The sequence below is a fragment of the Oncorhynchus kisutch genome, linkage group LG27 (genome assembly GCF_002021735.2).
Source record: "Oncorhynchus kisutch isolate 150728-3 linkage group LG27, Okis_V2, whole genome shotgun sequence".
Lineage (NCBI taxonomy): Eukaryota > Metazoa > Chordata > Actinopteri > Salmoniformes > Salmonidae > Oncorhynchus > Oncorhynchus kisutch.
In genome coordinates this window covers 41,745,514-41,816,038 of record NC_034200.2, presented here as the reverse complement: position 1 = coordinate 41,816,038, position 70,525 = coordinate 41,745,514, and the positions used below count along the sequence as shown (strand labels likewise).

At 46.4% G+C, this 70,525-nt stretch overlaps 3 protein-coding genes across 10 annotated transcripts in view; 1 reads left to right on the top strand and 2 right to left on the bottom strand.

The window, feature by feature from the left end:
* The window catches only part of znf414 (zinc finger protein 414), a 12,867-nt gene extending 5,488 nt beyond the window's left edge, over positions 1-7,379 (bottom strand). Inside the window, exons 1-6 of one of the 4 annotated variants that reach the window (XM_031806957.1) lie at positions 7,257-7,378; positions 6,914-7,041; positions 3,390-3,503; positions 2,101-2,206; positions 1,456-2,018; positions 410-486 (exon numbers count right to left, since the gene is read on the bottom strand). In XM_031806957.1, coding sequence (XP_031662817.1) covers positions 410-486; positions 1,456-2,018; positions 2,101-2,206; positions 3,390-3,503; positions 6,914-6,971 — 918 coding nt within the window. In that variant the 5' untranslated portion in view covers positions 6,972-7,041; positions 7,257-7,378. Of the gene's footprint in view, positions 1-409; positions 487-1,455; positions 2,019-2,100; positions 2,207-3,389; positions 3,504-6,913; positions 7,042-7,256 lie in introns of all 4 variants that reach the window. The other 3 variants (XM_031806956.1, XM_020472676.2, XM_020472675.2) reach the window with 3 other exon arrangements.
* A 2,567-nt stretch (positions 7,380-9,946) lies between these two features.
* On the bottom strand, positions 9,947-17,909 carry LOC109880478 (uncharacterized). Of its 2 annotated transcripts, none has more exons than XM_020472682.2 (6): positions 17,469-17,909; positions 14,130-14,155; positions 13,278-13,901; positions 12,501-12,843; positions 11,158-11,368; positions 9,947-11,012 (listed from the first exon to the last, which is right to left on the bottom strand). In XM_020472682.2, the coding sequence occupies exons 1-6, from the start codon at positions 17,640-17,642 to the stop codon at positions 10,030-10,032; spliced, it is 2,361 nt and encodes a 786-aa protein (XP_020328271.1). In that variant the 5' UTR covers positions 17,643-17,909; the 3' UTR covers positions 9,947-10,029. The 2 variants fall into 2 exon arrangements, with proteins under 2 accessions (XP_020328271.1, XP_020328272.1); XM_020472683.2 differs by having other exon boundaries at positions 12,519-12,843.
* An 8,150-nt stretch (positions 17,910-26,059) lies between these two features.
* On the top strand, positions 26,060-68,816 carry LOC116357801 (casein kinase I-like). 4 transcript variants are annotated; one of them, XM_031806951.1, is made up of 12 exons: positions 26,060-26,132; positions 30,224-31,048; positions 39,532-39,601; positions 45,901-46,049; positions 49,718-49,952; positions 55,469-55,554; positions 57,868-57,952; positions 58,198-58,343; positions 58,643-58,726; positions 59,904-60,005; positions 64,944-65,050; positions 67,362-68,816. In XM_031806951.1, exons 2-12 carry the CDS (start codon positions 30,812-30,814, stop codon positions 67,411-67,413), a joined length of 1,353 nt encoding a protein of 450 aa, XP_031662811.1. In that variant the 5' UTR covers positions 26,060-26,132; positions 30,224-30,811; the 3' UTR covers positions 67,414-68,816. The 4 variants fall into 4 exon arrangements, with proteins under 4 accessions (XP_031662811.1, XP_031662810.1, XP_031662813.1 ...); XM_031806950.1 differs by lacking the exon at positions 26,060-26,132 and adding an exon at positions 26,158-26,294; XM_031806952.1 differs by lacking the exon at positions 26,060-26,132 and adding an exon at positions 26,618-26,856.
* The last annotated feature ends 1,709 nt before the right edge of the window (positions 68,817-70,525 follow it).

Sequence of the window (70,525 nt, the reverse complement as noted above, 5' to 3'; positions counted from 1 at the left end):
TGGTCGCTCTCTCTCTCTAGTTGTGTGTGTGTGTTTAGTGGTCGCTCTCTCTCTCTAGTTGTGTGTGTGTGTGTGTGTGTGTGTTTAGTGGTCGCTCTCTCTCTAGTTGTGTGTGTGTGTGTTTAGTGGTCGCTCTCTCTCTAGTTGTGTGTGTGTGTGTGTTTAGTGGTCGCTCTCTCTCTCTAGTTGTGTGTGTGTGTTTAGTGGTCGCTCTCTCTCTCTCTAGTTGTGTGTGTGTGTTTAGTGGTCGCTCTCTCTCTCTCTCTCTAGTTGTGTGTGTTTAGTGGTCGCTCTCTCTCTAGTTGTGTGTGTGTGTGTGTGTGTGTTTAGTGGTCGCTCTCTCTCTCTAGTTGTGTTTAGTGGTCTCTCTCTCTGGTTGTGTGTGTTTAGTGGTTTCTCCACGTCTCACCTGCGCTCCATCTCTAGTTAACCTGTGATTGGCTGGAGGAGGAGAGGTCCATCTGTGTCTTAGAGACCCCGGAGCGTCTGGCAGGACAGTGCAACACGATAAAACACAATTCACTCATCACTGCAATCAGCACGTCTGTCTGTTTCATCCAGGGATTTCCAACAGGACTAGCCTGGTGGTCCCAGATCTGTTTATAGATCCGTGTAGCCCCCAACTCCTATGGTCGTTGCAGTTGACTATAGCACAAACAGATCTGGGACCAGGCTAAAATAGGACTACAAGTCAACATGAACGTGAATTCCAAGCAACTTTTGAACAAAACGGTCTTTACATATTTACCCATGGTAGAAGTGGTCAGAAAGAGACTTCTTACCACCTTAACCTGTTGTGACTAGGGGGCAGTATTTACCCATGGTAGAAGTGGTCAGAAAGACTTACCACCTTAACCTGTTGTGACTAGGGGGCAGTATTTACCCATGGTAGAAGTGGTCAGAAAGAGACTTCTTACCACCTTAACCTGTTGTGACTAGGGGGCAGTATTTACCCATGGTAGAAGTGGTCAGAAAGACTTACCACCTTAACCTGTTGTGACTAGGGGGCAGTATTTACCCATGGTTGAAGTGGTCAGAAAGAGACTTCTTACCACCTTAACCTGTTGTGACTAGGGGGCAGTATTTACCCATGGTAGAAGTGGTCAGAAAGAGACTTCTTACCACCTTAACCTGTTGTGACTAGGGGGCAGTATTTGACTTACGACCTTAATTTATTTATTTAAATTTTACCTTTATTTAACCAGGCAAGTCAGTTAAGAACAAATTCTTATTTTCAATGACGGCCTAGGAACAGTGGGTTAACTGCCTGTTCAGGGTAGGGAGTGGGTGCGGGTAGGGTGGGGGTGGGTGCGGGTAGGGGCGGGTAGGGGGTGGCTCAACGTTGAGCACCTCACGCTCCTCAAAAACGGGCTGCGGGCTAAAAGTAATTGAAATCGAATAGAAATTACATTTCCTAACCCTGAGATTCAACCAAACAAGCTGTTATTAGATCACCTTGGTTCTTCCTCCAGCGAGCGTTCGAGCCGGGCGGGGTGGAGGTCTGGGGGGGCGGAGAGGAAGGTAGAGCCGAAGGGACGGACCTGGGGGGCCTCTGCTGTTGCTGCGGCGCCGGTCCAGAAACTTCCAGTGGAGATTGAAGGTACTGTGAGAAGGAGCCATAGGATCCCTCAGGGAGCTGGTCTGGGAGGCCTGGGGGCTGGGTGTCTGACAATCCCCCACCAACTCCCTCCTGGAGGGAGAAAGCTCCAGGGAGCAGGGCCGAGTTGAGGTCCAGGCCGAGGAGAGATCCATCCTCTGGGGGCTGGTAGGTGGAGGGAGCCTGGGCAGAGAGATGGTCAGACCCATGGACAGGGTGGGAGGGCTCGGACTCCATGGGCTCTTGCTGCTGTGGGGTCTCCTGGTCTGTAGCCATGGGAACAGCGGCATCGGGGTCAGGGTCCGGCTTGACTTCTGGCTGCTCGCCAGCCTTGGCCTTGCTCTTGGCTACCTTAGCGCAGGTGTGGAGGTGTTTGAGGAGGGCGCGGTAGGAGCGCAGCTTGGACCGACAACTCTGACACCTGGCGGAGACAAAGAGGGGAATCAAGACAATCATCACACTTGTCAGAGGGACATCTGGAGCACACACACACAAATACCTACAGGAAGTACGTATTGGGTTTGTGGTGCTGTCTCATATGTTCCATCAGATGCTGCATGCTGGGAAAGGAGCCGTTGCAGCCGATGAAGGAGCAGAGGAACACTTTACCTGGCAGGAGAGACAGAGAGAGATAGTGGGAACCTTCCATATTAAACTGATTATGGCAGGAGAGAGAGAGCAGACTGCTGTCTACTGTGATATACCTGGGCACCCTATCCTGCTCTGAAGCATTATCTGAGCAGACTGTTGTCTACTGTGATATACCTGGGCACCCTATCCTACATCCTGAACTACACCCTTCCAAGGCGATTCTCTGCTAGCTACCATCCTGGTAACACATTGGTGATTCTCTGATAGCTACCATCCTGGTAAGTCACTGCTCTCTCCTTGCTGGCCAGGTTTTTGTCTTGGTTGTGTTTATTGTGGGCCCTAGTGCTGGCCAGGTTTTTGCCTTGGTTGGGTTTATTGTGGGCCCTAGTGCTGGCCAGGTTTTTGCCTTGGTTGGGTTTATTGTGGGTCCTAGTGCTGGCCAGGTTTTTGCCTTGGTTGAGTTTATTGTGGGTCCTAGTGCTGGCCAGGTTTTTGCCTTGGTTGGGTTTATTGTGGGTCCTAGTGCTGGCCAGGTTTTTGCCTTGGTTGGGTTTATTGTGGGCCCTAGTGCTGGCCAAGTTTTTGCCTTGGTTGGGTTTATTGTGGGTCCTAGTGCTGGCCAGGTTTTTGCCTTGGTTGAGTTTATTGTGGGTCCTAGTGCTGGCCAGGTTTTTGCCTTGGTTGGGTTTATTGTGGGTCCTAGTGCTGGCCAGGTTTTTGCCTTGGTTGGGTTTATTGTGGGTCCTAGTGCTGGCCAGGTTTTTGCCTTGGTTGGGTTTATTGTGGGTCCTAGTGCTGGCCAGTTTTTTGCCTTGGTTGGGTTTATTGTGGGCCCTAGTGTTTCGTTTTTTGCATCTTTGACCTTCAGTAAGGTACACCAGCTGAAAATACAATATTTTTGGTTCTGGAGAAAGATTTCACAGCAGTTTAGATGGTACAATGATTCTGTACACAATACTTCCTTGTTTTGTCACAACTTTAATTATGAGAACTAATAGAATTTCAGCAACCAGGAAACGACAGAGCGATTTCTGCATAGTGCAACTTTAACCTGACTATAATAATTGTAACTGTCCTCAGTGATGTTTTTTTGTATCCTCACACACACACACAGCAGTTCAGGTACTTCTGAGTCTACCTTTATCCAATAAGGAAACCTTGTCTCCTCCAAGATCCAGGAAGTTGTATTCTACGAGCTTACCTGGGAGGGACTGAGTGGGGATGTGATTCTGATGGTCCTTGATGTGTTTGGCCAGGCTGTCTGTGTCCGTGTAGACACGATGGCAGCCGTATAACGTGCAGGGCATTCTCTGACCTATAGAGAGAGAGAGGAAACACAACAGCTTGCTTCTTTTAAAATGTTTTTAAAACAGTTGCAGTCGATAATATTGTTCAGCGACAACACGTTTGTGGCTATTGTTTACACACAGGTGTTCGGAGACGGCTAATTAGCACAGGTAGTCCTCCCTGGTTGGGCTGTAGCATGTCAATATGGCTGTGTGAGAACTCTAACCCTATACACCGGGTTTAAGTCATTTAAACCATGTTTAAAAAAAAATGGATTTCTCACTAATATGAAAGATACACTACGTGACCAAAGTATGTGGACACCTGCTCGTCAAACCTTTCATTCCAAAATCATGGGCATTAATATGGAGTTGGTTTCCCTGTCCTGCTATAACAGCCTCCACTCTTCTGGGAAGGCTTTCCACTAGATGTTGGAACATTGCTGCTATAACAGCCTCCACTCTTCTGGGAAGGCTTTCCACTAGATGATGGAACATTGCTGCTATAACAGCCTCCACTCTTCTGGGAAGGCTTTCCACTAGATGTTGGAACATTGCTGCTATAACAGCCTCCACTCTTCTGGGAAGGCTTTCCACTAGATGATGGAACATTGCTGCTATAACAGCCTCCACTCTTCTGGGAAGGCTTTCCACTAGATGTTGGAACATTGCTGCTATAACAGCCTCCACTCTTCTGGGAAGGCTTTCCACTAGATGATGGAACATTGCTGCTATAACAGCCTCCACTCTTCTGGGAAGGCTTTCCACTAGATGTTGGAACATTGCTGCTATAACAGCCTCCACTCTTCTGGGAAGGCTTTCCACTAGATGTTGGAACATTGCTGCTATAACAGCCTCCACTCTTCTGGGAAGGCTTTCCACTAGATGTTGGAACATTGCTGCTATAACAGCCTCCACTCTTCTGGGAAGGCTTTCCACTAGATGATGGAACATTGCTGCTATAACAGCCTCCACTGATATTGGGGAGAAACAGTTAAAAATAAAAAGATTTCCCTTCACTAGAACTAAGGGGCCATGAAAACCATGAAAAACAGCACACTTTAAAAAATAAAAACTACTTTCTGTTCACTAGCTGTACAGGGAAACTCCATTTAGTTGGACAACTGACTAGGTATCCCCCCATTTTCCTTTCTGTAGCCTAGTTGTAATTTTAGAATCAGTTTGACGAGGTAAAAAACAGATTGTTTTGATGGTGCTCTAGGCTGATTGCTTCATTTTATTAGCAATTTAGTGTTGTATTTTTTAAAAGTGGCTTTGTTTTATTGAATAGTTAATCAATCTTGTCATTCTGAATGTCAACGTTGAAATCAGTTGAAGAAATGTGACTTTCCTGTCATCAACAAAGTATAGCTAGCGGTTTGTTTTCAAACCTGCTCTCTCCTTCAATGTCCACATTGTAAAATATTTCCCGCCTAGGACCCTCGCTCACTACATCTGACAGAAAAACTCATCCATGCATTCATTTTTTTTTCAAGAATTGATTATGTGAACACAGTATCAATTAATAAACTACAGCTCATCCCCAAAAAGTGTCTCTAGGATTCTGCCAAACAAACCAGTCTGTCCACATCCTTGCTCATCTACCTCGGCTACCCTTTTCTCAAAAAAATTTGCTACACAATTATCCTTGTCTACAAAGCCCTAAATGACATCGGACCCACCTACCTGTCAGACCTACTCTCCCCCTGACCCTCCATTCAAGTTCCAAGCCCCAGGACCAGTCTCCCCCAGGACCAGTCTCCCCCAGGACCAGTCTCCCCCAGGACCAGTCTCCCCCAGGACCAGTCTCCCCCAGGACCAGTCTCCCCCAGGACCAGTCTCCCCCAGGACCAGTCTCCCCCAGGACCAGTCTCCCCCAGGACCAGTCTCCCCCAGGACCAGTCTCCTCCAGTCATGTGTTGCTGCCGTGTTGGTGTCTTCGGTCTCTCTTGTCATGTGTGCTTTGTCATTTTTATTTAATTTATTTGTAATCCCCATCCGAGGCCTTTTGGTAGGCAGTCATTGTAAATCAGAATTTGTTCTTACCTGACTTGCCTAGTTAGATAAAAATAAAATTTAAGTTCTGACACCTCCCAGATGGTAGTGTGAGGTCCGAAGCATCATCATCTGACAAGGTACAAATCTGTCGTTCTGCCCCTGAACAGGCAGTTAGCCCACTGTCCCTAGGCTGTCATTGAAAATATGAATTTGATCTTAACTGACTTGCCTAGTTAAATAAAGGTCATATTTAAAACATTTAAAAAATAAAAGGTGTTATTGTTACTTTGACACAAGCGTCGCTATGTTGTGTCGAACCAGTAGTTATTTGAAAACAGCATCGGAACGTCAAGGTGGTGATGTGCAGTTCGAACGAGTCTTTTTTTTTTTTAACAACTCTTCATTGACTTGTGAGTCATGACCCCCCCCCCCCCCCCCCCCCCAGAGTGACTCATTCATTTGACCTGCTGTACACTGGGTAGGCTGGACACATTTTTCAGAAAAACTCTAGTTTAGTGCATATGCCGTCGAGCCCAGTTTCATAATATTACCATATATCCCAACTGCTTGTAGTTTTTTTGGGGAAATCACAAAAAAAAACAGGCATTATTTTGGTGAATTTTTCACCCTACCAGCTCCTATTAGTTAGATTGAGCACCAACTCTCCTTCCAAACATTCTATTCCCAGTTTATTGTGTCACAATGCCTGCTTCTCGATAGTTGACAATGAGACCGGTTGTCCCATTGTTTCCTATAGACAGACATACCTATATTTCCCCAAATCTCGTAATGTATATATTTAGATCGTTTCCCACCCCCCAACTGAAATACCTTTTGCCCTTGGAACGCTGAGCAGCCCCCCCATTGTTTTCATATGGAGGGGCATTCTGGTATATTTCGCCTAATATCAAACAGTGTATATTTACATTTTCTTCAAATCGGGCACCATTTTAAATCAGAATAATCTCTTTCTATTTACATATTGTTGGGCAGCGTAATCTGCTGTCATCGATCGCTAGACCAGAAACAGTCAAAAAATGCCATTCGTTTCCTACTTCCTTGTTATGCAGACATAAGCACTATTGGCACCATCGAGGTGCGGATGTTTACTTTCTACACGAATTGTTATTTTTCAGTTTCGTTTCAAAAACCCAGATGGTAGTTGTAAAATAAAAAGGGATCCATTTTTGTGCCAGAGAAGAGGCTCTGCAAACGTATAAACACCATTAATTTGCTATGGGATCGCGCTACGGTTCCAGCTCAGCCATTCTGACTCGTTCTTTTGTCCAAATTAAATTAAAAAGAAATTAGTCGAACAATTCGTTCTTTTGACGACTCAAAAAAGATCAGACTCAGTCAAAATAGCCTGAAGCTCCGTTATCAATCGTCCCTATTGATTATAATTAGTTAATAGTAAAAATGTGTAATTGTTGCATAAAACCTTGGGTTGTGTTGCTAGTAGGCTGCAGTAGAGGTGCAGAGGCCATCCCCGTAGACATGGTGGTGGGGGACGAGCGGTCAACTGGCGGTATGGGAGAAGACGACAGCAGTCTCACTAGTTCAGACTACCTAAAACAAATTAATCCATGCTGTTATATCAATATAAAGGACATGTAGCTAGTTATGCATGTTAGGTTAACTATTCCTTGGCCAGTCAAAACAGTCAGACACTTTTCGGTAGCTAGTTTATTTAGCTAAACATAACAAAATATAAGCTATATATACATAAAGATAAGCTACCGAAATGATTATCTAGCTATTTTTTTCAGACAAATAACTCTTACCATAGCCCATTTGCAATTAGGATGATCAATCTTAATCGTTGACCATTTTGTGAGCAGGAAGGAAAACGTTGATGGGTTCCTTTACCAGCGTCTCGTCGGCAACATTTTTAAAAAAGTACTTCCGGGTTACGGAATTTCAGAAATGTTCAAAAGAAAATATGTAATATGTTTTTTTGCGAATCGCTTATGGGCGTGCCGGCAGCATATGGTGCTTCAAAAATTCAGCATTGCAAGTTTGTATAGAGGTCTGGTTACTAAATGGGTTCATAGTTCAATAGTAATATTCTCTAAACCACTCTGGTGGCAAACACACTTGCTGCCCTGTTTCCAATTGTCCACATGGCTGGGAGAACCTATTCAAGTTAATAAATACATGTTGAAAATGTTTTTATTTATTTAACTGATGTATTATTAGCTAACTAACTCAAATGAGCTGCTAAATGAGGTTGCTATCTAGACAACTTCACATACTGTATAGCTAGCTAGCTAAGTGAATGAAATATAACCAGCTACCTAACTATATTAACTAGCTATCTTGATGTATTTATCACTGTAAAAAAAAACAAATCAATCCAATGTTGTCATGATTTGTTATCAGGGATATTATACTTTAGTAATCCACAATGACCTGGTGATGTAAAAGTCTAATAAAGACATTATCTTCCACATTCCTACAGATACCTTGTAACTGGAGATTCCGTCAAATCGATTGCCTACAGTTAACATATAGGGCACTGCACGGTTGTGTGACCAGGGTCATCTGGGACTGCCTCCTGGAGGAATTCAGGTTTGTGAAGGCTACCTGTGTCCTGCATAACTTCATGAGGATGGACACAAGGACCAGGAGGGGATCTGCAGCTCGCCGCTGTGTGCCAGAGGAAGAGTCTGCTGATCTGCAGCTCGCTGCCGTGTGCCAGAGGAGTCTGCTGCTCTGCAGGAGGGGATCTGCAGCTCGCTGCCGTGTGCCAGAGGAGGAGTCTGCTGCTCTGCAGGATTTTTCAAGGACGGGGTCCAACATCACAGTAAGAGAGGCAGATCTTCACCTTCTACTTCTTTCGAAGAGGGTGCTGTTCCCTGGCAACACCATAGACTAGGACTTGCATCACGTTCAACGTCACAAATAGAAACAACTTCTATTTTAGCGCCTGGCAACGCAGACACTCGTTGGCGCATGCGAGCAGTGTGGGTGCAATGATTGAATAACATGCATGTGTACATTTATTTTGCAATGCACCCGGCACGAGCGGTGTGGTCAGCATGTAAGCAGCCCTATGCTGCCCGAACCGGAGGAGTTGGGTGCGCAAGCGTTGCAAAATAAACGTTGTCACGGCTGGTTGTGATACAGCCTGGAATCGAAACCAGGGTGTCTGTAGTGTATAACTGTAAAGTTATGTAATGTAAGGTTGAGAGAATGCCAAGAGTGTGCCAAGCTGTCATCAAGGCAAAGGGTGGCTACTTTGAAGAATGTCAAATATTAAATTCAAAAAGGCACTCGCACATCTGAGCAATCTTTTTTTGCAGGTGCATGGTAACAGTTGAACAAGATGAAGGAGAAAGGAAACCGCACACTGCTCGATAGTATCGCTGATATTTAATCAAATCAAATGTATTTATATAGCCCTTCGTACATCAGCTGATATCTCAAAGTGCTGTACAGAAACCCAGCCTAAAACCCCAAAACAGCAAGCAATGCAGGTGTAGAAGCACGGTGGCTAGGAAAAACTCCCTAGAAAGGCAGGAACCTAGGAAGAAACCTAGAGAGGAACCAGGCTATGTGGGGTGGCCAGTCCTCTTCTGGCTGTGCCGGGTTGGAGATTATAACAGAACATGGCCAAGATGTTCTCTCTCCTCCCCTGGCCTTGTCCTGTTACTCAGCCTGAAACACAACTCTGGTCTGGGTGGGTCTGGTAGTGTTTAATAAGGTTTACGTATCGGCCTCAAGGCCTTCATCAAAGCATTTGTGAGTTTTGTTAAATTAGCACCTTTATGTAGACCACCCACATCCATTCCACGCATCGATAAACTTTTGTTATTAACTTACAGAAAACATTTGACCTCTGTCATTCCCAACAAAGGGTATATAACAAAGTATTGAGATAAACTTTTGTTATTGACCAAATACTTATTTTCCACCATAATTTGCAAATTAATTCATAAAATAATCCTACAATGTGATTTTCTGGATTTTTTTCCTCATTTTGTCTGTCATAGTTAAAGTGTACTTATGATGAAAATTACAGGCTTCTCTCATCTTTTTAAGTGGGAGAACTTGCACAATTGGTGGCTGACTAAATACTTTTTTTGCCCCACTGTATGTAAACTAACGACTTCAACTGTGTGTCTTTTTTTATACCTACAGGAGTCCTAAAATTAGCTAAATGATCCATCTTAAAACAATTCCGTATGTTAGCTTAATATGGAATTGTCTTAAATAACCAGTGTATCAATGACAGGAGATAAAGAAACAGAGAGAGGTGGATGTGGAGCCCAGACACACAGTTACGATAGCTATGATGAAACCCGTGACGACATGCACCTCCGCTCTCTAGTTAAAGCTGGAACACAACAGTGTTCACTCCATCTTTACGGACCAGCGAGGTTAAGATGCCAATAAAGGCCATAACTTAATATTATGATACCTTTAACAGACACATCTGATGGATTACGAGAACAAGTCAAAGTCAACCATGTGAAATGCAAAACCTTTTTATTAGTTAAAGAAAATGTATCAGTTCTGAATCGTCTGGTACCAAAACAAATAGTCCATGTAGATCTATGTTGTAAACACAAAAAGCCTTTCAGTGTCCGTGTCATAACACAACAGTCGTATGGGGGTGGAGGCAGAGCGGGGTCCTGAGACAGTGTCTATGCCGGTCCAAGTCTCCAGAGCTGAGCTGTGAGGGTGGGCTGAGGAGGTCGAAGGGGTGGCCGAAGATGTGGGCTTCATCACCAGATTCTCCTCCTGACGCCTCGGTGCCTCTGGGTCCATAGAAGACGCGTATCCCTCCGCTGCCGACGGATCCCTCCGCCTTAGTGGCGCAGGGCATTTCAGAGGGTAGAGGGCTGCTGCCTGGATGGGCTGCCTAGTTGGCTGCCTGGTTGCTGAGGAAAGGGTTGTCTGGCTGGTGGCCACCATGCCAGGGAGGGGTTTGAGCTTGACTTCCAGACAGTTCCTCTTCACATGCATCTCCAGCTGGCGTCTCTCCTGGGTCAGGGTCACTGGGTTCGGGGCCAACTGGAGGGAGGACTCGTCCAGAGATCGGCTGGTCTGGGTGGGTCTGGTAGTGTGGGTCTCGGCTGGCTGGGGAGTAGTGGTGCTGCTGGTGCTGGTGAAGGGAGTCTTCTCCACAGGCCTGCTGTTGGCAGGTGAGCTGTATAAATTGTCCTTGAGTTTGGCTGTAGCTGCAGGACTAGTAGCCTGGGTCTCCTCTCTCTCCTCCCCTGGCCTTGTCCTGTTACTCAGCTTGAAACACAACTCTGTGTTTCGCTGCCCTCGGCCAACATGGTCGCTCACGTTTCCCATGATCTTGCCAGGGATCTTAACCGTCTTGCTGTCGCCGGAAGCAGAGGGGGCCTGGGCAGCCAGGTCGGCAAGGTGGTCTCCCACGTACCTGGTGACCAGCTTGGGGAATCCCCAGAGGCGCTGGCTCTGCTTGCGACGGACATGGGACTCCAGCTTCTCCTGGATATCCTGGGTGATGAAGGTGATCTGGGCCCCACCCTGCAGGTACATCCGGATGGACGGCTTGTCTTGACCTTTAGAAAATAAAATACCCCCCCCCCCAGATTGTGGGTGCAGGAGTACATTTTTTTTTACAGTGTTGATATTTGGGGCAGTGACTTCAAGCATCAAAAAGGAGATAAACTTAGTAGTGTTAACTCTTATAAGACTTGGGTTTACCTTTACCCTCCGACCCACTGAGACTAGGAGGGTTGTTGACACGCTGCGGGGAGAAGTCTGGAAGGCTGGTGGTTTTCCTGGCGATCCTTCTTGTTTTAGCCTGAGATGAGATTGAGGTGGACTGGGTCGTTTCGAGGTGGGTGGAGGTAGAGGTCAGGGTAGAGGTGGTGTTGGTCCCTCCTCCCTTCAGTCTCTCATTATGGGCTACCTTCTATTAGATTACATAAGAATACATTAGATTACATTAGATTACATCAGATTACATTAGATTACATCAGATTACATTAGAATACATCATATTACATTAGATTACATTAGATTACATTAGACTACATCAGAATACATTAGAATACATAAGAATACATTAGATTACATCAGATTACATCAGATTACATCAGATTACATTAGATTACATCAGATTACATCAGATTACATTAGATTACATCAGATTACATTAGATTACATTAGATTACATCAGATTACATTAGATTACATTAGATTACATTAGATTACATTAGAATACATTAGATCACATCAGATTACATTAGATTACATCAGAATACATTAGATTACATTAGATTACATTAGATTAGATTAGATTACATCAGATTACATTAGATTACATCAGATTACATTAGAATACATCATATTACATTAGATTACATTAGATTACATTAGACTACATCAGAATACATTAGAATACATAAGAATACATTAGATTACATCAGATTACATCAGATTACATCAGATTACATTAGATTACATTAGATTACATCAGATTACATCAGATTACATTAGATTACATCAGATTACATTAGATTACATTAGATTACATCAGATTACATTAGATTACATTAGATTACATCAGATTACATCAGATTACATTAGATTACATTAGATTACATTAGATTACATCAGATTACATTAGATTAGAATCAAAATACATTAGAATACATAAGAATACAGAATACAGAATCAGATTACCACCAAATCCAACAACTCCTCAACAGGGTGTGCGTCCAAAAAGGCACCCTATTCCCTATGTACATATATATAGTGCACTACCTTAGACCAGAGATCTATGGGGGATAAATTGCCATTTTTTTTTTTTTTTTTTTTTTTAACCTTTATTTAACTATTCAAGTCAGTTAAGAACAAATTCTTATTTTCAATGACGGCCTAGGAACAGTGGGTTAACTGCCCGTTCAGGGGCAGAACGAAAGATTTGTACCTTGTCAGCTCGAGGGTTTGAACTTGCAACCTTCCGGTTACTAGTCCAACGCTCTAACCACTAACCACCATTTGGGACGCAGAAGACATTTTAAAGGGTAATTTGTACAGACCTTCTGTTGCACATTTACCTCCAGGCGTCGTTGGTTCCAGCTGTGCAGGACAGGTGGGTCACTTTTCCCTGGAACGATCTCAAACACTGTAATAATCCGTCTCACTGTCATCGGAGTCTTGGAATGGTCTACACAGTTGGCCTTCTGAGTCTCGGAGGAGTCAGCGGGGTTGGAGCAGTCTTTGCAGCCAGGTGAAGACTTAACAGTAGTAGCAACCACAGGAACATAGTCCCCTTTTTCCTCCATCTTGGTGGTGTCGTAGTAACCAATAGTAGGCTGCCGAGGGCTTTGATGATACTCCAGAGGAAGCCGAGAGTCAGAAGGATTCACGTACTTAGAGGAGCTAGGGGAGGAGTCAGATACTTAGAGGAGCTAGAGGAGGAGTCAGATAATTAGAGGAGCTAGAGGAGGAGTCAGATAATTAGAGGTGCTAGGGGAGGAGTCATATACTTAGAGGAGCTAGGGGAGGAGTCATATACTTAGAGGTGCTAGGGGAGGAGTCCGATACTTACAGGTGCTAGGGGAGGAGTCGGATACTTAGAGGAGCTAGGGGAGGAGTCAGATACTTAGAGGTGCTAGGGGAGGAGTCAGATACTTAGAGGTGCTAGGGGAGGAGTCAGATACTTAGAGGAGCTAGGGGAGGAGTCAGATACTTAGAGGAGCTAGGGGAGGAGTCAGATATTTAGAGAAGCTAGGGGAGGAGTCATACTTAGAGGTGCTAGGGGAGGAGTCATATACTTAGAGGAGCTAGGGGATGAGATATAAGGATTCACGTACCTCGAGGGGCTGGGAGAGGACCATTGGGAGGCATTTTCAGAGGAGTGGCGAGTCGAACGGCAGGAGGTGTTGGAGGCTTGCGTGGAGCCATAGTATCTGACATGCCCCTTATCATCTCCTGGTAGTGGGCTAAGACTAAATGGTTGTCTGGGGCTTTCCACTGGGCTGGGGCTATCCAGTGGGTGAGGGCAATCCAGGCTATCCAATCGGTAGGGACTATCCAGACTACCGCCCAGGAACCTGTCCGGCCGTTTGTTAAAGTGTTGGCAGGTGCTGCAGTCACCGCCCATAGATCTGGAGGAGGACCTAGAAGATCCGGAAGATCTACAACGTGATCTAGAATGTGTTTTAGTTCTAGAGGTGTATCTGCAGGAGGACCTCTCAGAGCAGGAGTCAGAGGTGTAGCTGCAGGAGAACCTCCCAGAGCAGTAGTCAGAGGTGTAGCTGCAGGAGGGTCCACCAGAGCAGGAGTCAGAACCATAGCAGCAGCAGGAGGAGAGGTCAAGGTTCGCTTCAGCGTTCAGTCTGTCTATCTGTAGCTTCTTCATGTCCAGCCGCCCCTCCAAGCGCTGGAGGTATTTGTAGTTGAGGGTGACTCCCTCTGTGAACCTGTTGACCAGGTTCCTGCAGGACAAAATCAATCAATCTCAAATGGCACCCTAATTAATCCCCTGTGCACTACTTTTGACTAGAGCCCTATGGGTCCTGGTCAAAAGTAGTGCACTACATAGGGAATAGGGTGTAATTTGTTTTTTAAAATTCTGAATTATTCAATGGTAATCTTTTTTATTTTTTATTAACCCACATGAAAGATCCCTTTGAATTCACAATAAATTATGAAAGAGGACTTACGAGTCAATCTCGTCGTAGACCTCATCCTGTTGAAAAAAGCCACAGCAAAAATTGGTATAAGGATCATAAAATAGACATTTAAGGCCTAAATTCAGCCTGTCTGATTATCCGCTTCCTATATGTTACACTAACGTAGAGTAAGCCTACTGGCACCACTACTAATGTAGAGTAAGCCTACTGGCACCACTATTGGCACCACTACTGGCACCACTACTAACGTAGAGTAAGCCTACTGACACCACTACTAACGTAGAGTAAGCCTACTGACACCACTACAAATGTAGAGTAAGCCTATTGGCACCACTACTAATGTAGAGTAAGCCTACTGACACCACTACTAATGTAGAATAAGCCTATTGGCACCACTACTAATGTAGAGTAAGCCTACTGACACCACTACTAATGTAGAATAAGCCTACTGACACCACTACTAACGTAGAGTAAGCCTACTGACACCACTACTAATGTAGAGTAAGCCTACTGACACCACTACTAATGTAGAGTAAGCCTACTGACACCACTACAAACGTAGAGTAAGCCTACTGACACCACTACAAACGTAGAGTAAGCCTACTGACACCACCACAAACGTAGAGTAAGCCTACTGACACCACTACTAACGTAGAGTAAGCCTACTGGCACCACTACTAACGTAGAGTAAGCCTACTGACACCACTACTAACGTAGAGTAAGCCTACTGGCACAACTACTGATGTAGAGTAAGCCTACTGACACCACTACTAACGTAGAGTAAGCCTACTGACACCACTACTAACGTAGAGTAAGCCTACTGGCACCACTACTAACGTAGAGTAAGCCTACTGGCACCACTACTGATGTAGAGTAAGCCTACTGGCACCACTACTAACGTAGAGTAAGCCTACTGACACCACTACTAACGTAGAGTAAGCCTACTGGCACAACTACTGATGTAGAGTAAGCCTACTGGCACCACTACTAACGTAGAGTAAGCCTACTGGCACCACTACTAACGTAGAGTAAGCCTACTGGCACCACTACTAACGTAGAGTAAGCCTACTGGCACCACTACTAACGTAGAGTAAGCCTACTGGCACCACTACTGATGTAGAGTAAGCCTACTGGCACCACTACTGATGTAGAGTAAGCCTACTGGCTCTAACCACAGCGTAGCCTAGTGGTTAGAGCATTGGACTAGTAACCGGAAGGTTGCGAGTTCAAACCCCCGAGCTGACAAGGTACAAATCTGTCGTTCTGCCCCTGAACAGGCAGTTAACCCACTGTTCCCAGGCCGTCATTGAAAATAAGAATGTGTTCTTAACTGACTTGCCTGGTTAAATAAAGGTAAAATAAAAAATAAAATAAAAAACTACTAGATCTGAAGATGGCGCCTAAAGGGTCGCCTCACTTCTAGTCCTTAGGAAACTTTGCAGTATTTGTATGTTTGGTATGTATTATTTCTTACATTGTTAGCACAGAAAATCTCAAGTGTTATTACATACAGCTGGGAAGCTTTTTCCATCCCTTGACTTAGATTTGTGTGTATAAGGTAGTTGTCGTGGAATTGTTCGATCACTTGTTCAGATATTGCTGCACTGTCAGAACTGGAAGCACAAGCATTTCGCTACACTCCAATAACATCAGCTAACCCTGTTTATGTGAACAATAAAATGTGATTTGATTTGATGGTGGTGCAGTGGCCCCTGGTGGTAAGATGGTACAACTGCAATAATTTGTGTTTACTATTATTTACTATTATTGTTAACTACTATTAAACTCGTTTTCTGTTCATTATTGATATAAATTATAATGGGATTGGGTAGAAAAATAAACCTGGGATATTTATATATTGGCCCCATTCTGTATGGAGAGATCTCAGCTTAGTTTTAGACCCCATTCTGGCCCCATTCTGTATGGAGAGATCTCAGTTTAGCTTTAGGCCCCATTCTGTATGGAGAGATCTCAGCTTAGTTTTAGGCCCCATTCTGTATGGAGAGATCTCAGCTTAGCTTTAGGACCCATTCTGCCTGGAGAGATCTCAGCTTAGCTTTAGGCCCCATTCTGCCTGGAGAGATCTCAGTTTAGTTTTAGGCCCCATTCTGTATGGAGAGATCTCAGCTTAGTTTTAGACCCCATTCTGCATCTCAGCTCAGTTTTATAAGTGGTGAGCTCCTGATATTGTAGCAAACTCAGGGGGTAGCCCTGAACGGGACTCGAACCTGAGTCCAGCAACTGTCAAGCTAACACCTTACCCGTACCGGCAAGAGATCCAACCCCCTTGATGAGGAGACTAGGTGTTGGCTTAAGGTTGTTACAATACCCCCTTCCTTCAGGAGAGTGTGTCCCCACGCTTCTCTATACCAAGTCCCTCACGTGGACACGCCTCTCCGAGTGCCCCTCGGCCACCATCCCACTTCTGACATCAATATAGCAAATTCAGCGGGTATCCTCAACTGGGACTCAAACCCGGGTCCAGTGACTGTCGAGGTAACACCTTAACTGTTGCGCCAAGAGGTCCGAACCCGTTGATGAGATCGCTATGTGTTGGCTTAAGGTTGTTACAATATGCTCTTATCTATTCAGTTCTGGGGGATTGGAGTCAGACATGATCTGCTGTATGATAGACAGTTTAGTTAGAGTGAAGTTGGGTCAGGCTTCCTCCCTCTTCCCTTCTCTCTCCCCTGTGGTGGATATCAACTGATCTGGAACAATTCCATTTCTATTAGTTTATCATCCTCAATTTGGAGAAAAGCAATATAAAATATGGAACAATGGTCGGCTGACAGGCCTGCTCCCGCCAATGTCAAACATAGGTGTACTAGCCCACCAGTCTAGCAAGCAACACAGTGAGTGGTGCTTTCTGCCCGCTGGTGCTGGATCGAGGTGAGCACTTTTCTCCACGATCGCATAGCTGTCCATTTGTGCTCAGTTTTAATAGGCACAATCTTAGTGACCCCCCCCCCCCCCCCTCTCTCACACACACCTTGGTATTATGCAGTACAAACAAATAAATATGTGCTCTGTTCACAACGGTTCATTCCTTGGCAGTGCATGAGTTTCCAGTTGTGCGTTTCGAGTTTGGGGAAGCTAACAATTTATCCCACCATTTCTACCGATCTGCATGTCAGTTATAAAATTGCCACATTTATTTCAATTAACTTTAGGCTGCAGTGACTACTGTTGCCGAATCTTGTCCTATATGCTTAGACTACACATCACATTAGGAATTGTATTTTATTGTTAGCCTGCAAATACTATATTATTAAGGTGATTTATTTCAACCCCCACCCCTCCCCTGCAGCACCCCCTACTCAAAACGTGTTCCTGCTGCTACGTCTACGGTCTACGGGCAGTACTTACATCATCTTTCCGTAGATGGATAACCCAGAAGAGGAAAAGAAGGACGGAGAGGAGAACCACGAATAGTTTGAAGTACCCGGTGACCCCCTCTGAGCCTAACTCCTCCTCGGATGTTTTGAGGAGCCGTGGCACTCGCTTACGGAGGCCAAGGTCCTCGACTGAATTGGCAAACATAATGACTTATTCAGTCACACATCACCACGACCACTGTAGGATGAAAGATGGCCAAAATTCGCACGGAGATGTAGCTTCCATCCAGTGCTGTTTAGATAAATGCGTTCTTTACCAAGGGGAAACTTGGGGTTGAAGTAATAAGCAATGTCACACTGTTACCGAGCTGTCTGGTGGACACAGTGAGTCTGACCACAGCGGGATGTAATGGAACACAGTCATGGCAGGTGTGCGCCAAGCTGTTGTGATGCAATAATTGGTGTTCTGCGTGACGCAATGGAAGGAAACAGCTCTGGTACACCAAAACCTACGTTTACATCCTGCGGTTTCGCCTTACCCCCAAAATGCGCTCCTGTAGTCATAAACTAGGCCTACTCTACTGTAATGCAACCTGTATTTTACCCAAAGAGAAAATAGCAATCGTTAGGCATATATTTTATTGTTGTAGGGTGAAGATTCTAAAAATAAAAACCAGAAACATCATCACCAACCTTTTATTGATGGACCCTTTATTGGGCTTCTGCCCACAATATTAGGTGATTCTGACTAAATGATATGACCAAATGAAAGTGTAGGCTGTTGCTGAGCAGTAGACTACATGTTGAGGAATGAATCAGACAGAATAGTTCATCATGTAATAAATGGTAAGTTAATAATATACACAAATACACACATCAAATACACACATCTTTTGTCAATTTTTAAACTAAAATCACCAACACTTGAAAAATGATAACTGATACTTCCCATACTTTTCACAGTTTGTATTTAAAATAGGCCTAACAATGTTGTACAACATCCAGTGAAATAATATATCTAGAAGCAAGGTCATCTGGAATCATGTTTTAAGTCAGAGCTGTAATATATCTAGAAGCAAGGCCATCTGGAATCATGTTTTAAGTCAGAGCTGTAATATATCTAGAAGCAAGGCCATCTGGAATCATGTTTTAAGTCAGAGCTGTAATATATCTAGAAGCAAGGCCATCTGGAATCATGTTTTAAGTCAGAGCTGTAATATATCTAGAAGCAAGGCCCTGGAATCATGTTTTAAGTCAGAGCTGTAATATATCTAGAAGCAAGGCCATCTGGAATCATGTTTTAAGTCAGAGCTGTAATATATCTAGAAGCAAGGCCATCTGGAATCATGTTTTAAGTCAGAGCTGTAATATATCTAGAAGCAAGGCCATCTGGAATCATGTTTTAAGACAGAGCTGTAATATATCTAGAAGAGTTGAACCATGTGGATGGGAAGGAACGTCTCACCATGGCTCGGGACCCCGAGCCTCACACACTCACACATGCCAGGCTTTTAAACAAAATAAAAACGTTATATTTAGACACATTGGAAAGTATGTTTCAACAGTTTAATATTGTGAAATTTCGATTTGAAATCTTTTGGACATCAGGAAATGTTGATGGAATCCTTTTGAAGGATCTGCATTCATATGATAGGTAAGATATATAAAATCTAGCAGAGAGCATATCCAACTGACAATCTCTTAGAAAATAATATTAACTATTGGAAGGATATTCATATGAGAGATTGTGAGGAGAGACGCTGGGAGACGAGAAGCAAGTACAGGGAGTGAACATTTAATAAATAACCAACATGAAACAAGCAAGGACAGCATCTAGACAGGGGAAACATAACAACAATAATGATGACACAGGGATCAAACTGAGGAACAGACAGATATAGGGGAGGTAATCAATAAAGTGATGGAATCTACTGGGTCCAAATGAAGCGCTGATGCGCGCAACGACGGTGACAGGTGTGCGTAATGACGGTCAACCTGGCCCCCTTGAGCACCAGGGAGGGGGAGCGTGAACAGGCGTGACATAGGTATGATATACAAAACTTAGCAGAGAGCATATCCCAACTGACATCCTCTTAGAACATGATACAAACTCTTAGAACCAAGATTTAAAAAGAATGGAGAATGGCACAAGATGGAGGGAATGTTGGAACATAACTAACAAAAGGACAGTTAGCGGAAATGTACTCAGCAGGTGGGTCTGTGTAGGGGGGGGGGTGAGCAGGTGGGTCTGTGTAGGGGGGGGGGGGTGAGCAGGTGGGTCTGTGTAGGGGGGGGGGGTGAGCAGGTGGGTCTGTGTAGGGGGGGGGGGGTGAGCAGGAGGGTCTGTGTAGGGGGGGTGGGGGTGAGCAGGTGGGTCTGTGTAGGGGGGGGGGGGTGAGCAGGTGGGTCTGTGTAGGGGGGGGGGGGGGGTGAGCAGGTGGGTCTGTGTAGGGGGGGGTGAGCAGGTGGGTCTGTGTAGGGGGGGGTGGGGTGGGCAGGTGGCTCTGTGTAGGGGGGGTGGGGTGAGCAGGTGGGTCTGTGTAGGGGGGGGGTGAGCAGCTGGGTCTGTGTAGGGGGGGGGTGAGCAGGTGGGTCTGTGTAGGGGGGGGGGTGAGCAGGTGGGTCTGTGTAGGGGGGGTGGGGGTGAGCAGGTGGGTCTGTGTAGGGGGGGTGAGCAGGTGGGTCTGTGTAGGGGGGGGTGAGCAGGTGGGTCTGTGTAGGGGGGGGTGGGGGTGAGCAGGTGGGTCTGTGTAGGGGGGGGGTGAGCAGGTGGGTCTGTGTAGGGGGGGGTGGGGTGAGCAGGTGGGTCTGTGTAGGGGGGGTGGGGTGAGCAGGTGGGTCTGTGTAGGGGGGGGTGAGCAGGTGGGTCTGTGTAGGGGGGGTGAGCAGGTGGGTCTGTGTAGGGGGGGTGAGCAGGTGGGTCTGTTTAGGGGGGGGGGGTGAGCAGGTGGGTCTGTGTAGGGGGGGGGGGGTGAGCAGGTGGGTCTGTGTAGGGGGGGGGTGGGGTGAGCAGGTGGGTCTGTGTAGGGGGGGGTGAGCAGGTGGGTCTGTGTAGGGGGGGTGAGCAGGTGGGTCTGTGTAGGGGGGGTGAGCAGGTGGGTCTGTGTAGGGGGGGTGAGCAGGTGGGTCTGTTTAGGGGGGGGGGGGGGTGAGCAGGTGGGTCTGTGTAGGGGGGGGGGGGTGAGCAGGTGGGTCTGTGTAGGGGGGGGGTGAGCAGGTGGGTCTGTGTAGGGGGGGGGGGGGAGCAGGTGGGTCTGTGTAGGGAGGGGGGTGAGCAGGTGGGTCTGTGTAGGGGTGATGTTGTGGATGTTTGTGTGGGCTGTTAGCTGTCGTTTGTATGTGAAGGTTCTGTAATGTTTTTTTGAAAAAGAAACATCTTACCAAAAGAAGAAAGTATGTTTGGGTAGAGGTATGACTGACTGGGTTTAAACCTGTGGTCCTGTATGACTCAGTTGGTAGAGCATGGCGCTTGCATAGTCAGGCTTGTGGGTTAGATTCCCGGTACCACACAACCACCAACGAAGTGTATGACTGTAACTTCCTTTGGATAAGTGTCTGCTAAAAGTCTGTATTAACCCACTGAGCTGAAGCCTGGGCATTAGCTCAGGGAGCTATCACAATACTTTCTGACAATGTTACTCATCATGTAGGCCTAAATTCACTGAACCACCTGTTGCATGTTGAATATCTTACCTCCCACCACTGAGGTGGCTGTCCTATAGGCCTTTTGGGTTTTTGAGTGTCAAAAAAAGATATGCGTGAAATAACACTATTTGACACGTTAAATAAGCTTTTAATTTGACACGTCAAATAACAAAGTTTAATTGTAGAATATTGTGTTGGACCAGAACTTCTGAGGTAGCTAGCTAGCTTTCTCTTGCATACCTAGCTAGCACCAATACAACCAGCCTGAAAAGTAAAAACTTGCAGTCATTTCCATTATTCTTAGCAATTATTTAGGAATCCTTGTGAGTAAGTATTAGCTAGGTAAACACTTGTTGTTCGCCTATTGAAACTGAACTTCAGTTCAAGAAAATAAATAGCTGTTGCCCAAAGCTATAAGCAGCCTGTGTTGTGAAGCTAGCCACAATAAGGATGCGAGTTGCCTTCAAAATAAAAGTACATATTTGAATGTGATGCAGAAGGTTACAATTGGTGGAATCATGCCATATTTAGACTAGATAATGTTAAACAAGGTTGGAATGTGAGGCAATGAAATGGGGTATCAGTCTAGTCGGTGACACCCACAGAACACTACTGTGAAGTGTTTATGCAAATATTAGCGTTGGAGCTCTTATTGCGGGACTGTGACTGTGTCAAATCACCTCCCCAGTCAGCCTATTGTGTGTATTGACATTCATATTGCTCTGTACAGCTTTACCTAAGGATTGGGGATCAATTAAATGGGGTATCAGTCTACTCAATACCAAAGATTTATTTTCTCCCAATGTCCTCCTCAGAGTTATCAGACTCCAAAACATCCACACAGTATTGTTTTTCCTCTGGAATAGTGTTCAATACACATAGGTTGACAATAAATGTGGCTCAATTCACAGTTGTTTCAGAGTCCCACAATAAGAGCTACGATGCTACTATTCTCTGGGTGTCACTGAGTAGACTGATACCCCATGTCATTGATCCACAATCCATAGATAAGGCTGTACAGTGAAATAAGGATGCCTCCAATGCAATTCTAAAGTAAAATCACAGTGTGATTTCAACAGATTTTTGTGAAATTAACAAATGATTGTGTTTTGTTGATTTTATATAACATTCCAACCCCGTTTAGCATGATATATTCAATTATGGCATATTTATACTATTTGTATTCATTTGCGTCACTGTCAAACTTTTATTTTGAAGGCTAACCGCTAGTCCAATATTTTTAATTTTTTATTTTTTTTATTTTACCTTTATTTAACCAGGCAAGTCAGTTAAGAACATATTCTTATTTTCAATGACGGCCTGGGAACAGTGGGTTAACTGCCTGTTCAGGGGCAGAACGACAGATTTGTACCTTGTCAGCTCGGGGGTTTGAACTCGCAACCTTCCGGTTACTAGTCCAACGCTCTAACCACTAGGCTACGCTGCCGCCCCTAGTCCAATATTGTGGCTAATCCTTATTGTGGCTAGCTTCACATAGATGGGTCCGACCACCATTAATCAAATACGAATTGTCTTATAAATTAGGGTTGTTTTAGATGATGACACCTAGCTATATAGTTAGCTAGTTATACTGAAACAGATGATGTCGTTTTGCTATGTTTTTGGAGATGAACATTGTTTTACATCCATGAGCTAGCTAGCTTTTTATTATGACCAGCACTGTATGTGCTAGAGACAACTTTACCAGCATTATAGCATACGTATCGATGAATCGTTGAGACATGAAATACGAGTGATAGTGTAATCAATATGTAATAACTACGGGGAAAAAAAATCACGAACGCGTTAAATTATTATGTGACGTGCAGTATATTCAGGTCCTGATTGGTCAACAAGCTTATTTGACACGTCAAATAGTGTTTTTTGACGTGTATCTTTGTTTTGACGCACGCAAAGACCCAAACGGCGTCCCATTTTATCATATATAGGTGTAATTCCCACTGTCCTTCTCCCCAGCTCCACTCACAGAGAGAAGGTGATGTTGGGTAGGCTGGAGCTAGCATTCAGGAATACATGGCCATCTTTCCACCACTGCCCGGGCATGTCTGGCCTTTTTAATGAGTGTAACATAGCCAAAAATGGTTCCACAGAAACAAACACTTCTTATAAAGCAACAACATGTTATAAATGAAACGGACAAAGTTAAATGCTCTGTACTAATCCATTAGGAACAAACAGAGAGAATTACCCAGAGAAAGACTAAAGGAAAACAGTTGGCTCAGACGTACCCCTGACTTTGACCAGAACAAAGGCTTTCCACAAGATCAGGAACATACTGTCAGTCCTACATTCCTAGAAGAAAAGGTGCTCTCTAGAACCAAAAAGGGTTCTTTGGCTGTCCCCATAGGAGAACCCTTTGAATACGTTGTTTTTTGTTATTGCCAGAGTGTACAGCTGGATGATATGGACCACAATCCATATCACGATCAATGTACTAAATGATCATGATAACGATAAATAGAAAGATACATTTATAACATTCATTTACATCACAGTATTAATTTATTACATTTTTATTACAATTTAAACTACTACTACTACTACTTTGAATGTTGTAGCCATCAATTGTCACATTAACAAACCTATGTTATTTCAAACATCACATATCTCTAGTAGGGCACTATAGGTTATTTATCGTAATGAACAATATCAGCAAAATGTCCATGATAGGTGGTTGGTTTGGTCGGTCATTTCTGGTTTATCATCACAGCTCTACTCAGTCCTGCTGGTAATATACTGTCTATCCACCACAGGAGTGTTACCTTAATTGGGGAGGACAGGCTTGTGTTAATGGCTGGAGCGGAATTAGTCGTGTCAAATACATCAACACACAAGGTTTCTAAGTGTTTGATGCCATTCCATTTGCTCCGTTGCCGGGCATTATTATGAGCCGTTCTCTCCCCAGTAGCCTCCTGTGATGTCCAGCTGTCTGTTCACAGTTTCATGTGTGCACTGAGTCCCTTCAGACACAGAAGGGCAGTGTGGAAACTACCTACAGGGTTTGAGACTTCACACCCCTATAGGACAAACAAGTCTGAGGAGCTCTCGTGATATACTAGCCGATGGTTCGATAGCACTGACCAACAGTTCACACCCTCTTACAATCAATTCTTCACTTATAAAGCACATAGGGCTGGTGTATAGTGGCCTAGAGAAGCCTATCATGCAGTAGGCTGCATATCAGGTTCAAACGTGAATAGTCATGAAATATCCACTTCCTCAGCTGCTGGTTTTCCCCAGTGAGTTTATGACTAACTATTCCCCAAACCAAGTTAGGATAGCATTCCAGTGTTTTACTTGCTATATTGTATTAACTTCGCCACCATGTTTTTTGTTGTTGTTGCCTTTACCTCCCTTATCTCACCTAATTTGCTCACATTGTATATAGACTTATTTTTCTACTGTATTATTGACTGTATGTTTGTTTTACTCCATGTGTAACTCTGTGTTGTTGTAAGTGTCGAACTGTTTGCTTTATTCTTGGCCAGGTCGCAATTGTAAATGAGAACTTGTTCTCAACTTGCCTACCTGGTTTAAATAAAGGTAAAATAAATATGAAAAAATATATATATAAAAAAATGAATTGCTAGTTTATTAAATCTGTGAGAAGCCACAATAGAATTAGCCACAATAGTGAAATTTTCCCTTTCACCCTCAAAATAAGAGAATATTCCATCAACATTCCACCAAACATACACAGAACCTGTTTGAAAAGGTGGGGATCAATGAAACTGATGGGGAGGGGGACGAGGCAGGGGGGAACATTCCCCGGCGTGGCGCTGTGTCGTCAAGGGTGTTGGCGTTTGAACGGATCATCCAGCGCTCCGGCTCGACTCCCACACGCTCCTCCTCCATGCCAACGCTACCCACGTTCTCCAAATATATACCATATTGATGTTTTTCATGGGAACGTTGCTTGAAGAATAATTGACACATCACGTCTTGTTACTGTTGCTGAGACAATCAAGGTTCTGATTGGTGAACCACTGATCCATTCGTAGTTCTTTGTCTGTTGGCAGGGTTAGGGATACACACAAACACAGTGCTTTTTAACATAGTGCTTTCAATTTAAATATTTGACATACATGATTTTATTGTGCATGTCCGATCTTCCTGCTACGCTGCCATGTCCGTGTCAGGTATCAATTCATCTGACTATTCTCTCATCATTGATTTTATTAAGTTATTTCAGCAATTTAAGGGTTTTCTGTATAGTTGTCTAATGTTCGTGGGGCATATAACCTGTTTTAATGACGCTCCTCACACCTATCACGTTGTTCCTGATCGACACAATGCCCAGCGAGGAGGGGTTAGGGGTTTATTCTGGACAGGGCCTAACTATACTGGGGAGGAGGGGTTAGGGGTTATTCAGGACTGGGCCTAACTATACTGGCTCAATAAGCACATGCCCTAAAGATATCCCCCATTGGGACAGTGATTAAGGCATTTATCATTGGTGCTCGTGGCTTGGGTTTGAGACCCACTTTGGGAACATTTCTTTGGGACCATCAGGCGACGTCTTGACAACTGATACACAGAAACGTGTCTAGAACAGTAATATCTTTACATCCTGAGAACATGGGAACCCTGTTCTGTGTAGGCTGTTGATGGAACATTCTCCTAATAGTTGTGTTCTGTGGGTGTCACTGAGTAGGCTGATACCACATTTCATGTGTACAGACTCCATAGGCTAGGCTCTACAGTGAAGATATGAAAACCCCCCAATACAATTATGCAGTTTAATACAGCCAAAGTGGAATTATACATTTTTTGTATTGTTTATTGTCAAATTATTTAATTATGTAATTTATGTTTTCGCTATATAACACAACATTCCAACCTGGTTTAGCATTATCTAGTCCAAATATGACATTATTCCACCATTTTTGTACAGTATCTGTGTAGATCAGTTTCAATGTGAGACTTTTATTTTGAAGACGAACCGCAAATGCCACTATTTTGTGGCTAATCCTTATTGTGGCACCACGTTGGACCGGTGATGAACAGCGGCGCTGCAGCAAAATGTCCTGTACGGTTTGTTGCCTTCTTCTTTTTTTACCGGCAGTGGCGAGGCTTAGCCAAAGAGACGGCAGGCAAGGAGGGAGAGAGAGAGGAGTAAAAATAGAAGAAAATCACATAAACTATACATTTGGAATTTTCCGTGTCTTAAAACAAAACAGAACAGGAGAAGGTAAACGATTTAGTCTCTTCGTTTGTTTTTGCCCCCCAAAAATATGTTGATGTGTTGAAGGAAATGTGCAAATCGTTCTCTACGGTAAAGTTACGGATTAAGGAGTTGCCGTGGTATTATTATAATTTTATTTTTATGTACTTGGGGGAAATATTCATGTTGTTGCTCATTTTAAACATAAAATGTATTTTTTAAATGTTTTTACACCTTTTTCATTGTTTTAATTTACCGTCGAAAAATTCACCGTATAAAAGTTGTCTCTCTGGGGCCACAGCGACAACAAATCACCTACTAGTTCCAGCTAACTTCCTGACTCTTGTGATTATCTACCGCAGGCTAGGCTAGTTAGCAAAAGACAAATGTACATATTACTGTAATTGCATTTTTTTGATAGGTTGGTTAACTAACTAGACATCCCATTGCAGGTCACTGGCTAACTAAGTTAACGTTACTTGGTTTGGACGTAGCAACGTCTTGATAACATTTAGTTAACCAAAAGGTGATTTATTTCACCTTTATTTAACCAGGTAGGCTAGTTGAGAACAACTGCGACCTGGTCAAGGTAAAGCGTAGCAATTCGACACATACAACAACACAGAGTTACACATGGAGTAAACAAAACATAGTCAATAATACAGTAGAACAAAAGAAAACAAAAAGTCTATATACAGAGAGTATACAGTGAGTGAGTAGAAATGAATCTGCCTTTTCATAGCTAACTTTAGCTTGGTGGCTAACTAACTTTAGCTTGGTGGCTAACTAACTTTAGCTTGGTGGCTAACTAACTTTAGCTTGGTGGCTAACTAACTTTAGCTTGGTGGCTAACTAACTTTAGCTTGGTGGCTAACTAACTTTAGCTTGGTGGCTAACTAACTTTAGCTTGGTGGCTAACTAACTTTAGCCGCGACAACCAGTTACTGCTAAACCTAACGTTAACATTCTTTGCCAAAACCCCCTAGCTAAATCATATATTTTTGCTTTTTATAATTGTAACGTTATAGCTGTTATATAATCCATTGTCAACTACGACAACAATGCCAGGACGGGAAGGCAGCTTGCTAACTTAGCTGGCTGTCGTTAGGTAACATAACAATATGTAACTAGCAGAGCAGGTGAAGTGTTTTCAGGCCTAGCTAGTTTATCTAGCCGTGGTTAGCTTGTTGAAGCTGTGTAAACACAGCCCTAAACGATACATTACCTGGGTAATAAAAAAAAAGAAATCAAGTCAGGTTTTAATAACTTGTTAATACAATGGTGTATCGGTAATGCAGACACGCACAGATCACACGATAATTTTGACTAACTAGGCTAGCCAGGTGCTAGTTAGTTATCTTGGACATAAGTCGATTGCTAACTCGCCTATTATGACCAAAACCGTTACAGTAAGAGTGTTTTCCAGCTACCTAGATGCATACTGATAATCAAGCTAATCTAGGTAGTATTGAGCTTAATAGTTACTTGTTTGGTTGCTGTCTGTGTTAGTATATTCATACTTTCAAACTAGCTACTGTAGTTTCAAAGCTGTAGGTAGCTAGACTGTAGGTAGGCTTGTAAACATATCACAATGTTTTAGCAAGAACTGAGTCTGCTCCCCAGTCTGCTCCCCAGTCTACTCCCCAGTCTACTCCCCAGTCTACTCCCCAGTCTACTCCCCAGTCTGCTCCCCAGTCTGCTCCCCAGTCTGCTCCCCAGTCTGCTCCCCAGTCTGCTCCCCAGTCTGCTCCCCAGTCTGCTCCCCAGTCTGCTCCCCAGTCTACTCCCCAGTCTACTCCCCAGTCTACTCCCCAGTCTGCTCCCCAGTCTGCTCCCCAGTCTGCTCCCCAGTCTGCTCCCCAGTCTGCTCCCCAGCCTTTGCCCATGCCACTCTCTTGTCTAAAGCCTTATTTTGGCTGATACCCCACTGGCAGTAGCACTGAAGTCTGATTACTACGCAGTCTTATTCATAAACCACATAGATATTACATTTAGAGGCTTAATGCAGACGGTGGATTCCCCTGGCAGTGCTCTTGTTTATTCTGATGTGAAACCAACAGAGTCATGTAGGGCTGTGACATACCAGTGAAACACTACCCCCCCCCCCCCCCCCCCCCCCCCCATGGCAAAAAATGAACTTTATGGTCCTTTTGAAAACCGCTGTATGTAAAATATTGGGTGTGATAGCTTGGGAAATAAATGTGATTCTGGATGCCAACATAATTATGTTTGTTTCCAACATTAGGGCTGTTTTCCCAACGAAGTTAATACCGCTTCGTGTTTTGTTTCCTTGCCACTATACTCATGAGTATCACGATACTGGTGTCTTCCCAGCCCTAGGGGTCCTAAACAGTCTGAAATGTGGTATATGAAGTAACCCCATACTTCTCTAGAGTAAGGCTTACTCGGCTGGATGTGGATGGCACAATTAGTGGCTTTGCTGCACACCACAGAAATCCGCTGCACATGGAGGAAGGTCTGCATTTGAGTCATACTGTGGTGTTGTGATGATTCTACTCTGCAGGGTTAGGGTCAATTCCATTTCAATTCCAGTCAATTCAGAAAGTTAACCCAATTTCAAATGTTCCTACTGAACAGGAATTTCAGTGTACTTCCTTAATTGCCTGGAATTGAAATGGAATTGACTCCAACCCTGCTACTCAATCCGTCTCAACCGATCAGATGTATTATGTCAGAAGCAAGAGGTTATATGGAGTCCTTGTTCCTCTCTGTCAGAGGTTATATGATGGCTTTGTTCCTCTCTGTCTGTCTGTCGAGGTTAAATGAAGGCCTTGTTCCTCTCTGTCTGTCAAGAGGTTATATGGAGGCCTTGTTCCTCTCTGTCTGTCAAGAGGTTATATGGAGGCCTTGTTCCTCTCTGTCTGTCAAGAGGTTATATGGAGGCCTTGTTCCTCTCTGTCTGTCAAGAGGTTATATGGAGGCCTTGTTCCTCTCTGTCTGTCAAGAGGTTATATGGAGGCCTTGTTCCTCTCTGTCTGTCAAGAGGTTATATGGAGGCCTTGTTCCTCTCTGTCCACCACTGTGAAATTGATACAGGTGTAACTGCAGGATGGGCTCTCGTTTCTAAAGATCAGACTTTAGATGCTCTGGGGTCTTTCGACTTCTTCTTGAAAATAATTAGCTAACCAATCAGGAAAATGTAGATTTTGGTTAAAGTTTTGCTGTGTTGTTGTTTTTTTACTTCCCAGTGAAAGGTTTGTGTTGGCATTGGTATTTTACTGCTGTGCTTGGTATTATTAAGAGACAACTAGACCTATTTCTGTTCTTTGGTCATTTGTTCACCTGACTCAGACTCTCTAGTTGCTGGGTTTAGTTCAAGCTTGTGCTCAGACAACAGTTAGTAGAAATCACATGTCTGTGTGTAGGGCCTATATCTGGAAGACAGCTCTGTCGTGGGAGGGAGGTTTCCCACATTAGACCAGAGACCTATGTCACACTATCCCCTACATAGTGCACTACTTTAGACCAGGGCTCGTAGGGAATAGGGGCAGATTGAGGAAGTAGCCATGCCTGTTGACTGGATGTGGTAGAAGTTAGGCCTGATTCAGATGAATGTGGGTTTGTTAGCCTGGATTAACACAGCACTCTTTGTTATTGTAGTTATCAGCAAATGTAGTTTATCGTTTAGTTTCACAAGAAGTTCCTTCCTGGAATGATTCCTGAGGACAACACGGTACTTAGGATAACAAATGAATACCCTTCTTCTGAAAGTTCATTCACCAAGAAAACTAAACCAATAATGCATTTATTTACTAGAACTATGTTGTCACATGGTTGAAAAATTATAGCATTGTTAGCCTAGAGTTATAGCATTGTTATCCTTTTACTATAGCATTCTTAGCCTTTTATGTGTGCATGCCAACCCGTAGATTAATTCAGTATCCCCAGATTTGAAATGGTTGGTTAACGTTCTGTCTCGTTGTCTCTTTCCCCAGGTGTTCTTCAGTGAGAGGTAGAGCTGCTTTGTTAGCCTGTCTGTCCTGGTCCAATCAGAGTTCCCAGACCACCTCTCCACCAGGTCTATCAGACCGCTGGGAATGACTGCGCATTCACAACCTCACCAGGAGTGGGTGCTGGAGGACGACGCCCACATCAACCACACATCAACCACACAGCCAGGAGCATCTTCCTACCTTTAGCTAGAATAGTCTACTTTGTTCTGTGAGTCCAGTCCTGGGTTGAGATACAGCTTTGTTGCTGGTGATTGGAGAAGAGAGGGTGAGATTCCCAAATCCAGACCACCAGGAGCGGAGAGACCGTGAAGACGGCTGCCCGATCCGGATCAGTTCACCAGATCTTTACTCTCACTATTGCTGGCTTAATTAGTAGTTATCAGCTCAACCGTTGAGGTCCATAGGCTAAATGTAAATGATATGCAGACACACTTTCAGGACTTCCCCCTGCCCAGTGTGAGGTGCTCTGTTCCCCTCCACGCCTCCCTGCCGGTCTGGTGGATGTTTTGGCGGCTCTGAGGACTGCATGGCAGTGGAGTGATCGTGGAGAGACCAGGGTACCACAAACTTATGGACTTTGACAAGAGAGGAGGAGGAGGAGGAAAGGGGGAGGCAGAGGAAGGGAAGAGGATGTCAAAGTCTGGAGGGAGCCGGTCGGGGCATAGCAGTCGCAGCTCGGGGAGCAACTCCGGGGTGCTCATGGTGGGCCCTAACTTCCGGGTTGGGAAGAAGATCGGCTGTGGGAACTTTGGAGAGCTTCGCCTTGGGAAGAACCTGTACACTAATGAATATGTGGCCATCAAACTGGTGAGACTAACAGATACACACACGCCAGGGTTTCTATTAGGCCCATGTGACGTCGGACATTTGACCGGCAGCATTTTAATTTCCTGGACATTTCAGAAATTTCCTGGACCCATATGCATGACTGCGTAACCTGATTTAGGGTGTCTACCCGTGGTGCTCAGAAATCACTTTTTAGATTATGGTAATTGATATGAACAGAACATGCAAGTTCAGTTGGCAATGACGTGTGTCCTTACCTCACACTTTGCCCATGTTAGAATAAATGTCCACGTGTACTTTTCCTCAGCCAACAAGACGAGTAACAAACAGTAAAATCCCGTGTGGTGGTATGTTCATACCGTCCTTCTCTCACTCCGGGATTTAATCTATTACAGTTTCGTACAGAAGTGGGCACCAAAATAAAATAAATAAAGCCATTTGGGTAATAAAATGAAACAAGTAATAGTGAATTTGTTAGAAATATGCTAACTAATGCTAATTGCAAACGAAATTGGGAAGATCAGTAACCAGAGAGAAAAACCTGCTGGAGCGCGTGCTACGTGTGGGTGCTGCTATGGTGACCAGTGAGCTGAGATAAGGCGGGGCTTTACCTAGCAAAGACTTATAGATGACCTGGAGCCAGTGGGTTTGGTGTCAAATATGTAGCAAGGGCCAGCCAATGAGAGCATACAGGTCGCAGTGGTGGGTAGTATATGGGGCTTTGGTGACAAAACGGATGGCACGGTGATAGACTGCATCCAATTTGCTGAGTAGAGTGTTGGAGGCTATTTTGTAAATGACATCGCCGAAGTCAAGAATCGGTAGGATAGTCAGTTTTACGAGGGTATATTTGGCAGCATGAGTGAAGGAGGCTTTGTGCGAAATAGGAAGCCAATTCTAGATTTAACTTTGGATTGGAGATGCTTAATGTGAGTCTGGAAGGAGAGTTTACAGTCTAACCAGACACCTATGTATTTGTAATTGTCCACATATTCTAAGTCAGAACCGTCCAGAATAGTGACTGGCTGTGATTGGTTGAAGAGCATGCATTTAGTTTTACTTGCATTTAAGAGCAGTTGGAAGGAGAGGTGTATCACATTGAAGCTTGTCTGGAGGTTAGTTAACAGTGTCCAAAGAATTGCCAGAAGAATACAGAATGGTGTTGTCTGTGTAGAGGTAGATCAGAGAATCACCAGCAGCAAGAGCGACGTCATTGATGTATACAGAGAAAAGAGTCGGCCTGAGAATTGAACCCTGTGGCACCCCCATAGAGACTGCCAGAGGTCCGGACAATAGGGCCATCCGATTTGACACATTGAACTATGTCTGAGAAGTAGTTGGTGAACCAGGCGAGGCAGTCATTTGAGAAACCAAGGCTGTTTATTCTGCCGATAAGAATGTGGTGATTGACAGAGTCAAAAGCCTTGGCCAGGTCAATGAATACAGCTGCACAGTATTGTCTCTTATCGATGGAGGTTATGATATTGTTTAGGACCTTGAGCGTGGCTGAGGTGCACCCATGACCAGCTCGGAAACCAGATTGCAGTGGAGAAGGTACGGTGGGATTCGAAATGGTCGGTGATCTGTTTGTTCACTTGGCTTTCGAAGAACTTAGAAAGGCAGGGTAGGATAGATATAGGTCTGTAACAGTTTGGGTCTAGAGTGTCTCCCCCTTTGAAGAGGGGGATGACCGCGGCAGCTTTACAATCTTTAGGGATCTCCTACAATACAAGAGGTTGGAACAGACTGGTAATAGGGGTTGCAAAAATTGCGGCAGATAAATTTAGAAAGAGAGGGTCCAGATTGTCTAGCCCAGCTGATTTGTAGTGGTTCATATTTTGCAGCTCTTTCAGAACATCAGCTATCTGGATTTGGGTGAAGGAGAAGTGGGGAGGCTTGGGCAAGTTGCTGTGGGGGGTGCATCGGGGTAGCCAGGTGGAAAGCATGGCCAGCTGTAGAAAAAAAATGCTTATTGAAATTCTCGATTATCGTAGATTTATCGGTGGTGACATTGTTTACTAGCCTCAGTGCAGTGGCAGGTGCTCTTATTCTCCATGGACTTTACAGTATCCCAGAACTTTTTGGAGTTTGCTACAGGATGCAAATTTCTGTTTGAGAAAGAGAAAGCTAGCCTTTACTTTCCTAAATTCCCTGAAAAGTGGCATATCACGGGGGATATTCGATGCTAATGCAGTACGCCACAGGATGTTTTTGTGCTGGTCAAGAGCAGTCAGGTCTGGTGTGAAACAGGGGCTATATCTGTTCCTGGTTCTCAATTTTTTTGAACGGGGCATGCTTATTTAAGATGGTGAGGAACGCCCTTTTTTGTTGTTGAATTTTACCCCCTTTTTCTCCCCAATTTCGTGGTATCCAATTGTTAGTAGTTACTATCTTGTCTCATCGCTACAACTCCCGTACGGGCTCGGGAGAGGCGAAGGTCGAGAGCCTCCCGGTCGCGGCCGGCTGCGACAGCAACCCAGACTCTGGTGGCACAGTTGGCGCTGTGATGCAGTGCCCTAGACCACTGCACCACCCGGGAGGCCCAACAAATGTTTTTAACATCATCCACAGAAGAGTCACAGCAAAATCTTTTGTATGATCTGTTATACACTATTTTAGGCCCAACTTTTGGAACTTTGTCTTTCCTGGATATAGCCACTATGTTGTGATCACTGCATCCGATGGGTACGGATACAGCTTTAGAACCAAGTTCTACAGTATTAGTAAAAATGTGATCAATACATGTGGATGATATTGTTCCTGTAGTGCTTGTAAACACCCTGGTAGGTTGACCTGAACCAGATTTGAATGGGGAAGGTGCTTCAATTATCAGTTAGCTGTAAACAGTTGTTTCTAATCGTGGCCCATAAAACAATTGTTAACATTAGAATTGTTGTACAATGATTGGGTTTATAAAACTGCTGTCTGACAGGAAAGAGCTGTGACACAAAATTATGCAAATGTATCCATAGACTGATGTTAAACAAAATGTCTATTTACGTCAATGAATAGGCTAAAATGCATTTTGCAATGATTTATTTTCCCCGCCTTCTCCTGGCTGGTGCCAAATTTATTGATCGGTTGATTAATTTTAACGGCCAAAAGCCATTACCGACTAACACACACGTGTTCCTAAAATGAAGCCTGAAATAGCATTGAAAAGATCCTGACTTTTCAAAATGTTTGTTTTCCTGACTTGTCAGGACATTCTGGTGTCTTGTCGGGACATTCTGGTGTCTTGTCGGGACATTCTGGTGTCTTGTCGGGACATTCTGGTGTCTTGTCGGGACATTCTGGTGTCTTGTCGGGACATTCTGGTGTCTTGTCGGGACATTCTGGCGTCTTGTCGGGACATTCTGGCGTCTTGTCGGGACATTCTGGCGTCTTGTCGGGACATTCTGGCGTCTTGTCGGGACATTCTGGTGTCTTGTCGGGACATTCTGGTGTCTTGTCGGGACATTCTGGTGTCCTGTCGGGACATTCTGGTGTCTTGTCGGCACATTCTGGCGTCCTGTCGGCACATTCTGGCGTCCTGTCGGCACATTCTGGCGTCCTGTTGGCACATTCTGGCGTCCTGTCGGCACATTCTGGCGTCCTGTCGGCACATTCTGGCGTCCTGTCGGCACATTCTGGTCGTGATGAGGTAGGAAAATATGTCTGTATATATACACACACACACACACACGGTTTTATTACTTAGTGAATAGTGAGGTTGGAACCTTTGCGATTGCACGTCAGAACATATTGTTCCCCTCCATTAAATCTTACAAGTTAAATTTTAAAAGTGGTACACAGGTCCTACCTTAGACTGTGATTCAACTTTTTGTTTCACTGGTAATGCTTCCCAGATGAGTAACGCTCTGGTTCATATTCCAGCAGCATGTACTGACTGACCGATGTCATTAGATTAATCATCTAATCCGCCATTATGTCATCTAGCTCTAATAATCCCTGCTTGTTATTATACAACACTTCCTTCAGTATGGCCCCAGAGCTTCCTTCAGTATGGCCCCAGAGCTTCCTTCAGTATGGCCCCAGAGCTTCCTTCAGTATGGCCCCGGAGCTTCCTTCAGTATGGCCCCGGAGCTTCCTTCAGTATGGCCCCGGAGCTTCCTTCAGTATGGCCCCGGAGCTTCCTTCAGTATGGCCCCAGAGCTTCATTCAGTGTGGCCCCAGAGCTTCATTCAGTGTGGCCCCAGAGCTTCATTCAGTGTGGCCCCAGAGCTTCATTCAGTGTGGCCCCAGAGCTTCATTCAGTGTGGCCCCAGAGCTTCATTCAGTGTGGCCCCAGAGCTTCATTCAGTGTGGCCCCAGAGCTTCCTTCAGTGTGGCCCCAGAGCTTCCTTCAGTATGGCCCCAGAGCTTCATTCAGTGTGGCCCCAGAGCTTCATTCAGTGTGGCCCCAGAGCTTCCTTCAGTGTGGCCCCAGAGCTTCCTTCAGTGTGGCCCCAGAGCTTCCTTCAGTGTGGCCCCAGAGCTTCCTTCAGTGTGGCCCCAGAGCTTCCTTCAGTGTGGCCCCAGAGCTTCCTTCAGTGTGGCCCCAGAGCTTCCTTCAGTGTGGCCCCAGAGCTTCCTTCAGTGTGGCCCCAGAGCTTCCTTCAGTATGTCCCCAGAGCGTGTCTGCCTCAAATATCACCCTGCTCCATAAATAATGTACCATTATTCTGACTGTGGGCCAGGTCAGGCGGGGTCGTCTGTGGCCCCGTGGGCCAGGTCAGACGGGGTCGTCTGTGCTAGATCCTCGTAGAGTTGTGTCGTCTTTCATTGTTCATGTCGTCAAGCTACATGACATTTTCTAGTTAAACTCTACCTCGTAAGTCACTACATCTATCTGGAAACCAACAATGATAAATATTCTTAGTTTAAATGAAGTATTGACAGGGCCTGTCAGCTATTGGTCCAGGGCAGGTGATGACAATCTGACCTACTGCACCTAGCCTATATTGAGAATGAGGTACACCGTGATTGAAATTGATTTTGTTCATAAATTAATAATGAAATAAAGAAATTATTAATCGGAAAAACGATTTTGAGGGACTGTTTTTAGGAATAGTTCTGACTCATCTCTAGCTCTCTATCTGTTCTCTCTCTCATGAGTGTGATCTGAGGGTTGGATTTACCTCAAACAGATTATAGTTATATAATTCATTATGAAAAAGAACATGCATGCATTACAGCTTCCAGTGCCTTAATACCCATTACTTAACATGGGTTTGTGAATGCGAGAGTGGGGGGCAGGGCGGGTCGGAGCCAGGGCGGGTCGGGGCCAGGGCGGGTCAACGGGTCGTGGCCAGGGCGGGTCAAGGGGCCAGGGCGGGTCAAGGGGCCAGGGCGGGTCAAGGGGCCAGGGCCAGGGCGGGTCAAGGGGTCATATGAAAAATGTTTTCTCACACTACAGATAAGTGGAGTGAAGTGTGTTGTGTCACAGGGTCAGCTATAGTATGGAACCCCTGGAGAAAATTAGGGTTCAGTGCCTTGCTCAAGGGCGCACTGTACGGGTTGATCTGTTGTACGAGACAGGACCTGGGAGAGGCAGGAGGGGGGTTGATTTGTTGTACGAGACAGGACCTGGGAGAGACAGGTTGATCTGTTGTACGAGACAGGACCTGGGAGAGACAGGTTGATCTGTTGTACGAGACAGGACCTGGGAGAGACAGGTTGATCTGTTGTACGAGACAGGACCTGGGAGAGACAGGTTGATCTGTTGTACGAGACAGGAGCTGGTAGAGACAGGAGTGGTGTTGATCTGTTGTCCCAGGTTTAAATCAGTCCCTGATTAGAGGGGAATCACCCACCTGGTGTCCCAGGTCTAAATCAGTCCCAGATTAGAGGGGAAGTGTGACAACACTGGAACTGACTAAGAGGTCAAGAGTGGAGTTTGAGGGACTTGTAGGATATAAAAGATTCTGTCTAACTTGAGATTTGCACTAATTTAGGTTATTTTCGTTCTCATTTTCTTCAGGCTTTATTTATTTAGTAACTTGTTCAGGTTTACCGTTGGCAATAGTTTTGCTTTAATTAATACAATCAGTGTATATTGCGATTTGTTTTGTTTTAGATGTACTGGGTTGATCATTGCACTTTCACGAGGCGTACTGCATGGTCACGGCGGGAGGAGAAAATCAGCTCATTAACTTCCAAGTGGTCAAAACCTTTTTGACTTTGAGGTGTAAAGGTGTGAAATCCACAGTTGTGCTATATATATATATATATATATATATATATATATATATATATATATATATATATATATATATATATATATATCTATCATAGCTATTTTGTCAAGTATAAACATTGATATATATATATCTATCATAGCTATTTTGTCAACTATAAACATTGATCTATCTATCATAGCTATTTTGTCAACTATAAACATTGTTATATATATATCTATCATAGCTATTTTGTCAACTATAAACATTGATATATCTATCATAGCTATTTTGTCAACTATAAACATTGTTATATATATATCTATCATAGCTATTTTGTCAACTATAAACATTGATATATATCTATCATAGCTATTTTGTCAACTATAAACATTGATCTATCTATCATAGCTATTTTGTCAACTATAAACATTGATATATATCTATCATAGCTATTTTGTCAACTATAAACATTGATATATCTATCATAGCTATTTTGTCAACTATAAACATTGATATATATCAATCATAGCTATTTTGTCAACTATAAACATTGATATATATCTATCATAGCTATTTTGTCAACTATAAACATTGATATATATCTATCATAGCTATTTTGTCAAGTATAAACATTGATATATATATATCTATCATAGCTATTTTGTCAACTATAAACATTGATCTATCTATCATAGCTATTTTGTCAACTATAAACATTGTTATATATATATCTATCATAGCTATTTTGTCAACTATAAACATTGATATATCTATCATAGCTATTTTGTCAACTATAAACATTGTTATATATATATCTATCATAGCTATTTTGTCAACTATAAACATTGATATATATCTATCATAGCTATTTTGTCAACTATAAACATTGATCTATCTATCATAGCTATTTTGTCAACTATAAACATTGATATATATCTATCATAGCTATTTTGTCAACTATAAACATTGATATATCTATCATAGCTATTTTGTCAACTATAAACATTGATATATATCAATCATAGCTATTTTGTCAACTATAAACATTGATATATATCTATCATAGCTATTTTGTCAACTATAAACATTGATATATATCTATCATAGCTATTTTGTCAACTATAAACATTGATATATATCTATCATAGCTATTTTGTCAACTATAAACATTGTTATATTATGAGCTCAAACAATCTGCAAACAAAATGTAAAGTTTATCTTGATTTCTTTCGTGTGTGATGGTGATTTCAGAACCAAAGTGGCTCAGGTCGCATACACAGTACACCATAGACATGCATGACGCACACCGACGCCGAGAGAGAGGTCGGCTCAGACAGCTCCAGCTTAGAGATCCAGCTAGATGGCTTAGAATTTTCTTTCTGGCAACAAAAATGGATGATTGCCATATTTGTTTTCAAGTCATTACTGAGTAATGTAACAAATCAAACATTAAACCTCGTAAGCTATTCATTTAGACATTTAACCAGCATTTGGTTAAAACAGGCGTTTGTTTGCTGAAATGTGTGTCGTTGCCCGCCTATTTTAAAGGGACATTCTGCTATTTGAGACTCAGTGTTTAATTTACGTTTTACGGTATGCTAAACCATCCTTTGTGACATCGTGATTCACCATCGGCGATAGATGATGCCATCGTAAAATCGCCCAACCCCTGATACTACTACATGTACGTAGACCTAAAGATGCTCCCTGTCGACTCTCTGCTAGCTGTACATAGACCTAAAGATGCTCTCTGCTAGCTGTACGTAGACCTAAAGATGCTCCCTGTCGACTCTCTGCTAGCTGTACGTAGACCTAAAGATGCTCCCTGTCGACTCTCTGCTAGCTGTACGTAGACCTAAAGATGCTCCCTGTCGACTCTTTGCTAGCTGTACGTAGACCTAAAGATGCTCCCTGTCGACTTTCTGCTAGCTGTACGTAGACCTAAAGATGCTCCCTGTTGACTCTCTGCTAGCTGTACGTACACCTAAAGATGCTCTCTGCTAGCTGTACGTAGACCTAAAGATGCTCCCTGCTAGCTGTACGTAGACCTAAAGATGCTCTCTGCTAGCTGTACGTAGACCTAAAGATGCTCTCTGCTAGCTGTACGTAGACCTAAAGATGCTCTCTGCTAGCTGTACGTAGACCTAAAGATGCTCCCTGCTAGCTGTACGTAGACCTAAAGATGCTCCCTGCTAGCTGTACGTAGACCTAAAGATGCTCCCTGTCGACTCTCTGCTAGCTGTACGTAGACCTAATGATGCTCCCTGTCGACTCTCTGCTAGCTGTTCAGAACATCCTGTGTGGTTAAACTTATCCTCTAAACCCCCTTTTTCTCATTTCCAGGAGCCCATCAAGTCCCGGGCCCCACAGCTCCACCTGGAGTACAGGTTCTATAAACAGCTGGGGAGTTCAGGTCAGTGAATTATGACAATAGAAGGTTGTAAGAATATGTTATTGAATCCTAGGATGCATCTGAAATGACACACTATTCCCTATATAGTGCACTACTATAGACCAGAGCCCTATTCCTTATGTAGTGCACTACTATAGAACAGAGCCCTATTCCTTATGTAGTGCACTACTTTAGACCAGAGCCCTATTCCTTATGTAGTGCACTACTTTAGACCAGAACCCTATTCCTTATGTAGTGCACTACTTTAGACCAGAGCCCTATTCCTTATGTAGTGCACTACTTTAGACCAGAGCCTTATTGGGTGAGATTTGGGACACATCAATAGATGGTCTTGTTGTTTTCCTCTGGTTGTCATCTGTTGCCATGGCAGTTTGTTTTAAAATGTATTTTTATTTCTCCTTTATTTAACCAGGTAGGCTAGTTGAGAACACCTTTATTTAACCAGGTCGGCCAGTTGAGAACACCTTTATTTAACCAGGTCGGCCAGTTGAGAACACCTTTATTTAACCAGGTCGGCCAGTTGAGAACACCTTTATTTAACCAGGTAGGCTAGTTGAGAACACCTTTATTTAACCAGGTAGGCCAGTTGAGAACACCTTTATTTAACCAGGGAGGCCAGTTGAGAACACCTTTATTTAACCAGGTAGGCTAGTTGAGAACACCTTTATTTAACCAGGTAGGCCAGTTGAGAACACCTTTATTTAACCAGGTAGGCCAGTTGAGAACACCTTTATTTAACCAGGTAGGCCAGTTGAGAACACCTTTATTTAACCAGGTCGGCCAGTTGAGAACACCTTTATTTAACCAGGTCGGCCAGTTGAGAACACCTTTATTTAACCAGGTAGGCTAGTTGAGAACACCTTTATTTAACCAGGTCGGCCAGTTGAGATCACCTTTATTTAACCAGGTCGGCCAGTTGAGAACACCTTTATTTAACCAGGTAGGCTAGTTGAGAACACCTTTATTTAACCAGGTAGGCTAGTTGAGAACACCTTTATTTAACCAGGTAGGCCAGTTGAGAACACCTTTATTTAACCAGGTAGGCCAGTTGAGAACACTTTATTTAACCAGGTAGGCTAGTTGAGAACACTTTATTTAACCAGGTAGGCTAGTTGAGAACACCTTTATTTAACCAGGTAGGCCAGTTGAGAACACCTTTATTTAACCGGGTAGGCTAGTTGAGAACACCTTTATTTAACCAGGTAGGCTAGTTGAGAACACCTTTATTTAACCAGGTAGGCTAGTTGAGAACACCTTTATTTAACCAGGTCGGCCAGTTGAGAACACCTTTATTTAACCAGGTAGGCCAGTTGAGAACACCTTTATTTAACCAGGTAGGCCAGTTGAGAACACCTTTATTTAACCAGGTAGGCTAGTTGAGAACACCTTTATTTAACCAGGTAGGCTAGTTGAGAACACCTTTATTTAACCAGGTAGGCTAGTTGAGAACACCTTTATTTAACCAGGTAGGCTAGTTGAGAACACCTTTATTTAACCAGGTCGGCCAGTTGAGAACACCTTTATTTAACCAGGTCGGCCAGTTGAGAACACCTTTATTTAACCAGGTCGGCCAGTTGAGAACACCTTTATTTAACCAGGTAGGCTAGTTGAGAACACCTTTATTTAACCAGGTCGGCTAGTTGAGAACACCTTTATTTAACCAGGTAGGCCAGTTGAGAACACCTTTATTTAACCAGGTAGGCCAGTTGAGAACACCTTTATTTAACCAGGTAGGCCAGTTGAGAACACCTTTATTTAACCAGGTCGGCCAGTTGAGAACACCTTTATTTAACCAGGTCGGCCAGTTGAGAACACCTTTATTTAACCAGGTCGGCCAGTTGAGAACACCTTTATTTAACCAGGTCGGCCAGTTGAGAACACCTTTATTTAACCAGGTCGGCCAGTTGAGAACACCTTTATTTAACCAGGTCGGCCAGTTGAGAACACCTTTATTTAACCAGGTCGGCCAGTTGAGAACACCTTTATTTAACCAGGTCGGCCAGTTGAGAACTCCTTTATTTAACCAGGTCGGCCAGTTGAGAACAAGTTCTCATTTACAACTGCGACCCAAACCAAGATAAAGCAAAGCAGTGCATCAAAAATTACAGAGTCACACATGGGATAAACAAATGTAAAGTCAATAACGCAATAGAAAAGTCTATATACAGTGTGTGCAAATGAGGTGAGAGAAGGGAGGTAAGGCAATAAATAAGCCATTGTGGCAAAATAATTACAATTGAGCAATTAATACTGGATTGATAGATGTGCAGATGATGATGTGCAAGTAGAGATACTTGGGTGCAAAAGAGCAAGAGGGTAAATAACAATATTGGGATGAGGTAGTTGGGTGTGCTATTTACAGATGGGCTATGTACAGGTGCAGTGATCTGTAAGCTCCTCTGACAGCTGGTGCTTAAAGCTAGTGAGGGAGATATGAGTCTCCAGCTTCAGTGATTTTTGCAATTCGTTCCAGTCATTGGTAGCAAAGAACTTGAAGGAAAGGCGGCCAAAGGAGATGTTAGCTTTGGGGATGACCAGTGAAATATACCCGCTGGAGCGCGTGCTACAGGTGGGTGTTGCTATGGTGACCAGTGAGTTGAGATAAGGTGGGCTTACCTAGCAGAGACTTGTAGATGACCTGGAGGCAGTGGGTTTGGCGACGAGTATGAAGCGAGGACCAGCCAGCGAGAGCGTACAGGTCACAGTGGAGGGTAGTATATGGGACTTTGGTGACAAAACGGATGGCACTGTCATAGACTGCATCCAATTTGCTGAGTAGAGTGTTGGAGGCTATTTTGTAAATGACATCGGCGAGGATTGGTAGGATGGTCAGTTTTGCGAGGGTATGTTTGGCAGCATGAGTGAAGGATGCTTTGTTGCTAAATAGGAAGCCAATTCTAGATTTAATTGTGGATTGGAGATGCTTAATGTGAGTCTGGAAGGAGAGTTTACAGTCTAACCAGACACCTAGGTATTTGTAATTGTCCAAATATTCTAAGTCAAGAACCATCCAGAGTAGTGATGCTAGTCGGCCGGGCGGTTGCGGGCAGCGATCGGTTGAAAAGCAAGCACTTAGATTTACTAGCATATAAAAGCAGGAAGGAGTGTTGTATGGCATTGAAGCTCGTCTGGAGGTTAGTTAACACAGTGCCCAAAGAAGGGCCAGATGTATACAGAATGGTGTCGTCTGTGTAGAGATGGATCAGAGAATCACCAGCAGGGACATCATATAGACTGTATTTCTATCATCATAATGAACCAGGCTGGCTGGATCAGCCCAGGAACACCAGCCCTTTAGTCCTGTATTGTAAAAGGAATAGGTGTCTGACTGACTGTTAGAGCTGCAGTCTAAAGGTGGTCTGACTGTTAGAGCTGCAGTCTACAGGTGGTCTGACTGACTGTCAGAGCTGCAGTCTACAGGTGGTCTGACTGTCAGAGCTGCAGTCTACAGGTGGTCTGACTGTCAGAGCTGCAGTCTACAGGTGGTCTGGCTGACTGACAGAGCTGCAGTCCACAGGTGGTCTGACTGACTGTCAGAGCTGCAGTCTAAAGGTGGTCTGTCAGAGCTGCAGTCTAAAGGTGATCCGACTGACTGACAGAGCTGCAGTCTAAAGGTTGTCTGACTGACTGTCAGAGCTGCAGTCCACAGGTGGTCTGACTGACTGTCAGAGCTGCAGTCTAAAGGTGGTCTGTCAGAGCTGCAGTCTAAAGGTGGTCTGACTGTTAGAGCCGCAGTCTAAAGGTGGTCTGACTGACTGACTGTTAGAGCTGCAGTCTAAAGGTGGTCTGACTGACTTTTAGAGCTGCAGTCTTAAGGTGGACTGACTGACTGTTAGAGCTGCAGTCTACAGGTGGTCTGACTGACTGTCAGAGCTGCAGTCTACAGGTGGTCTGACTGACTGTCAGAGCTGCAGTCTGAAGGTGGTCTGACTGACAGAGCTGCAGTCTACAGGTTGTCTGACTGACTGTCAGAGCTGCAGTCCACAGGTGGTCTGACTGACTGTCAGAGCTGCAGTCTTAAGGTGGTCTGACTGACTTTTAGAGCTGCAGTCTTAAGGTGGACTGACTGACTGTTAGAGCTGCAGTCTAAAGGTGGTCTGACTGACTGACTGTTAGAGCTGCAGTCTAAAGGTGGTCTGACTGACTGACTGTTAGAGCTGCAGTCTAAAGGTGGTCTGACTGACTGACTGTTAGAGCTGCAGTCTAAAGGTGGTCTGACTGTTAGAGCTGCAGTCTAAAGGTGGACTGACTGACTGTTAGAGCTGCAGTCTAAAGGTGGACTGACTGACTGTTAGAGCTGCAGTCTAAAGGTGGACTGACTGACTGACTGTCAGAGCTGCAGTCTAAAGGTGGTCTGACTGACTGTTAGAGCTGCAGTCTAAAGGTGGACTGACTGACTGTTAGAGCTGCAGTCTAAAGGTGGACTGACTGACTGTTAGAGCTGCAGTCTAAAGGTGGTCTGACTGTTAGAGCTGCAGTCTAAAGGTGGACTGACTGACTGTTAGAGCTGCAGTCTAAAGGTGGACTGACTGACTGTTAGAGCTGCAGTCTAAAGGTGGTCTGACTGACTGACTGTCAGAGCTGCAGTCTAAAGGTGGACTGACTGACTGTTAGAGCTGCAGTCTAAAGGTGGACTGACTGACTGTTAGAGCTGCAGTCTAAAGGTGGTCTGACTGACTGACTGTCAGAGCTGCAGTCTAAAGGTGGTCTGACTGTGTGTGTGTCCCTTCGCCTTGTCCCTTTGCCTTGTTACTGATGTTGTCCCAGATCAAGGTCTTTTCACCTGGTGTAAGAATGTACTCCTAACTCAGCAAAAAAAACGAAACGTCCTCTCACTATCAACTGCGTTTATTTTCAGCAAACTTAACATGTGAGTATTTTTATGAACACAAGATTCAACCACTGAGACATAAACTGAACAAGTACCACAGAAATGGAGTAACAGTCAGTATCTGGTGTGGCCACCAGCTGCATTAAGTACTGCAGTGCATCTCCTCCTCATGGACTGCACCAGATTTGCCAGTTCTTGCTGTGAGATGTTACCCCACTCTTCCACCAAGGCACCTGCTAGTTCCCGGACATTTCTGGGGGGAATGGCCCTATCCCTCACCCTCCGATCCAACAGGTCCCGGACATGCTCAATGGGATTGAGATCCGGGCTCTTCGCTGGCCAGTATGGCTGGTGGCATTGTCATGCTGAGGGTCATGTCAGGATGAGCCTGCAGGAAGGGTACCACATGAGGGAGGAGGATGTCTTCCCTGTAACGCACAGCGTTGAGATTGCCTGCAATGACAACAACCTCAGTCTGATGATGCTGTGACACACCGCCCCAGACCATGACAGACCCTCCACCTCCAAATCGATCCCGCTCCAGAGTACAGGCCTCGGTGTAACGCTCATTCCTTCGACTATAAACGCGAATCCGACAATCACCCCTGGTGAGACAAAACCACGACTCGTCAGTGAAGAGCACTTTTTGACAGTCCTGTCTGGTCCAGCGACGGTGGGTTTGTGTCCATAGGCAACATTGTTGTCGTTGATGTCTGGTGAGGACCTGCCTTACAACAGGCCTACAAGCCCTCAGTCCAGCCTCTCTCAGCCTATTGCAGACAGTCTGAGCACTGATGGAGGGATTGTGCGTTCCTGGTGGAACTCGGGCAGTTGTTGTTGCCATCCTGTACCTGTCCCGCAGGTGTGATGTTCGGATGTACCGATCCTGTGCAGGTGTTGTTACACGTGGTCTGCCACTGTGAGGACAATCAGCTGTCGGTCCTGTCTCCCTGTAGCGCTGTCTTAGGCGTCTCACAGTACGATCATTGCAGTTTATTGCCCTGGCCAGATCTGCAGTCCTCATGCCTCCTAGCAGCATTCCTAAGGCATGTTTACGCAGATGAGCAGGGACCCTGGGCATCTTTCTTTTGGTGTTTTTCAGAGTCAGTAGAAAGGCCTCTCTAGTGTCATAACGTTGACCTTAATTCGCTACCGTCTGTAAGCTGTGTCTTAACGACAGTTCATTAATTGTTTATGGTTCATTGAACAAGCATGAGAAACAGTGTTTAAACCCTTTACAATGAAGATCTGTGAAGTTATTTGGATTTTTACGAATTATCATTGAAAGGTCCTGAAAAAGATCCGTTTTATTTAAAAAAAAATGTTTAGCTTCACCTGTTGAAGAAATAGTTATTATTTTGCCCCCAAAATATTTTTTCTTAACAACCTATCTAGCCAAACCCTACCATCTTGTTTTCTTTAAATCAGTTCAGTTTTCCTCACCGTCTGTGTCTCTCTCCATCTCCAGAGGGCGTCCCCCAGGTATTCTACTTCGGGCCCTGTGGGAAGTATAATGCCATGGTTCTGGAGCTGCTGGGACCCAGTCTGGAAGACCTGTTTGATTTGTGTGACAGAACCTTCTCCCTCAAGACCGTCCTCATGATCGCCATTCAGCTGGTAGGAACAGTCTCTCACTTCCTCTCTCTCTCTCACTTCCCCTCTCTCTCTCTCACTTCCCCTCTCTCACACTTCCTCTCTCTCACTTCCTCTCTCTCTCTCTCTCACTTCCTCTCTCTCTCTCTCTCACTTCCTCTCTCTCTCACTTCCTCTCTCTCTCTCTCTCACTTCCTCTCTCTCTCACTTCCTCTCTCTCTCACTTCCTCTCTCTCTCACTTCCTCTCTCTCTCTCTCACTTTCTCTCTCTCTCACTTCCTTTCTCTCTCTCTCACTTTCTCTCTCTCTCACTTTCTCTCTCTCTCACTTTCTCTCTCTCTCACTTTCTCTCTCTCTCACTTTCTCTCTCTCTCACTTTCTCTCTCTCTCACTTTCTCTCTCTCTCACTTTCTCTCTCTCTCACTTTCTCTCTCTCTCACTTTCTCTCTCTCTCACTTTCTCTCTCTCTCTCTCACTTTCTCTCTCTCTCACTTTCTCTCTCTCTCTCTCACTTTCTCTCTCTCTCTCTCTCACTTTCTCTCTCTCTCTCTCTCTCTCTCTCTCTCACTTTCTCTCTCTCACTTTCTCTCTCTCTCTCTCTCACTTTCTCTCTCTCACTTCTCTCTCTCTCTCTCTCTCTCTCTCACTTCCTCTGGCTCGCTCGGCGCTCTCTCTCTTCTTAGGGCTGAGATCCCGTTAACGGGATCGATATGACAACAGCCAGTGAAAGTGCAGGGCGCCAAATTCAAAACAACAGAAATCTCTTAATTAAAATTCCTCAAACATACAAGTATCTTATACCATTTTAAAGGTAATCTTGTTGGTCAACCCACCACAGTGTACGATTTCAAATAGGCTTTACAGCGAAAGCACCACAAACGATTATGTTAGGTCAGAGCCAAGTCACAGAAAAACACAGCCATTTTTTCAAAAATCTGAAATAGAGAGAGAATTAATCACTAACCTTTGAACTTCATCAGATGACAATCATAGGACTTCATGTTACACAATACATGTATGTTTTGTTCGTTAAAGTTCATATTTATATATAAAAATCTCTGTATACGTTGGTGCGTTATGTTCAGTAGTTCCAAAAACATCCGGTGATTTTGCAGAGAGCCACATTAATTTACAGAAATACTCATCATAAATATTGATGAAAATACAAGTGTTATACATGGAAATATAGATCATCTTCTCCTTAATGCAACCGCTGTGTCAGATTTTAAAAAAGCTTTACGGAAAAAGCAAACCATGCAATAATCTGAGTACGGCGCTCAGAGACCCAACAAGCCAAAAAGATATCCGCCATATTGTGCAGTCAACAGAGGTCAGAAATAACATTATAAATATTCACTTACCTTTGATGATCTTCATCAGAATGCACTCCCAGGAATCCCAGTTCCACAATAAATGCTTGATTTGTTCGATAATGTCCATTTATGTCCAAATAGCTACTTTTGTTAGCACGTTTGGTAAACAAATCAAAACTCACGAAGCGTGTTCACTAGTTGCAGACAATGTCAAAAAGTTCCGTTACAGTCCGTAGAAACATGTCAAACGAAGTATAGAATCAATCTTTAGGATGTTGTTAAAATACTTCTTCAATAATGTTCCAACCAGAGAATTCCTTTGTCTTGAGAAAAGCAAATGGAATGGGAGCTACCTCTCATGTGAATGCACGTGACCAGCTCGTGGCTGCTGGCAGACCTCTGACTCATTCCCCTCTCATTCAGCCCCCCTTCACAGTAGAAGCCTCAAACAAGTTTCTAAAGATGGTCGACATCTAGTGGAAGCCTTAGGAAGTGCAACATGACCAATATCCCACTGTATCTTCAATAGGATATGAGTTGAAAAATGACCAACCTCAGATTTCCCACTTCCTGGTTGGATTTTCTTCTCAGGTTTTTGCCTGCCATATGAGTTCTGTTATAGTCACAGACATCATTCAAACAGTTTTATAAACTTCAGAGTGTTTTCTATCCAACTATGCTAATAATACGCATATATTACCAACTGGGACTGAGGAGCAGGCAGTTTACTCTGGGCACCTGAGTGATTGAGAGAGTGATTGAGAGAGTGATTGAGAGAGTGATTGAGAGAGTGATTGAGAGAGTGATTGAGAGAGTGATTGAGAGAGTGATTGAGAGATTCTCCTGCTGTGCTAATTCTTTGATTAGGTGAAAGTCCAGCTGAAACTGTTTGGGGTTGCCCTGTACCATTACTGTTCCGGATTTATATTAGCTGACTGTATCCTGAGTTATCCCCCATCACTACCCCCCAAGTAGAGGGGATGGTCTGGTTAATATAGCACTGTGACAGGGGATGGTCTGGTTAATATAGCACTGTGCCAGGGGATGGTCTGGTTAATATAGCACTGTGCCAGGGGATGGTCTGGTTAATATAGCACTGTGCCAGGGGATGGTCTGGTTAATATAGCACTGTGCCAGGGGATGGTCTGGTTAATATAGCACTGTGTCAGGGAATGGTCTGGTTAATATAGCACTGTGTCAGGGGATGGTCTGGTTAATATAGCACTGTGCCAGGGGATGGTCTGGTTAATATAGCACTGTGCCAGGGGATGGTCTGGTTAAAATAGCACTGTGCCAGGGGATGGTCTGGTTAATATAGCACTGTGCCAGGGGATGGTCTGGTTAATATAGCACTGTGCCAGGGGATGGTCTGGTTAATATAGCACTGTGCCAGGGGATGGTCTGGTTAAAATAGCACTGTGCCAGGGGATGGTCTGGTTAATATAGCACTGTGCCATGCCAGGGGATGGTCTGGTTAATATAGCACTGTGCCATGCCAGGGGATGGTCTGGTTAATATAGCACTGTGCCATGCCAGGGGATGGTCTGGTTAATATAGCACTGTGCCATGCCAGGGGATGGTCTGGTTAATATAGCACTGTGCCATGCCAGGGGATGGTCTGGTTAATATAGCACTGTGCCATGCCAGGGGATGGTCTGGTTAATATAGCACTGTGCCATGCCAGGGGATGGTCTGGTTAATATAGCACTGTGCCGTGCCAGGGAATGGTCTGGTTAATATAGCACTGTGCCATGCCAGGGGATGGTCTGGTTAATATAGCACTGTGCCAGGGGATGGTCTGGTTAATATAGCACTGTGCCATGCCAGGGGATGGTCTGGTTAATATAGCACTGTGCCAGGGGATGGTCTGGTTAATATAGCACTGTGTCAGGGGATGGTCTGGTTAATATAGCACTGTGCCATGCCAGGGGATGGTCTGGTTAATATAGCACTGTGCCATGCCAGGGGATGGTCTGTATGGAAGATTAAGTTGCTTCTGTTCTTATTTTTATAACAGTCAGCAAAAAGTGTCAGTTAATTTTCCCATAAGCACTTTCTTTTTGTACTCTTCGTGCCTCATCATTTTTTACATCCAGAGGGTACTGTGTTGTAATGACCTCTGGACTACTGGAGGGGGCTTTGAGTCTCTCCTGCTGTTGTTGGGCTCAAGGGCTTTGACACCTCTCACTTCACACAAGATTTATCTGTTCTAGGAATCCTTAACTTAGCATTCAGTCCTTTTATAAAGTAAAAGAAATCGTCGTAATATAATTATTCTTCTTCGCTTTAAAAAAGCTTCTCTCTCTCACTTTATCTCTATCACCTGGCCTGTCTCATCTTCCTCCTTCCTCTCATCCCTCTCCTGCCTCCCTCCCCCAGATCACGCGGATGGAGTTCGTCCACACCAGGAGTCTGATCTACCGGGACGTGAAGCCAGAGAACTTCCTGGTTGGCCGGCCCGGCAGCAAGCGGCAGCACACCATCCACATCATCGACTTCGGCCTGGCCAAAGAGTACATCGACCCTGAGACCAAGAAACACATCCCTTACAGGGAGCACAAGAGCCTGACGGGCACCGCACGTTACATGAGCATCAATACTCACCTGGGCAAAGGTAAACAGCCTGACGGCACCACACCATACATGAGCATCAATACTCACCTGGGCAAAGGTAAACAGCCTGACGGCACCACACCCTACATGAGCATCAATACTCACCTGGGCAAAGGTAAACAGCCTGACGGCACCACACCCTACATGAGCATCAATACTCACCTGGGCAAAGGTAAACAGCCCGACGGCACCACACCCTACATGAGCATCAATACTCACCTGGGCAAAGGTAAACAGCCTGACGGCACCACACCCTACATGAGCATCAATACTCACCTGGGCAAAGGTAAACAGCCTGACGGCACCATGCCCTGCATCAATACTCACCTTGGCAAAGGTAAACAGCCTGACGGCACCACACCCTACATGAGCATCAATACTCACCTGGGCAAAGGTAAACAGCCTGACGGCACCACACCCTACATGAGCGTCAATACTCACCTGGGCAAAGGTAAACAGCCTGACGGCACCACGCCCTGCATCAATACTCACCTGGGCAAAGGTAAACTGCCTGACGGCACCACGCTCTGCATCAATACTCACCTGGGCAAAGGTAAACAGCCTGACGGCACCACGCTCTGCATCAATACTCACCTGGGCAAAGGTAAACAGCCTGACGGCACCACGCTCTGCATCAATACTCACCTGGGCAAAGGTAAACAGCCTGACGGCACCACGCTCTGCATCAATACTCACCTGGGCAAAGGTAAACAGCCTGACGGCACCACACCCTACATGAGCATCAATACTCACCTGGGCAAAGGTAAACAGCCTGACGGCACCACACCCTACATGAGCATCAATACTCACCTGGGCAAAGGTAAACAGCCTAACGGCACCACGCTCTGCATCAATACTCACCTGGGCAAAGGTAAACAGCCTGACGGCACCATGCCCTGCATCAATACTCACCTTGGCAAAGGTAAACAGCCTGACGGCACCACACCCTACATGAGCGTCAATACTCACCTGGGCAAAGGTAAACAGCCTGACGGCACCACGCCCTGCATCAATACTCACCTGGGCAAAGGTAGACAGCCTGACGGCACCACGCTCTGCATCAATACTCACCTGGGCAAAGGTAAACAGCCTTGACGGCACCACACCCTACATGAGCATCAATACTCACCTGGGCAAAGGTAAACAGCCTGACGGCACCACACCCTACATGAGCATCAATACTCACCTGGGCAAAGGTAAACAGCCTGACGGCACCACACCCTACATGAGCATCAATACTCACCTGGGCAAAGGTAAACAGCCTGACGGCACCACACCCTACATGAGCATCAATACTCACCTGGGCAAAGGTAAACAGCCCGACGGCACCACACCCTACATGAGCATCAATACTCACCTGGGCAAAGGTAAACAGCCCGACGGCACCACACCCTACATGAGCATCAATACTCACCTGGGCAAAGGTAAACAGCCTGACGGCACCACACCCTACATGAGCATCAATACTCACCTGGGCAAAGGTAAACAGCCTGACGGCACCATGCCCTGCATCAATACTCACCTTGGCAAAGGTAAACAGCCTGACGGCACCACACCCTACATGAGCATCAATACTCACCTGGGCAAAGGTAAACAGCCTGACGGCACCACACCCTACATGAGCATCAATACTCACCTTGGCAAAGGTAAACAGCCTGACGGCACCACACCCTACATGAGCATCAATACTCACCTGGGCAAAGGTAAACTGCCTGACGGCACCACGCTCTGCATCAATACTCACCTGGGCAAAGGTAAACAGCCTGACGGCACCACGCTCTGCATCAATACTCACCTGGGCAAAGGTAAACAGCCTGACGGCACCACGCTCTGCATCAATACTCACCTGGGCAAAGGTAGACAGCCTGACGGCACCACGCTCTGCATCAATACTCACCTGGGCAAAGGTAAACAGCCTGACGGCACCACACCCTACATGAGCATCACTACTCACCTGGGCAAAGGTAAACAGCCTGACGGCACCACACCCTACATGAGCGTCAATACTCACCTGGGCAAAGGTAAACAGCCTGACGGCACCACGCCCTGCATCAATACTCACCTGGGCAAAGGTAGACAGCCTGACGGCACCACGCTCTGCATCAATACTCACCTGGGCAAAGGTAAACAGCCTGACGGCACCACACCCTACATGAGCGTCAATACTCACCTGGGCAAAGGTAAACAGCCTGACGGCACCACGCCCTGCATCAATACTCACCTGGGCAAAGGTAGACAGCCTGACGGCACCACGCTCTGCATCAATACTCACCTGGGCAAAGGTAAACAGCCTGACGGCACCATGCCCTGCATCAATACTCACCTTGGCAAAGGTAAACAGCCTGACGGCACCACACCCTACATGAGCATCAATACTCACCTGGGCAAAGGTAAACAGCCTGATGGGCACCACACCCTACATGAGCATCAATACTCACCTGGGCAAAGGTAAACAGCCTGACGGCACCATGCCCTGCATCAATACTCACCTTGGCAAAGGTAAACAGCCTGACGGCACCACACCCTACATGAGCATCAATACTCACCTGGGCAAAGGTAAACAGCCTGATGGGCACCACACCCTACATGAGCATCAATACTCACCTGGGCAAAGGTAAACAGCCTGATGGGCACCACACCCTACATGAGCATCAATACTCACCTGGGCAAAGGTAAACAGCCTGATGGGCACCACACCCTACATGAGCATCAATACTCACCTGGGCAAAGGTAAACAGCCCGACGGCACCACACCCTACATGAGCGTCAATACTCACCTGGGCAAAGGTAAACAGCCTGACGGCACCACGCCCTGCATCAATACTCACCTGGGCAAAGGTAGACAGCCTGACGGCACCACGCTCTGCATCAATACTCACCTGGGCAAAGGTAAACAGCCTGATGGCACCATGCCCTGCATCAATACTCACCTTGGCAAAGGTAAACAGCCTGACGGCACCACACCCTACATGAGCATCAATACTCACCTGGGCAAAGGTAAACAGCCTGATGGGCACCACACCCTACATGAGCATCAATACTCACCTGGGCAAAGGTAAACAGCCTGACGGCACCACACCCTACATGAGCATCAATACTCACCTGGGCAAAGGTAAACAGCCCGACGGCACCACGCCCTGCATCAATACTCACCTGGGCAAAGGTAAACAGCCTGACGGGCACCACACCCTGCATCAATACTCACCTGGGCAAAGGTAGACAGCCTGACGGCACCATGCTCTGCATCAATACTCACCTGGGCAAAGGTAAACAGCCTGACGGCACCACGCTCTGCATCAATACTCACCTGGGCAAAGGTAAACAGCCTGACGGCACCACGCTCTGCATCAATACTCACCTGGGCAAAGGTAAACAGCCTGACGGCACCACGCTCTGCATCAATACTCACCTGGGCAAAGGTAAACAGCCTGACGGCACCACGCTCTGCATCAATACTCACCTGGGCAAAGGTAGACAGCCTGACGGCACCATGCTCTGCATCAATACTCACCTGGGCAAAGGTAGACAGCCTGATGGCACCATGCCCTGCATCAATACTCACCTGGGCAAAGGTAGACAGCCTGACGGCACCACACCCTACATGAGCATCAATACTCACCTGGGCAAAGGTAAACAGCCTGATGGGCACCACACCCTACATGAGCATCAATACTCACCTGGGCAAAGGTAAACAGCCTGATGGGCACCACACCCTACATGAGCATCAATACTCACCTGGGCAAAGGTAAACAGCCTGACGGCACCACACCCTACATGAGCGTCAATACTCACCTGGGCAAAGGTAAATAGCCTGACGGCACCACGCTCTGCATCAATACTCATCTTGACTTTTTCTACATTTTGTTGTGTTGTGTAGCCTGAATTGAAAATTGATTAAATGTAGATTTTATTTGTCATTTGCCTACACACAATACCACAATGTCAAAGTGGAGGGCCTGGCAGGGATGTCCTTGTCCCATCGTGCACTAGCGACTCCTGTGGCGGGCTGACCGCTGACAACGGTCAGGTGTACGGTCTTTCCCTCCGACACATTGGTGCGGCTGGCTTCCGGATTAAGTAGGCGTTGTGTCAAGAAGCAGTGCGGCTTGGTTGGGGTTGTGTTTCGGAGGACGCACGGCTCTTGACCTTCGCCTCTCCCGAGTCTGTATTGGAGTTGCAGCGATGAGAACAGACTGTAACAGAAATACTGCCATTGCTGGTTGAGAGAATGCCTCGATGAAGCTGGTTGAGAGAATGATGAAGCTGGTTGAGAGAATGATGAAGCTGGTTGAGAGAATGATGAAGCTGGTTGAGAGAATGATGAAGCTGGTTGAGAGAATGATGAAGCTGGTTGAGAGAATGATGAAGCTGGCTGAGAGAATGATGAAGCTGGTTGAGAGAATGATGAAGCTGGTTGAGAGAATGATGAAGCTGGTTGAGAGAATGATGAAGCTGGCTGAGAGAATGATGAAGTATGTAAAGCTGTCAAGGCAAAGGGTGGCTATTTGAAGAATTTTGAATATGAAATATATTTAGGATGTGGTTTTTTGGTTACTACATGATACCATAGGTGTTATACGATATCTTCACTATTATCCTACAATGTGTAACATTTTCTAAATAATCCCTTCAATGTGTGTGTGTGTGAGAGAAACTGTGTTGCAATGGCAGGTAGCCTAGTGGTTAGAGGAGGCAGGTAGCCTAGTGGTTAGAGGAGGCAGGTAGCCTAGTGGTTAGAGCGTTGGACTAGTAACCGAAACGTTGCAAGATCGAATCCCCGAGCTGACAAGGTACAAATCTGTCGTTCTGCCCCTCAACAAGGCAGTTAACCCACTGTTCCTAGGCCGTCCCTGAAAATAACTGATTTGCCTAGTTATATATAAAGGTAAAATAAATCAAAAATGGCCTCGTTAGCATTCTCTAATGCAGGACATGAACTTGTTAGCATTGCTAACCTACAGATTACACTATCAGTGGGGTTTGAAAACAGCACCCCTTGTGTTCATTGCCGGCATTACTGAATGTCCCGCTATGGCCCAAGGTCTGACAGTCTGGATACGGCCAATGCCTTGATACCTTTATCTACTTCCTGAGTTTTAGGAAGTTCTAACCCTCATTAGCAGTGGAAGTCTCTATGGTTAGTATCAGTTCAAGGTGTTGGACTGCATCAAGCCAGGTGTGTGTGTGATTGTTTACGTTAAGCCTGAGGAATCTCATGTTTAATCAATTCTGATCCCCCAAAAAATGTCTTGTCGTTGTTGAAAATTCCCGAACTTTACACTGCGCCTCTGTTGTCCAACTGGAGGTATTTTAGGGTTAGTCTCACAGGGATAGTTGAAAGTCCAGGAGTAGACCTGGATCTGAGAAACGAGCTCTTACATATTACGGTTTCTATGCCCATCTTTGAAACAGGGTTAATAATGATTGTTCGATTTATCTGGTTCAACAGTTAGTATTATCAGGAACTCAACAAGATGTTTCTGAAGTTGTGTGTGTGTGTGTTTCCTGTCTCTGTAGAACAAAGCAGGAGAGATGACCTGGAAGCTCTAGGTCACATGTTCATGTACTTCCTGCGAGGCAGTCTGCCCTGGCAAGGCCTGAAGGTAGGAACAAACACACCTGTTTTACTAACCTTATTAACATCTAACCTTAATACCTAACTGCTAAAGTTAAGGTAGCCTTTTTCCTCATGCAGATGTGACATTTTCCCACCAAGGAGATCTTTTTTTTGTTGGGGGAATTTCAGTTCCCCCATGAGGATACAGGAACAAGACCACACTAACAGAGTCCCCTCTGTCTATACACTATATATCCAGTAAATTTGGAAAGAATTCAGACCCCTTGACCTTTACAGTTCGAGTGTTATTCTAAAATGCATTAATTAAATACATATTTTTTTCCCCTCATCAATCTACACACAATTCCCCATAATGTCAAAGCAAACACCAAGCACACGGAGCATCATCCTTCTGATAATGTGGTGTATGTTTCTGTGTGCCAGGGCGTTGTTTCCGTGGGTCTGATAATGTGGTGTATGTTTCTGTGTGCCAGGGCGTTGTTTCCGTGGGTCTGATAATGTGGTGTATGTTTCCGTGTGCCAGGGCGTTGTTTCCGTGGGTCTGATAATGTGGTGTATGTTGCTCAAAGGTCTATGTTAGGACCGCTACTGTCAGACTGTCTGTCGACTAGACCTCACTACTTTATCAGTCTAGACAGACACACATCCTTCAGGCACAGATCTCCATCTCACATCGTTGTTTCTGTGTGCCAGGGCGTTGTTTCCGTGGGTCTGATAATGTGGTGTATGTTGCTCAAAGGTCTATGTTAGGACCGCTACTGTCAGACTGTCTGTCGACTAGACCTCACTACTTTATCAGTCTAGACAGACACGCATCCTTCAGGCACAGATCTCCATCTCACATCGTTGTTTCTGTGTGCCTGGGCGTTGTTTCCGTGGGTCTGATAATGTGGTGTATGTTGCTCAAAGGTCTATGTTAGGACCGCTACTGTCAGACTGTCTGTCGACTAGACCTCACTACTTTATCAGTCTAGACAGACACGCATCCTTCAGGCACAGATCTCCATCTCACATCGTTGTTTCTGTGTGCCTGGGCGTTGTTTCCGTGGGTCTGATAATGTGGTGTATGTTGCTCAAAGGTCTATGTTAGGACCGCTACTGTCAGACTGTCTGTCGACTAGACCTCACTACTTTATCAGTCTAGACAGACACGCATCCTTCAGGCACAGATCTCCATCTCACATCGTTGTTTCTGTGTGCCTGTGCGTTGTTTCCGTGGGTCTGATAATGTGGTGTATGTTGCTCAAAGGTCTATGTTAGGACCGCTACTGTCAGACTGTCTGTCGACTAGACCTCACTACTTTATCAGTCTAGACAGACACGCATCCTTCAGGCACAGATCTCCATCTCACATCGTTGTTTCTGTGTGCCAGGGCGTTGTTTCCGTGGGTCTGATAATGTGGTGTATGTTGCTCAAAGGTCTATGTTAGGACCGCTACTGTCAGACTGTCTGTCGACTAGACCTCACTACTTTATCAGTCTAGACAGACACGCATCCTTCAGGCACAGATCTCCATCTCACATCGTTGTTTCTGTGTGCCTGTGCGTTGTTTCTGTGTGCCTGTGCGTTGTTTCCGTGTGCCCGGGCGTTGTTTCCGTGTGCCCGGGCGTTGTTACCGTGTGCCCGGGCGTTGTTACCGTGTGCCCGGGCGTTGTTACCGTGTGCCCGGGCGTTGTTTCCGTGTGCCCGGGCGTTGTTTCCGTGTGCCCGGGCGTTGTTTCCGTGTGCCCGGGCGTTGTTTCCGTGTGCCCGGGCGTTGTTTCCGTGTGCCCGGGCGTTGTTTCCGTGTGCCCGGGCGTTGTTTCATGACTAAGTACTGACTCTTAATCATCCAAATGAACCTTCATTATCTCATTATCTCTTACACCACCTCTCTCTCTCTCTCCTTCCCCTCTCTCTCTCTCTCCTCTCTCTCTCTCCTTTCTCTTTCTCTCTCTCTCTCTCTCCTTTCTCTCTCTCTCTCTCTCCTCTCTCTCTCTCTCTCTCTCTCTCTCTCTCTCTCTCTCTCTCTCTCTCTCTCTCTCTCTCTCTCTCTCTCTCTCTCTCTCTCTCTCTCTCTCTCTCTCTCTCTCTCTCTCTCTCTCTCTCTCTCTCTCTCTCTCTTCTCTCTTTCTCTCTTTCTCTCTTTCTCTCTTTCTCTCTTTCTCTCTCTCTTTCTCTCTTTCTCTCTTTCTCTCTTTCTCTCTTTCTCTCTTTCTCTCTCTCTTTCTCTCTTTCTCTCTTTCTCTCTTTCTCTCTTTCTCTCTTTCTCTCTCTTCTCTCTTTCTCTCTTTCTCTCTCTCTTTTTCTCTTTCTTTCTCTCTTTCTCTCTCTCCCTCCTTCCACTCTCCCTCCCAGGCAGACACTCTGAAGGAGCGCTATCAGAAGATAGGTGACACCAAGAGAACCACGCCCATCGAGGTGCTGTGTGAGAGCTTCCCAGGTCTGGGTCTCTTCTCTTTGTGCTTCTTTCTGACCCACTTCTAGTTCCTTTCAGTACTTTAGGTTATCCTGCTGGTTAGGAGTAAATAACTACGTAACACCTGAAATATTGGAAAGGTATTTCATTGTGTTTTTCCTACCTGTATTTCATTGTGTTTTTCCTACCTGTATTTCATTGTGTTTTTCCTACCTGTATTTAATGTGTTTTTCCTACCTGTATTTGTGTTTTTTTTCTCCTTGTTGAAGAGATGGCCACCTACCTGCGTTATGTGGGTTCTCTGGACTTCTTGGAGAAGCCGGACTACGACTACTTACGGAAACTCTTCACCGACCTCTTCGATAGCAACGGCTACGTCTTTGATTACGAGTACGACTGGGTCGGCAAGCCACTGGTCAGTCCATATCTCTACTATTAATGTCTCTCTGCAGGACAACGGGCCCCATGTATCAGCATGCATATCATTGATATACATGGGATTCACGCTATGTTTTGGATACTTACTAAGTTAGATGGATGAGTTTATCAGAAAGGTAACAACAATTACTGTTTAGTTTTAACCATGACCTTTAACCCCTCTCCTCAGTACACTCCTATTGGCTGTTTAGTTAATGATGACTTTTAACCCCTCTCCTCAGTACACTCCTATTGGCTGTTTAGTTAATGATGATCTTTATTAACCTCTCTCCTCAGCCTACTCCCATTGGTCCAGTCCCCAGTGAGACCCTCCTACAGTCCAGCAGTAGAGACAAGGCAACGCAGCAGACCAAAAACCAGGTAGGACACACACACACACACACACACACACTGAAGACCCAGTCCTTGATGAAGAACAGCTACTTCAGTTTCTCTTGATAGACTGACTTACATCAAAACTGAGGGGAAAGCTCAAAATTTTTCATTCAAATTTCACACGTCATTCTCTGCATTCACTGAATTTCACATTTAGTGTTACGAACATAACTGTTTGGTCCACATCCACTGGTACTTCTGCCAACTCAATCATCATTGTCAAGCCAAACAGACTGGTACCCAGGCTATATTAAAGAGACCAGAAACAGACTGGTTTCAGTCTCCGACAGTCAGCTTGTTCAGCCATTTGTGCTTATGCATGTTACGTGTAGTCTTCTGTTATGTAGTCCTCACGTGCACTCTTCCCCCCCCCCCCACATCACCACACTGCCCCTCAGGTCTGTCTGTCTGTGTCCTCTGGTTGAGCACTGTCTTAAGTAGCTGTCTAACTGCTTCTGCACAAGAGGGAAAAGACACAACCTCTTTAAACTTAATTGTTTTTTTTCTTTCCTTTTACACACTCCTCCCTCTCCTTCCTCCTTCATCTCTCTTCTTCCTCCCTTTATTTCTCTCTCTTTGTCCTGTCCTCCCTCTTTGTCCTGTCCTCCCTCCATCTCCCCCTCTTTGTCCTGTCCTCCCTCCATCTCTTGTCCTCCCTCCATCTCTCCCTCTTTGTCCTGCCCTCCCTCCATCTCTCCCTCTATCTCTTGTCCTCCCTCCATCTCTCCCTCTTTGTCCTGCCCTCCCTCCATCTCTCCCTTTTTGTCCTGCCCTCCCTCCATCTCTCCCTCTTTGTCCTGCCCTCCCTCCATCTCTCCCTCCATCTCTTGTCCTCCCTCCATCTCTCCCTCTTTGTCCTGCCCTCCCTCCATCTCTCCCTCTTTGTCCTGCCCTCCCTCCATCTCTCCCTCTTTGTCCTGCCCTCCCTCCATCTCTCCCTCTTTGTCCTGCCCTCCCTCCATCTCTCCCTCTTTGTCCTGCCCTCCCTCCATCTCTCCCTCTTTGTCCTGCCCTCCCTCCATCTCTCCCTCTTTGTCCTGCCCTCCCTCCATCTCTCCCTCTTTGTCCTGCCCTCTCTCCATCTCTCCCTCTTTGTCCTGTCATGTCCTCCCTCCATCTCTCCCTCTTCGTCCTGTCCTCTCTTCCCTTGCTGTCGCACCAGTCGCCAGAACCCAAAGGAAGTGAGTCCCAGCCCACTCCAGTGATCAATAGGGAGCTGCTGGGGTCTCTTCTAACAGCTGATAGGCTGGGGGGCTCCGTCCAGGTACTGGGCAGTGGTTGTAGTCCCTCGATGATGAACACTGTCTTCATTCTTTCTACTGTATGTCTTTCTTTTCCATTTTCTCTTTGCTCTGTTCTTTCCTAGCTCCTTTTTCTGGTGTTTCTTTTTGCACAAGGTCTCTATTTCAGTCGGTTCACTATAGGCTGAAACCTTATTCAATCACACCTAACCGGCCAATCAAATCTTTGTGGCCGTTAGCCCAACGTATCTCTATAGTACCCACAATGCTCTGGTTTCTTCTTCACGTGTCTAGTATTTTTAGCAGCTCTCCTCAGAAAACGTAGCGTTTTACCAATCCATCACGCGGCGGTGTTATTAAGTGGTTTCTCTTCTATAGACAGGAACTCTGTTCACAAAGTGCTATTTTTGTCATCAACTAGCTAACGTTATACAGTTCCTGTAGTCTAGTTTGCACGCAATTAGTGCTGTTGTCCCACTAATACCCTGGTGTCCGGTGTCTGGCTCGCCGTCGGTCCCCACCGTTTGGAGTTAGCTGAACGGCCAAGTGTCTTAACCTGTTATGGCTGCAATTCCGATACCGGGTTTGATATGACAACTACCAGTGAAAATAGAGGGCGCCAAATTTAAACCACAGAAATCTCATAATTACAACTCCTAAAACATACATGTGTCTATCATTTTAAAGCTATTCTCGTTGTTAAACCCACCAAAGTGTCCGATTTCAAATGGGCTTTTCAGCAAAAGCACCACAAATGATTATGTTAGGTCGCCACCAAACCACAATAAGCACAGCCATTTTCCAGCGAAATATAGCATTCACAAAAAGCATAAATAAAGATAAAATTAATCACTAACCTTTGATGATCTTCATCAGATGACACTCATAGGACTTCATGTTACACAATACATGCATGTTTTGTTTGATAAAGTTCATATTTATATAAAAAAATCGGAGTTTACATTGGCGCGTTAGATTCACTAGTTCCAAAAACATCAAGTGATTTTGCATAGCCACATCGTTTCAACAGAAATACTCAGCACAAATGTAGATGATAATACAAGTTATACACATGGAATTATAGATATACCTCTCCTTAATGCAACCGCTGTGTCAGATTTCACAAAAAGTTTACGGAAAAAGCAACCCATGCAATAATCTGAGACGGAGCTCAGAACAGTAGCCAAATTAGCCTCCATGTTGGAGTCAACAGAAACCAGAAAATACATGATAAATGTTTCCTTACCTTTGATGAACTTCATCAGAATGCAGTCCTAGAAATCCCAGGTCCACAATAAATGCTTGATTTGTTCGAAAATGTCTGTTATTTATGTCCAATTAGCTACTTTGGTTAGCGGGTTTGGTAAGCAAAGCGCGTCCACTATAACGTGACGAAAGGTCCAAAAGTTCCGTAACAGTCAGTAGAAACATGTCAAACTGAATCAATCTTTAGAATGTTGTTACATACATCTTGAATAACGAAAAGTCAACAACACAATAGAAAAGTCTAGATACAGTGTGTGCAAATGAGGTGAGATAAGGGAGGTAAGGCAATAAATAGGCCATAGTGGCAAAATAATTACAATTTAGCAATTAAACACTGGAGTGATAGATGTGCAGAAGTGCAAGTCGAGATACTGGGGTGCAAAAGAGCAACAAATATATATATATATGTGTGTATATATATTGTGTGATATGAGTAATGACATATGTAAACATTATTTAAGTGGCATGATTTAAAGTGTCCAGTGATTGGGTCTCAATGTAGGCAGCAGCCTCTCTGAGTTAGTGGTGGCTGTTTAACAGTCTAATGTCCTTGAGATAGAAGCTGTTCTTCAGTCTCTCGGTCCCAGCTTTGATGCACCTGTACTGATCTCGCCTTCTGGATGGTAGCAGGGTGAACAGGCAGTGGCTCGGGCGGTTGTTGTCCTTGACAATCTTTTTGGCTGTGACATCGGGTGGTGTAGGTGTCCTGGAGGGTTTTGGGTGACAAGACAAATTTCTTCAGCCTCCTGAGGTTGAAGAGGTGCTGCTGCTCCTTCTTCACCACACTGTCTGTGTGGGTGGACCATTTCAGTTTGTCTGTGATGTGTACGCCGAGGAACTTAACTTTCCACCTTCTCCACTACTGTCCCGTGGATGGGGGGGTGGGTGCTCTCTCTGCTGTTTCCTGAAGTCCACGACCATTTCCTTTGTTTGACGTTGAGTGAGAGGTTGTTTTCCTGGCACCAGGGCCTCACCTCCTTCCTGTAGGCCGTCTCGTCGTTGTTGGTAATCAAGCCCACTACTGTTGTGTGGTCTGCAAACTTGATGATTTGAGTTGGAGGCGTGCATGGCCACGCAGTCGTGGGTGAACAGGGAGTACAGGGGAGGGCTCAGAACGCACCCTTGTGGGGCCCCAGTGTTGAGGATCAGCGAGGTGGAGATGTTGTTACGTACCCTCACCACCTGGGGGTGGCCCGTCAGGAAGTCCAGGACCCAGTTGCACAAGGCGGGGTCGAGACCCAGGGTACTGGGTTGAAGGGTACTATTTTGTTGAAGGCTATAATCAATGAAGCGCATTCTTACATAGGTATTTCTCTTGTCCAGATGGGATAGGGCAGTGTGATGATCTGTGGACCTGTTGGGGCGGTATGCAAACTGAAGTGGGTTTAGGGTGGCCAGTAATGTGGAGGTGATATGATCCTTAACTAGCCTCAAAGCACTTCATGATGACAGAAGTGAGTGCTACGGGGCGGTAGTAATTTAGTTCAGTTACAAAATGCTCCCAATGTTCCAGTAGTCCTACTGCCTCTGACCAGTTTAATACCCGCCCTGTCCGGGGTTACGGCACCATCATAGACAGGTGTATCAAATCAAGCACACAGCCAGGCAATCTCTACAGACAAACATTGGCAGTAGAATGGCTTTACTGAAGAGCTCAGTGACTTTCAATGGGCAACGTCATAGGATGCCTCCTTTCCAACAAGTCAGTTCCTCAAATTTCTGCCCTGCTGGAGCTGCCCTGGTCAACTGTAAGCTCTGTTACTGTGAAGTGGAAACGTCTAGGAGCCAAAACAACAACTCAGCCACGAAGTGGGAGGCCACACAACCTCAAAGATCGGGACCGCTGAGTTCTGAGTTCTGTAAAAAATTGTCTGTCCTTGTTTGCAACACTCACGACTGACTTCCAACCTGCTTCTGGAAGCAACGTCAGCACAAGAACTGTTAGTCGAGAGCTTCATGAAATGGGTTTCCATGGCCGAGCAGCCGCACACAAGCCTAAGATCACCATGCGCAATGCCAAGCGTCGGCTGGAGTGATGTAAAGCTCGCCACCATTGGACTCTGGAGCATTGGAAACGCGTTCTCTGGAGTGATGAATCGCGCTTCACCATTTGGCAGTCCGACGGACAAAACTGGGTTTTGGCGGATGCCAGGAGAACGCTACCTGCCCCAATGCACAGTACCAACTGTAAAGTTTGGTGGAGGAGGAATAATGGTTTGGGGCTGTTTTTCATGTTTTGGGCTCCTTAGTTTCAGTGAAGGGAAATCTTAACACTACAGTATACAATGACGTTCTAGATGATTCTGTGCTTCCAACTTTGTGGCAACAGTTTGGGGAAGACCCTTTCCTGTTTCAGAATGACAATGCCCCCGTGCACAAAGCGAGGTCCATACAGAAATGGTTTGTCGAGATTAGTGTGGAAGAACTTGAATGGCCTGCACAGAGCCCTGACCTCAACCCCATCGAACACCTTTGGGATTAGTTAGAATGCTGACTGTGAGCCAGGCCTAATCGCCCAACATCAGTACCTCAATGGAAGCAAGTTCCCGCAGCAATATTCCAACATCTAGTGGAAAGCCTTCCCAGAAGAGTGGAGGCTGTTATAGCAGCAATGTTCCAACATCTAGTGGAAAGCCTTCCCAGAAGAGTGGAGGCTGTTATAGCAGCAATGTTCCAACATCTAGTGGAAAGCCTTCCCAGAAGAGTGGAGGCTGTTATAGCAGCAATGTTCCAACATCTAGTGGAAAGCCTTCCCAGAAGAGTGGAGGCTGTTATAGCAGCAATGTTCCAACATCTAGTGGAAAGCCTTCCCAGAAGAGTGGAGGTTGTTATAGTAGCAATGTTCCAACATCTAGTGGAAAGCCTTCCCAGAAGAGTGGAGGTTGTTATAGTAGCAATGTTCCAACATCTAGTGGAAAGCCTTCCCAGAAGAGTGGAGGCTGTTATAGCAGCAATGTTCCAACATCTAGTGGAAAGCCTTCCCAGAAGAGTGGAGGCTGTTATAGCAGCAATGTTCCAACATCTAGTGGAAAGCCTTCCCAGAAGAGTGGAGGCTGTTATAGCAGCAATGTTCCAACATCTAGTGGAAAGCCTTCCCAGAAGAGTGGAGGCTGTTATAGCAGCAATGTTCCAACATCTAGTGGAAAGCCTTCCCAGAAGAGTGGAGGCTGTTATAGCAGCAATGTTCCAACATCTAGTGGAAAGCCTTCCCAGAAGAGTGGAGGCTGTTATAGCAGCAATGTTCCATCATCTAGTGGAAAACCTTCCCAGAAGAGTGGAGGCTGTTATAGCAGCAATGTTCCAACATCTAGTGGAAAGCCTTCCCAGAAGAGTGGAGGCTGTTATAGCAGCAATGATCCAACATCTAGTGGAAAGCCTTCCCAGAAGAGTGGAGGCTGTTATAGCAGCAATGTTCCAACATCTAGTGGAAAGCCTTCCCAGAAGAGTGGAGGTTGTTATAGCAACAATGTTCCAACATCTAGTGGAAAGCCTTCCCAGAAGAGTGGAGGTTGTTATAGTAGCAAACGAGAGAACAAGTCCATATTAATGCCCATGATGTTTTTATTAGATGTTGGAGGAGCAGGTGTCCACATACTTTTGGTCATGTAGTTTAGTGTTTGTGACATGACATATATTTATGACCACAGTAAGCCACCATTTTCTAACATCTAACTTTCCATGATGCTCCCCTGCAGGTGATGAGTTCGACCAATGGGGAGCTGAATACAGACGATCCGACTGCGGGCCACTCCAACGCCCCCATCACCGCCCCGGCCGAGGTGGAGGTGGCCGACGACACAAAGTAAGATGGACGCCCCCCGCCCTCCTCCCTTCGTCCCCTCGTCCGTCCTTCCTCTGTCCCTCCTTCCTCTGTTCCTCTGTCCCTCCTTCCTCTGTCCCCCCCCCCCCCCCCCCCCTCCTTCCTCTGTCCTCCGTCTCCTCTGTCCTCCGTCTCCTCTGCCCTCCGTCTCCTCTGCCCTCCGTCCCCCCCCCCCCTCCTTCCTCTGCCCTCCGTCTCCTCTGCCCTCCGTCTCCTCTGCCCTCCTTCTCCTCTGCCCTCCGTCTCCTCTGCCCTCCGTCTCCTCTGCCCTCCTTCTCCTCTGCCCTCCGTCTCCTCTGCCCTCCGTCTCCTCTGCCCTCCGTCTCCTCTGCCCTCCGTCTCCTCTGCCCTCCTTCTCCTCTGCCCTCCGTCTCCTCTGCCCTCCGTCTCCTCTGCCCTCCGTCTCCTCTGCCCTCCGTCTCCTCTGTCCTCCGTCTCCTCTGCCCTCCGTCTCCTCTGCCCTCCGTCTCCTCTGCCCTCCGTCTCCTCTGTCCTCCGTCTCCTCTGTCCTCCGTCTCCTCTGCCCTCCGTCTCCTCTGCCCTCCGTCCCCCCCCCCCCTCCTTCCTCTGCCCTCCGTCTCCTCTGCCCTCCGTCTCCTCTGCCCTCCTTCTCCTCTGCCCTCCGTCTCCTCTGCCCTCCTTCTCCTCTGCCCTTCGTCTCCTCTGCCCTCCGTCTCCTCTGCCCTCCGTCTCCTCTGCCCTCCGTCTCCTCTGCCCTCCGTCTCCTCTGCCCTCCTTCTCCTCTGCCCTCCTTCTCCTCTGCCCTCCTTCCTCTGCCCTCCGTCTCCTCTGCCCTCCGTCTCCTCTGCCCTCCGCCCCCCCCCCCCCTCCTTCCTCTGCCCTCCGTCTCCTCTGCCCTCCGTCTCTTCTGCCCTCCTTCTCCTCTGCCCTCCGTCTCCTCTGCCCTTCGTCTCCTCTGCCCTCCGTCTCCTCTGCCCTCCGTCTCCTCTGCCCCCCCCCCCCCCCCCCCTCCTTCCTCTGCCCTCCGTCTCCTCTGCCCTCCGTCTCTTCTGCCCTCCTTCTCCTCTGCCCTTCGTCTCCTCTGCCCTCCGTCTCCTCTGCCCTCCGTCTCCTCTGCCCTCCGTCTCCTCTGCCCTCCGTCTCCTCTGCCCTCCGTCTCCTCTGCCCTCCGTCTCCTCTGCCCTCCGTCTCCTCTGCCCTCCGTCTCCTCTGCCCTCCGTCTCCTCTGCCCTCCGTCTCCTCTGCCCTCCGTCTCCTCTGCCCTCCGTCTCTTCTGCCCTCCTTCTCCTCTGCCCTTCGTCTCCTCTGCCCTCCGTCTCCTCTGCCCCCCCCCCCCCCCCTCCTTCCTCTGCCCTCCGTCTCCTCTGCCCTCCTTCTCCTCTGCCCTTCGTCTCCTCCGATCCCCATCCTCCATCCCACCGCTCTCCTTCCTCCGTCCCCTCTGCCCTCTTCCCCAACATTCCCTGCTCTTAAGAATGAAGATGAAAGATGAAAATAAGCCCGGGGCTAATGCTTTTCAGACTGTGCTAATTGATATGTCCAGCTAGCCCGAAAGACCAGTGAGACTTTTGAAACCACTCAAAGGAACAGCTGACCTGAATGTTACCGGGTCTTCTAGGCCGGCTGGCCAACATGTCCATCCTCTGGCTAAGAGCCATGTATTAGTCCGGAATGTCGATGAATAAACACTGCAAAAAGCACCTACTAGGATCTGAGCCAGGTTGGCATGAAAATGTATATAATTATACGCCGTCCTAATATTGAGTTGCGCCTCTTTTTGCCCTCAGAACAGCCTCAATTCATCGGGACGTGGACTCTAAAGCGAGGTGTCTAAAGCGTTCCACAGGGATGCTGGCCCATGTTGACTCTACAAGGTGTAGAAAGCGTTCCACAGGGATGCTGGCCCATGCTGACTCCAGGGATGCTGGTCCATGTTGACTTCAATGCTTCCCCCAGTTGTCCAGTTGGCTGGATGTCCTTTTGGGTGGTGGACCTTTCTTACAGGAAACTGTTGAGCGTGAAAAACCCAGCAGCGTTGCAGTTCTTGACTCAAACCGGTGCGCCTGGTACCTACTACCATACCTCGTTCAAAGTCACCCAAATTATTTGTCCTGCCCATTCACCCTCTGAATGGCACACATACACAATCCATTGATTCAATCCACTGATTGAAGTGGATTGAACAAGTGACATCGATAAGGGGTCTCATCTCATCTAAGGGATCTCATCTTTCATCTCTTTCATGGAAAGAGCAGGTGTTCTTAATGTTTTGTATAGTCAGTGTCTGAGAATAAAGGATCTAATCCTATTGTTAATTTGTGTTCTGTTTAAGGTGCTGCTGTTTCTTTAAGAGGAGGACGAGGCAAGGCCTCCAGAGACACTAGTGAAGAGGAGAGGCCTCCAGAGACACTGGTGAAGAGGAGAGGCCTCCAGAGACACTGGTGAAGGGGAGAGGCCTCCAGAGACACTAGTGAAGAGGAGAGGCCTCCAGAGACACTAGTGAAGAGGAGAGGCCTCCAGAGACACTGGTGAAGGGGAGAGGCCTCCAGAGACACTAGTGAAGAGGAGAGGCCTCCAGAGACACTAGTGAAGAGGAGAGGCCTCCAGAGACACTGGTGAAGGGGAGAGGCCTCCAGAGACACTAGTGAAGAGGAGAGGCCTCCAGAGACACTAGTGAAGGGGAGAGGCCTCCAGAGACACTAGTGAAGAGGAGAGGCCTCCAGAGACACTAGTGAAGAGGAGAGGCCTCCAGAGACACTAGTGAAGAGGAGAGGCCTCCAGAGACACTAGTGAAGGGGAGAGGCCTCCAGAGACACTGGTGAAGGGGAGAGGCCTCCAGAGACACTAGTGAAGAGGAGAGGCCTCCAGAGACACTAGTGAAGGGGAGAGGCCTCCAGAGACACTAGTGAAGAGGAGAGGCCTCCAGAGACACTAGTGAAGAGGAGAGGCCTCCAGAGACACTAGTGAAGAGGAGAGGCCTCCAGAGACACTAGTGAAGAGGAGAGGCCTCCAGAGACACTAGTGAAGGGGAGAGGCCTCCAGAGACACTGGTGAAGGGGAGAGGCCTCCAGAGACACTGGTGAAGGGGAGAGGCCTCCAGAGACACTGGTGAAGGGGAGAGGCCTCCAGAGACACTAGTGAAGAGGAGAGGCCTCCAGAGACACTAGTGAAGAGGAGAGGCCTCCAGAGACACTGGTGAAGGGGAGAGGCCTCCAGAGACACTAGTGAAGAGGAGAGGCCTCCAGAGACACTGGTGAAGGGGAGAGGCCTCCAGAGACACTGGTGAAGGGGAGAGGCCTCCAGAGACACTGGTGAAGGGGAGAGGCCTCCAGAGACACTAGTGAAGAGGAGAGGCCTCCAGAGACACTGGTGAAGGGGAGAGGCCTCCAGAGACACTAGTGAAGAGGAGAGGCCTCCAGAGACACTAGTGAAGAGGAGAGGCCTCCAGAGACACTGGTGAAGGGGAGAGGCCTCCAGAGACACTGGTGAAGGGGAGAGGCCTCCAGAGACACTAGTGAAGAGGAGAGGCCTCCAGAGACACTGGTGAAGGGGAGAGGCCTCCAGAGACACTAGTGAAGAGGAGAGGCCTCCAGAGACACTAGTGAAGAGGAGAGGCCTCCAGAGACACTGGTGAAGGGGAGAGGCCTCCAGAGACACTAGTGAAGAGGAGAGGCCTCCAGAGACACTGGTGAAGGGGAGAGGCCTCCAGAGACACTGGTGAAGGGGAGAGGCCTCCAGAGACACTGGTGAAGGGGAGAGGCCTCCAGAGACACTGGTGAAGGGGAGAGGCCTCCAGAGACACTGGTGAAGGGGAGAGGCCTCCAGAGACACTGGTGAAGGGGAGAGGCCTCCAGAGACACTGGTGAAGGGGAGAGGCCTCCAGAGACACTGGTGAAGGGGAGAGGCCTCCGGAGACACTGGTGAAGGGGAGAGGCCTCCGGAGACACTGGTGAAGGGGAGAGGCCTCCGGAGACACTGGTGAAGGGGAGAGGCCTCCGGAGACACTGGTGAAGGGGAGAGGCCTCCGGAGACACTGGTGAAGGGGAGAGGCCTCAAGGAGACACTGGTGAAGGGGAGAGGCCTCAAGGAGACACTGGTGAAGGGGAGAGGCCTCAAGGAGACACTGGTGAAGGGGAGAGGCCTCAAGGAGACACTGGTGAAGGGGAGAGGCCTCAAGGAGACACTGGTGAAGGGGAGAGGCCTCAAGGAGACACTGGTGAAGGGGAGAGGCCTCAAGGAGACACTGGTGAAGGGGAGAGGCCTCCGGAGACACTGGTGAAGGGGAGAGGCCTCCGGAGACACTGGTGAAGGGGAGAGGCCTCCGGAGACACTGGTGAAGGGGAGAGGCCTCCGGAGACACTGGTGAAGGGGAGAGGCCTCCGGAGACACTGGTGAAGGGGAGAGGCCTCCGGAGACACTGGTGAAGGGGAGAGGCCTCCGGAGACACTGGTGAAGGGGAGAGGCCTCCGGAGACACTGGTGAAGGGGAGAGGCCTCAAGGAGACACTGGTGAAGGGGAGAGGCCTCAAGGAGACACTGGTGAAGGGGAGAGGCCTCAAGGAGACACTGGTGAAGGGGAGAGGCCTCAAGGAGACACTGGTGAAGGGGAGAGGCCTCAAGGAGACACTGGTGAAGGGGAGAGGCCTCCGGAGACACTGGTGAAGGGGAGAGGCCTCCGGAGACACTGGTGAAGGGGAGAGGCCTCCGGAGACACTGGTGAAGGGGAGAGGCCTCCGGAGACACTGGTGAAGGGGAGAGGCCTCCGGAGACACTGGTGAAGGGGAGAGGCCTCCGGAGACACTGGTGAAGGGGAGAGGCCTCCGGAGACACTGGTGAAGGGGAGAGGCCTCCGGAGACACTGGTGAAGGGGAGAGGCCTCCGGAGACACTGGTGAAGGGGAGAGGCCTCCGGAGACACTGGTGAAGGGGAGAGGCCTCCGGAGACACTGGTGAAGGGGAGAGGCCTCCGGAGACACTGGTGAAGGGGAGAGGCCTCCGGAGACACTGGTGAAGGGGAGAGGCCTCCGGAGACACTGGTGAAGGGGAGAGGCCTCCGGAGACACTGGTGAAGGGGAGAGGCCTCCGGAGACACTGGTGAAGGGGAGAGGCCTCCGGAGACACTGGTGAAGGGGAGAGGCCTCCGGAGACACTGGTGAAGGGGAGAGGCCTCCGGAGACACTGGTGAAGGGGAGAGGCCTCCGGAGACACTGGTGAAGGGGAGAGGCCACCGGAGACACTGGTGAAGGGGAGAGGCCTCCGGAGACACTGGTGAAGGGGAGAGGCCTCCGGAGACACTGGTGAAGGGGAGAGGCCTCCGGAGACACTGGTGAAGGGGAGGCCTCCGGAGACACTGGTGAAGGGGAGAGGCCTCAAGGAGACACTGGTGAAGGGGAGAGGCCTCCAGGAGACACTGGTGAAGGGGAGAGGCCTCCAGGAGACACTGGTGAAGGGGAGAGGCCTCCAGGAGACACTGGTGAAGGGGAGAGGCCTCCAGGAGA

Excerpts from the sequence above, each read along its gene's own strand:
- LOC109880478 (XM_020472682.2), bottom strand. The coding sequence starts at position 17,642 with ATGTTTGCCAATTCAGTCGAGGACCTTGGCCTCCGTAAGCGAGTGCCA. Across the intron at positions 13,902-14,129 it reads GTCTACGACGAGATTGACTC|GAACCTGGTCAACAGGTTCA; the intron begins GTAAGTCCTCTT and ends TTTGTCCTGCAG. Across the intron at positions 11,369-12,500 it reads AGGTAAATGTGCAACAGAAG|AAGGTAGCCCATAATGAGAG; the intron begins GTCTGTACAAAT and ends GTAATCTAATAG.
- LOC116357801 (XM_031806951.1), top strand. The coding sequence starts at position 30,812 with ATGGACTTTGACAAGAGAGGAGGAGGAGGAGGAAAGGGGGAGGCAGAG. Across the intron at positions 46,050-49,717 it reads TCATGATCGCCATTCAGCTG|ATCACGCGGATGGAGTTCGT; the intron begins GTAGGAACAGTC and ends TCCCTCCCCCAG. Across the intron at positions 57,953-58,197 it reads GCTGTGTGAGAGCTTCCCAG|AGATGGCCACCTACCTGCGT; the intron begins GTCTGGGTCTCT and ends TCCTTGTTGAAG.